The sequence below is a fragment of the Argentina silus genome, assembly GCF_951799395.1.
Source record: "Argentina silus genome assembly, chromosome: 9".
NCBI classification, from domain to species: Eukaryota; Metazoa; Chordata; class Actinopteri; order Argentiniformes; family Argentinidae; genus Argentina; species Argentina silus.
The window spans coordinates 7,448,571-7,519,491 of record NC_139663.1 but is presented as its reverse complement, the minus strand read 5'-3'; the positions used below and the strand labels follow the sequence as shown (position 1 = coordinate 7,519,491).

At 41.2% G+C, this 70,921-nt stretch overlaps 5 protein-coding genes and 1 long non-coding RNA gene across 11 annotated transcripts in view; 5 read left to right on the top strand and 1 right to left on the bottom strand.

Annotated features, from left to right (window-relative positions):
* The window catches only part of usp31 (ubiquitin specific peptidase 31), a 16,672-nt gene extending 15,444 nt beyond the window's left edge, over positions 1 to 1,228 (bottom strand). The window contains exon 1 of the mRNA XM_083677084.1: positions 1 to 1,228. This exon is cut by the window's left edge and continues 75 nt beyond it. Within this exon, the coding sequence (XP_083533210.1) occupies positions 1 to 456 (456 nt within the window). The 5' untranslated portion in view covers positions 457 to 1,228.
* Positions 1,229 to 3,417: 2,189 nt separating this feature from the next.
* On the top strand, positions 3,418 to 9,727 carry il21r.1 (interleukin 21 receptor, tandem duplicate 1). Of its 2 annotated transcripts, none has more exons than XM_083677042.1 (9): positions 3,418 to 3,490; positions 3,759 to 3,886; positions 4,097 to 4,205; positions 4,646 to 4,830; positions 5,165 to 5,304; positions 5,448 to 5,616; positions 5,789 to 5,870; positions 6,790 to 6,862; positions 8,609 to 9,727. In XM_083677042.1, the coding sequence occupies exons 2-9, from the start codon at positions 3,829 to 3,831 to the stop codon at positions 9,320 to 9,322; spliced, it is 1,530 nt and encodes a 509-aa protein (XP_083533168.1). In that variant the 5' UTR covers positions 3,418 to 3,490; positions 3,759 to 3,828; the 3' UTR covers positions 9,323 to 9,727. The 2 variants fall into 2 exon arrangements, with proteins under 2 accessions (XP_083533168.1, XP_083533169.1); XM_083677043.1 differs by lacking the exon at positions 3,759 to 3,886 and adding an exon at positions 3,938 to 3,974 and having other exon boundaries at positions 3,442 to 3,490.
* A 2,562-nt stretch (positions 9,728 to 12,289) lies between these two features.
* On the top strand, positions 12,290 to 12,898 carry LOC310810202. The gene is made up of 3 exons (XR_014554423.1): positions 12,290 to 12,389; positions 12,484 to 12,568; positions 12,652 to 12,898. It is a non-coding gene; the product is annotated as an uncharacterized lncRNA (long non-coding RNA).
* Positions 12,899 to 14,648: 1,750 nt separating this feature from the next.
* kctd5a (potassium channel tetramerization domain containing 5a) lies at positions 14,649 to 22,692 on the top strand. Of its 2 annotated transcripts, none has more exons than XM_083676205.1 (6): positions 14,649 to 14,926; positions 16,734 to 16,842; positions 17,095 to 17,186; positions 17,869 to 17,964; positions 19,306 to 19,431; positions 20,140 to 22,692. In XM_083676205.1, the coding sequence occupies exons 1-6, from the start codon at positions 14,705 to 14,707 to the stop codon at positions 20,167 to 20,169; spliced, it is 675 nt and encodes a 224-aa protein (XP_083532331.1). In that variant the 5' UTR covers positions 14,649 to 14,704; the 3' UTR covers positions 20,170 to 22,692. The 2 variants fall into 2 exon arrangements, with proteins under 2 accessions (XP_083532331.1, XP_083532332.1); XM_083676206.1 differs by lacking the exon at positions 20,140 to 22,692 and adding an exon at positions 19,585 to 19,835.
* A 993-nt stretch (positions 22,693 to 23,685) lies between these two features.
* Positions 23,686 to 29,303, top strand: ube2ia (ubiquitin-conjugating enzyme E2Ia). Of its 4 annotated transcripts, none has more exons than XM_083676693.1 (9): positions 23,704 to 23,825; positions 24,087 to 24,171; positions 24,745 to 24,853; positions 25,756 to 25,834; positions 25,994 to 26,077; positions 27,180 to 27,252; positions 27,347 to 27,456; positions 27,722 to 27,801; positions 28,000 to 29,303. In XM_083676693.1, the coding sequence occupies exons 4-9, from the start codon at positions 25,769 to 25,771 to the stop codon at positions 28,058 to 28,060; spliced, it is 474 nt and encodes a 157-aa protein (XP_083532819.1). In that variant the 5' UTR covers positions 23,704 to 23,825; positions 24,087 to 24,171; positions 24,745 to 24,853; positions 25,756 to 25,768; the 3' UTR covers positions 28,061 to 29,303. The 4 variants fall into 4 exon arrangements, with proteins under 4 accessions (XP_083532817.1, XP_083532819.1, XP_083532818.1 ...); XM_083676692.1 differs by having other exon boundaries at positions 24,083 to 24,171; XM_083676691.1 differs by lacking the exon at positions 24,087 to 24,171 and having other exon boundaries at positions 23,686 to 23,825.
* Positions 29,304 to 40,163: 10,860 nt separating this feature from the next.
* Positions 40,164 to 61,375, top strand: baiap3 (BAI1 associated protein 3; the record flags this gene model as incomplete). Its single annotated transcript, XM_083677965.1, has 33 exons — positions 40,164 to 40,306; positions 45,603 to 45,690; positions 46,239 to 46,322; positions 46,600 to 46,707; positions 47,567 to 47,626; positions 48,990 to 49,056; positions 49,521 to 49,734; positions 50,032 to 50,076; positions 50,329 to 50,406; positions 50,514 to 50,622; positions 50,818 to 50,925; positions 51,035 to 51,127; positions 51,233 to 51,336; positions 51,504 to 51,621; positions 51,837 to 51,961; positions 53,008 to 53,098; positions 53,215 to 53,271; positions 55,740 to 55,837; positions 55,942 to 55,993; positions 56,200 to 56,351; positions 56,537 to 56,660; positions 56,910 to 57,053; positions 57,261 to 57,356; positions 57,632 to 57,847; positions 58,044 to 58,112; positions 58,623 to 58,702; positions 59,049 to 59,157; positions 59,826 to 59,897; positions 60,004 to 60,087; positions 60,363 to 60,483; positions 60,590 to 60,713; positions 60,880 to 61,085; positions 61,272 to 61,375. 33 exons carry the CDS (start codon positions 40,164 to 40,166, stop codon positions 61,373 to 61,375), a joined length of 3,543 nt encoding a protein of 1,180 aa, XP_083534091.1.
* Between the last annotated feature and the right edge of the window lie 9,546 nt (positions 61,376 to 70,921).

Below are 70,921 nucleotides of genomic sequence, written 5' to 3'. Positions count from 1 at the left end.
CACCTCGCCTCTGTCCTGAGGTCCTTTTCTCTGCAAATGCACGCCATTTGTCTTCGGTTTCTCCTCATCCGTTTCATCCCCCCGGTATTGTTCCAGTGCCAAATACTCAGCAAAGAGTTCAGTGTTGCTCAGGCACTGCAGAATTGCATTCATGAAGCAAGTGTTTCCATGGTTTTTCAGACCAGAGACTCCAGGGACCTTATCTCCAGAGAGGAAACTCCCACAGTCACCATCGTCCAAGGGTAGTGAATCTTTGCCTCCCGTCTTAAAAGATGTGAACCCTCCATCGTCCCTGTCACCCTCTGTAGAGTGCACCTCCGACCCAAAATGGGACAAGGTTGACAAGGTCCTAAGGACTCTGCTCATAAAACTACCCACTGAGCGCACAGATCCCCGCCTGAAGAGCTTCTTGCTGAAGCCAGATTTCTTCTCCTTAGTCGTGGCTTTACCAGACATGATTACCTTTCTTGTAGGTGGCTACACAATCTCAAAATACAAACGTTCTGTGCGTAACAAGCTGGGCTATTTGAGTGACTATTCGTGCTACATCTCAACTGAGAAGCCAGCAAGCTAGCTAAAGCGTTAGCTAGCTGGCCAGCTACATCTCATATAGCTAGAATGATGGACAGCTTGTTAGAAAACACACATTTCTCATGCTATCGAGCTAGCTGACTAGATCTGTTTTAGCTAGCCATTGAGACCTAGTTAGCTAAGCGGCTGCCATCTGAATAACACTTGTGAGTATGAATCGATAGCGAGCTAGTAATGATGGGTCGCTAACAACAACAATCCGGCCCATACCAGCTAGCTAGCCAATTAGCCAACTTACTTAGCTATCTGTCAAAAGTTGTCTTACCAAGTAAATCCGTATGTAGTAGCTAGCTAAACAAGTTCGCATGTTGTCCTTTCTTGTAGCTAGTTTGTAGTATTGCTTTAAGTTATCTTACCTGCGCAAATTAGCTATCTACTGGCTCGCTGGACCTATGCTACCTGGCTATGTCAAAGAAGATACATGTAGACTACGCCGCCCCGCGGTCAATGAATGGTGAAAGTAGCACGACCAGAGACGACTAGCTAGCTAACTAACTAGCGTAGCTACCATGATGAACAAGACAGTCCACCTTCAGAAGTGGCATTCCATTTCTATTCGTAACACGATTCGCTTCGTTGATTCAGAGCCCTCTCTGAAACTTCGGTGGAATTTGTATGATTTCTGACGCTTCTGAAGCCAAATACTATTCTCCCAAAACGGAGTTTCGATTGAGGGGAGGCCGTTTTATAATTTTACCCTATGAGTTCAAAATCACAACACTAAGGGGCGACTGTAAGAGCTGACGTAAAAAGAGTCATCGGCTCGCAAAATAAGTACGTACAGCCTTTTTCATGATAAAAGTCGTGGTCAGGTGGAATCTCATTCAATCTCAATCTCATTGAATTGTAAACTAACACATATACTTACACTTATACATTATGCATAGAGGACAACTATGGAAACAAGTTTGGAGTAAACATGTTTTTTTTTCACCCCCACGAATGATGTTAAGGACAGAAAATAAATAAGTCCTTATGTGCAACTTGTTTCTCATGAGGAGAAGTGACATAACTGTAGTTGAAACAGGGCAAGAGTTATTTTTGTTCAAAGTTTGGTGGGGGACAAAAAATCGAATCTAAGAATCTAGAAAATATAATGGGTGGAGGTTATAGAGGTCCTCATAAGAAACGTGTTGCTCGTGGGGGCTTGTTCAAAGTTTATTTAGTTTACTAGAGCACCTCCATTGGCCTTGGCCAGTGTAATTTTGTAAATGCCGGATCTCTAAGCAGGACGCATCATTCACCCACATTTCAACCGGGGGATGAAAGTATAATATACTTCAATGTTAACTGTCCTTTCTGCGCCTTACTGAGGTGCGCCCTCTGCTGCTACTGCTATAGGAACTGCACGTTTTCCTCACTTGAATGGGAAGTGGAACGGCTGTCGTTAGCAGAGCTGTGGTACTATCCTCTATGGATTAATCCTCATCCTGGACCATTCTCAATTTGACAATCTCTCTATGGATGCTATGCAGTGCATTGCAGAAAAAATCCTTTGCAGAGTGCTTTTGTGAATTTAGGCCACTGATGAGTGCTTGAATCACACTGAGGGGCCCTTCCTGACCAGGAAAAATGATTGTCCATTGCTACAAGCTATATGGCACAAGTCACATGGTTCTGTCATGCATGGTCCAGATGATTAAATAACACCTCAGTTTGCTCAAGCAAAACACACAAATGTAGTAAAAAAAAAACATGTGTAACCATGTGTAAGCATCTGAAGGTTGCATAGTCTGTAATTGTCTCAAACTCATGTAGTGCCACAAGGATTCTGTTATCGTTTTCTGTAGCTTTTTGGTTGTTGAAAGTACAAAATTCACAGAAATTCCTTTCATCCATATGCTGCCTCCACATGCCTTAATCATTTAGTTCCAATATGAGCTGATATTTTCAGCTGACCTCAGCATAGTGACAGGATGCATCCCAGCAGCACCTGTTATGGTGGAATATTATCACATCTCCCAGAGGCAGTTCAGAGTAGAGTGCAATCCATGCCTTCTCTGCATCTTTCAGGCAAACATTGCTTATATGACAATGGCTGTTATGACCAGTATTATACAGGTGTTTCACTGAAAATGCTTTGCAAAGTCATCACTGCTTCAGTGTCTTTAAACAGAACTATTCTGGGCATGGGGGCAAGGAGGATGGCCTCATATAAAATAAATATCCACATAATCTGGATATGTGTTGATTGATAGAGTATTCCCCTGCTTTATCAATAAATTGCTATATCAATAAATAATTTGAGGTTTAACTTGTCAGACCCACATCTCAGTCACCATAGGCATGTTTAAAACAGCATGCATATGAATTCTTCTCAGTTCTATGAAATGACATTTAGCAACCACAAAGGCATATATGTGTAGGTGTAAGGACAGTCATTTAGCAACAGACATGCTTTTTTGAAAGTCCCCACACATAATTGCAACACTTTTTCTCACACTATAAGATAATGGTCTGATCGAATTATTTAAAGGAGTTGCAAACCGAATGAAGAGGAAAGTGTAGAAAACAGAGCACAGCAAAGTCTTTTGAGTGCATGAGAGAGGGGTGAAAATAACATGTGTATAGTTGGAGTTCATAGTTTGTAATATAATCTGTATTTATCAGTATCTCAAATTATTTCAAGATACCCACCTTTACACACATTAGTTTAAGAGACATGGTTTTAGTTGACCATAAAGATGAATCTCCATTTGTTCTCAAACACCTGAGAATGTATTATATAGCACAACATAATGTGGGGGCGGCAACCCACATCCTTTCTGACAGTGCAGATGATGACGCTTTCAATTTGTCAGAAACCGTCCTCAGTCTAGTTGATGGATTGATTGGTCTTTTGAAATAAGCATATAATGGTGCTGTGTGGCATGTTTAGTAGATTCTATCAAAAGTAAAGGTAAGAATATTGCCTTTTTCTTTTTAAATACACAAAACTTATATCATAGGTAGCTTTCTTTTATTGTGTTTCATTGTAACATCAAGTAATGTAATGCTTTCATTTCTGTTCCAACCTAAAACTTAATATTAAAAGAGATTCATTGTGAATGTATTGATTCATATAATCAAAATAACATTTCACTGAGATATTACTTAAGGTATATACAGTATATTTTGTACAGTATATATTTTGATTGTTGTTCAACTTCAATGAAACCTTTTTTTAGGTTTTCATGTTCCATTTGTGCTATCAGTTATCAAGCAGTACTGTATAGTGCCCACCTAAGTGTTGCCTCCATGGATGTGATACTACCAGTCATTGTCTCACTGTTGTTTTATGGCCTGATTCAAGATGGTAGGTGATAATGTATTTCTCACAGTTTCTTCTCTGTCACTTGTCTTGTAGTCATGAACAACATAATCTACTACTGTATGTTCCCAATGTGAGTTGACATCAGTTGAGATTGGTTAGATTAGCTCATGTTTAACCACAGCAGGGTACCTATACATAGCCTGGGCACTGGCATTATACTGACAACATTTTTCATAATTTTTGCATTTGCAGCCACATGTTCCTGCAATGTCACCTGCACTACAGATTACTCAACTTCATTGAACTGCTCCTGCTCAGGAAAAATGCCTCCATTTCCCTTTCTGCTTGAGGCTGAGTGCAGGTACATGTTGTTCTCTGTCACTGTTGTTCATGTTCAACTAGCCCCATTATCAATAAATTCATAGTTCCCAAAATGTAGTCACTTCATTGACTACTGTCAATCTCTTAATGACACTACTTATGTGTGTGATACATTTTAGTGACAGTACCTGGTGTTTGAAATAAAATCCTCTTTCACTTTTTTAAACAGTACACATTAACATAGTATATGTCCAACTTCAGGAAATATCGGTAAATGTTCTGTTTGATACATTTTAAGATACCGTGTTTTATACAGTTATATGGAATTTATTATATTTTATATTTATTATATATTCTAGCTAAATATCCTTTCCAATTTCTACCATCAGAATGTTCCATTTGAGTGATCGTACTTGATTTCCATACTTGATTTTTGATTTCACCAGAGCTGTAGTTAATCATTATACCTGTCTTCTCTAGATACGACGAAGATGAATTTAATGGTCGTTGTGAAGTCAAACCCTCTCAAGGCTGGTGCTTAATACAATCAGATGATTTCTATACCTTCACATACGTTGAGACAGAATGCACTGCAAGAGTAAAGCATACAGACAAACAACACAAAATGACAACTAGTGACTCAAGGTGGAAATTGAGTCATATGGGTGAGTGGGGTACATGTTAAAAAACTGGTTTGGACTTTCCCTTAAATATCACTTATGATTCAGTTGATGAAAAGATACAGCAGAAAGTAATACAAAGTGTTTTATCATCAGTTATCAGTTAAAGATTGATAGGGTTATGACAGATTATGCTGTTGGTTTTGTCAATAAAATTGCCATGAAACATTTTCATAAAAGTAGTTTTGAACTGGTTGAAATGTTGGTATCATGTAGACTGTGTGTCCTCTGTCCTTAAGCATCAGCCTCATTACTTTAATTAGTCCATCCTCTATCTCATACTGGCTCCACCATCTAACCCTGTGCATTCTTTCCACAGTAAAGCCTCTGCACCCATTCAATGTTCAAGTGACAGAGACTAATGAGTACTACAATGTTACCTGGGAGATACCTGAAAACAACTTTGATGACAATCAAATGTACAGGGTGCGGATTAGGACAAAGGATAATATTTCACAAGTAAGCAACATGTATTGCACCATAGCAGACCTCTGTATCATGACCAAAATGTTATTTGGTTTTAAAATACCAATGTGACATTTGTATCAAAATGCTCCCACATATTTCAGTTAATTTGCTTTCACTGCCCATCCTGTTGCCAGCGTCCAATATATGTAAAAGAGGATCGGCGATACGTGGTGATAGACCACATTCGGCTGCTACAAGGGACTGAGTATATGGTGGATGTCCAGGCCTCAATGGGCCCTTCGTCCATCTACAAGGGTCCCTGGAGTGAGTGGAGTTCCACCACTGAATGGAGGACCACCAATGGTAATATATCAGATTCACAGTTACATTTACCTGTACATGCAGATAAATCAGCAACATAACTGCAACACATTTATGCTTTTCACTGGAACATCACTTATCCAGCTTGCAGGATTGAATGGAATGAAATGTTGATCTTTATATAAATGTTAATTATATAAATTCTATTTTATAGGCGATGGTACATGGTATTGGTACATTTTGCCGATAACCATGGTGGTGGTCTTCGTTCTTTTGATCCTGTGTTACCGAAAACTGTGAGTATGGCTTATATTATAGTTAACATCAAAATAATTTATTTTGCAATTAATTACATTAATTAAATTGGCTAGCCAAGTCTCAATCACTGGTGTATTACTCTTATACCACTCTACCCTAGTTTTGTTTTGTGTAATATTTGTACAGTATATATAGTATATCATTATTTATCAAACATTACTTTTCATCTGAATTTCCTTCGGTTTCTAGCAATAAAATGACATTTTCAGCCTCTGAAGGCCCCAATTTACCATTTATTTAATTCAGATAACAGGTTTCCAAAATAACAAAAACATGATTCTTCTTACATAGAAAAAATGAATGTGTGTATTTGTGTGTTCACCACAACACAGTCTATTCTGTGAAACTGAAACAATGTCAACTGCATTTCAAATTGAACATGCTCTCTTGCTGCACACCAAGAAGAATAGTTTTGAGTTATACAGAAACCTTCTATCTGCAATTGATTGAATTGTGTGGCCTGAGTGTTTTTACCGTATATGTGAATAGATACTTTCCTGGCATTACCTCCTACATATTACAGAAACCACAGCTGCTGCTGTCTGCTTGCAGATACACAATGTACATGTAGGTCTTAGGGTGAGGAGACACAGGAAGTCAGAGCTGCATCTTCAATTATGCAGAGCACCAAACCTTAACTGAGAAATATCACATTATTTATAGGTGTCATTATCATTGCCAGTGGTTAATGGGTATAATAGACAGTCTTAACCCAACCTAACCATCCTCTCATACTTATCCTAACACCTGCACAGACACAAATTCCATTCATCTAGAAAATGAAAGGTGACAAAATAGAGATATGGGTTGTTCAGCCTATGTCACTTTCACGTATCATATCCTGTTTGAAAGTACATTTTGTTATGTGAATTTCCCTCCATTTTATTTTCTCTGTAGCTTGTGGTTGAAGATTCCAAGCCCAGATGACTTTTTCAAGCCCCTCTATATCACGTATGAAGGGGACTTCAAGGTAAAATACGACCAAAACAGAAATAACTCATTGTGGCTGTATGACTTTTAAACCCATCCAGCAGGTGTCGCCTAGGGAACTTTTCCAACCACAAGCCCCACCCCACATATTAGGGGTGTCTTTGAGAATGACTCAGTGTGCAGGGGCTTCAATAGCTGTTGTTTTTCTCCGCACTCTGAGACACGTCATGGACAGATGCAAAGTAGGGCTAGATGTTGACACTTTGAGTGTACACCTTCAGAGCAGTCTTCCCCCTAATGGAAAATACCATGAGTTGAATTCAGACCCTCTGATGTTTCCAGGGGTGTAGATTTAGTTGTTTTCCATTCAGGGGAGTTTTTATTATTGTTGTACAGACAGTGAAACAGTTTTGGATAACCTTTATTTGTCTAGATTCATATTCACAGAACAAGACATTCAACACTCTTTCTATTCTTTTTACTGTCATTTTACAGGGCATAAATGCAAGGGTCATAATTATTCTTAGTAAATACCATGTATGTAATCCTGATGAGTTCTCAGTACGTTTCTTCATTACAGTCAAGATTGTCAACATTCTCTGTCACAACCAGGAAATAGATGCACAGTGACTTACAGTTCCATCTCCTAACTGCAGTTACATACAATTCCAGCAGGTGGTGTTAAAGCCCATGGGAAAATGAACTTATAGCATAAAAAGCCTCTGGGGGCATACAACTATAGAAAGAGTAGAAAGATTTACTTAGAGGCATTTGAATTTCTTTATCTGAAAATGATGTATTAAATTTTGTCCTGGTCTTTCATGGGCCTTGTGGACATAGACATAGGCATAATTGAAAAACTCCAGAATGTAAACCATTATTATGCTGTACTTTGACATTCTCATGACAGAGAAATGTCCTGACATTATAATTCCAAGACGTTCCAAGACGTGTAGTCTTCCAAGTTTGTGTAGGCTCCCAAACAGACTGAGACAAATCATTTAAAACTATTTGGTGGGTAAGACAGCAATTTTACAGATAAAAAAAGCTGGTGAAAATGTTTTGATAATCTTCAGTGCTTATCATGCACTCAGCAGTATTGCCGTGACAACATCCTCTTACAGCCCACACAGAAGTCACTGATTGTGCAAGCACCACCGTGCTGTAGATTGTTATCTTAACATTGATGCCACACATATCATTATTTTTCTAAATTTTAAGCCAGACCTAAGAAAGACATTTTAGAGAGAGAGATTAACTGTATGTTGTCTTTTAATTGAGCAATTGAACTGTGAAGATGTTCTGTGAGGAGTTATGTGTATGCACAGTATGTGGATGTCTATAAGTATTTTCAACAATCTATCACAGTCTGTAAAATGAGCTCTGAATGAACTACTGTACTTTGTTTGAATGATTCCCATGTGATGCCAAGCACAAGTGTTTTTTTTTTTCTTGACGCCTTCTGTAGTTATCTTGTCACAGTCGTTTGTGGTGTAGCACAGACTGGTCTCCTTGAATAGACATACTGGCCTATTGTTTGATGTAAAACAGTGATTGGATTCTGCTGAAGTGTTGTACCACTATAAATACAGGATGTGGTATCCATTTTGCAAAATGTCTGCCATTACTACATTGAAACAGAGAATACATATTCCAATAGACCATCATGGTTATAGTACCATGACCTGGGTATCAACAGGAATAAGTGTTCTCTCTTACATTGTGCTACAGATTGGTGGACCTGTTCTTCATGTGTAAACATACATTTTCTATCGATCTGTTGCAGAAATGGGTCCGGCCTGTCTTCAGTGAGTCTGACCTCTTGGTGATGAACACACCTTCACAGGTGATGACTGAGAAGCATCTGGAGGTCCACCGACTGTCTTGTAGAAGTTTGGATCGGGACAGCAGCATTGGGGAAAACCACCAGGGGGACAGGGGTCAAGGCAGAATCTCCGTCCTGGGCTTACCTCCCCACAGCTCCTCACTGCTCTACTTCGAAGGGGGAAGCAGGCATGGCACCAGTCACTCTACTGGACATGTTTCTATCGATACTGTGACTGTGTCTGGGGAGGAGGGGGCTGTGTCAGGGAGGTCTCGGCAGACCAACAGGAGCAGTCAAGTTGGAGCCAGCTTCTGCCCATACACTGGAGGCCGCAGAGAGGGAGACCTTCTTGCATCTAGAGCTGATGAGGAAGGAGGAGTATCTAGGTCAATAGGCATGTTAGCTATGGAGTGGCAACCACAGGGCCGTGACATTGAACCGGAGCAAATTTCACTGGACTCCTCTGAGGATGGCTACCCTCGCGTGGACTTGGACACCATTGACAGTGGCTTTGTGGAGTCAGACTGCAGCAGTCCTGTGAACACAGACTTTGATGTTGAGCAACAGATAGACTCAGCTTTACTTGGCGGCGTAGGGAACTCCCACTCGAACTATGTCAAACAGTGGGTGGCATGCAACACTGTGCAAGTAGACCCTTCCAACACAGGACAGTAGAGAGTGCTAAATGGGGGAACTAAATGGGGAAACACATTATCCTACACTCCAGATACATTCACCTGAGTCGTATTAATGATCTCCTGCAAATGCATGTAAAGGGGCAACGTGACACCTGAGTTATGTGAATAGCCTGAGTGAAAGTCATGCTGGGCTTCCTAGGCCCAGGTCTTGTGCATCCAAACATAAAAGGTGCAGCCTTTATGTACAGTAATGTTTCAAGTTTTATAAAATTGTATATATTTTCTTCTGTATTATATCTGATTTGTTGTAAGTTGTTTGGATTGTAATTAAGCATTTAGTATCATTTGGTGTGACAGTGTTTATAATTACTTATTACGGCTGTTCGAGTATATGTACATAGTCATTTTAGTGGATTAAAGCAGTTTGGTCAGATGTTTGTGTTTATATATGCATACTGTAAGTTTGAAATTAAATGTAAAAACATTGGTATGCTTTAAATTGCAATATGTTTATTATATCCGCACAGGACCTAAATGCATGAGAGTGGTACATCTGAAAATCATGCAACTCTAATTATCTGATTCCAGAATCTGGATATCTACACAGGAAGAAGCATTGCAGTTGCGCTGCTATCACAATAACCACAGTCTAGTTTCAAGAAGCAATGTCCGTGAAAATGCTAAATGATCATTTCACTTTGCAATACTCATTGAGTGAAGGATGCTTCTTGAAGAGTATATACATTTTAGCATTATTATTACTGTCGAGTTGTGTACCTAAAAAGCCACCTGAAAAGATGACATTGTAGAGTTGGACAGATGCACAGCAACAAATGATCACCTTTCCCTCACCCCATACATTATGAGAGTGTAATATAAAATAGAATAGGTTACGTTTGTTCTGTGCGTTAGGGTTAGGGTTAGGGTTAGGGTTAGGGTTAGGGTTAGGGTTAGAGCAGAAATGACTGGACTGTAATAGATGAAAGGTAGTAAGCAACTGAAGTTCAGAGAGGCAAAGGCATGGAGAATACCAACAGTATCACGTGATATGAGGGACTGACTTCCTCTGAATATAGTGCCACATGCTTTGACTCCACACTCTAATTCATTCACTGAGATACCCACAACACCCAGGTTGGCACAAGGTAGTGTGGTCTCTTTCTCTCTAAATTGTTCAATGAGTGGATTGTGTACTTTTAGTATGAACTATAATTTCATCATTTATATTGTTTAGTGTGACAGCATATAGTATTTGAGTCATTTTTGCAGACACATTGTAAATATTTGTATTATGGAAATCCCGATAGGATTAAAAAGAAGAAATTGATAAAAACTATAAAGGGATGTAATTGAGTAAAATTAGATCAGAGCATCTCTGAGCCAGCCTGTGTGGTTCCTAATGCAGTGATTATTTATTGTTAATGCCCACAGATGCAAGTTACTATTAACCTTCTGATGGCACTTTTTGTATTATGGAAATTCGTCCCATTACCAGGGGACTGCACTGCTGGAGGTACTGTGCAATATTCAATATACTGTACTGTCCAAGTTGCTTCGAAAATTCTTTTCCAGGTCTTCTTAAATACTGTGTAGCGGACATGAGATGTGATCAAAGGTGTCTTTTCCTCCCACCTGTTCCAGCTCCAATAGATGGACTTACCTGTGTGACTGACTATTGGTTAACAATTACCTGTGCTTTAATCATTGGAAAGCCGACAGGTGTTAACAATACTAACTACTGGTTGGAATTTACCTTGAAAAGGTCAGTGCTTTCGTAATTTTAATGTGATGATGATGCAAAATTACCTCTCAGCATTTTTGTTGCATCCATTACAGAAGTGGAAAGATGAAAAAGTAATCATGAAAATCTAAAGAAAATGTATGTTCACATTCTGAAGACACTCATCCAATATCATTTAAATCACAAAAATCTGTTTTTTCCCCACAGGATATCATTCAAATGTCCACTTGTGAAAATGGCAAACAACAATTATGTTTGTACATTTGTGGCAAAATTTGATTCAAAGAGAACATCATTCATGGATGTTGACTGTTTCAGAGTATGTCTTTGTTATGATATCGGCTGCCAATCATACAATACAAACAAAACAGACTTTGTGCCATCAGAAAATAGTAAGTGTCTTGTGAGGATCATACTGAATTGCACTCTGTGATCGATGATTATCTGTCTAATGAAAATTATGGTGCTAATGGTACTAAATTGTGTTGCGGAGGGGGGTGTATGAATTTGTAAAATATTCATCAACGGTTAAACTTGTATAACTATAGAAAACATGTGCTCATTACAGTTATGTTTATGTCAAACCCTTTGTGATTAGTTCAACTGAATGCTCCAACTAACCTTGCCATCAAGTGTACATCTGGCATCTGCAACTGTACCTGGGAGAGTGGGTATGAAAACCATTCGTACATGAGAGACCTTCGTTACGAACTCTCCCTCCACAAATATGCCACTGATAAGGAGGTAAAGTCTAGTGTAATCAACTTCATACTTCAATGTCTTTCTCATGTCAATAATGTATTATATTACTGTAAGGTAACTTGTTTCTTGTGCTTTTCTCAGGTATTATATCAGGCCTTTGAAAATAGCTTTTTCATGAAAGAATCTGAACTTAATCCAGATACAGAATATGTCTTGAAAGTGAGAACTCGAAAAAATGATAAAGATGGACAGTGGGGTCAATGGAGTACAACGGAGCATTGGAGGACAACGGCTAGAAAAGGTATAAATGCTCTGAAGACAAAATATTTTCTTTTGTTTTCAATTAAAAATTCCTACATCATTTTGTGTCCTCTATTCAAAATGACTGTCATATTGTATTTGAATTGACTGTTGCATTTCTACATAATCTATCATCAAAATAAAACATAAGACTCAATCAGTTAACACAGCCGCTCACACATCCCTGTCCCACATGTCCCTCTCTCACATTTTGTTGATGCAAAATGTGGTATTTAGGTAAACTATCCTTTTTGTCCCCCACAGCAGAGCAAAACATATTTCTCCTCCTGAGCCAGTTGGCAGGCCCGATCTGTGTTGTTGCTGGAGTTTTGTTGATTTTGTTTTACAACCCTGCCACAAGGTAACTGCAGTTCATGAACAATATAATTTGAATTAGTTTTGAGAGAGTAGGAGAATAACCAATGCCGAATAATATACAATATTTTGTTCCATAGAATGAAGATGAAAGCAATCTCCCAAGTGCCGTCCCCAGCCCCTTTCTTCCAACCCCTCTTCAAAGATTATAACGGAAGTTTCAAGGTAGAGTCTATCATTTATTGTTTCTTCCCAAGGTCACCATAACCTCCTTGAGAGATAGCTTATTAATTGCATTGTCTCTATAGGACTGGCTTGCCTCTGCAGGCAATCTGACTTCAACATACAAGATAGAAGAGATCCTGAAAACTGATACTTTAATTGTTGAGTCCAAACCCAAACCTATTACAGAAGACCCGAACCTCTCAGAAATGGTTTGTCCACTGGTACAAAGTCCCACTCCTTATGTTGGCCCCTCAGTCATGAACTGGGTTTCCAGTCAAACACCAAATACAAATTGTCAAGGGGACATCCCGTACACTCAGCTTCCCTGCTATGCTTTTGAGCTTGATTTTGGAGAGGTATTCACCTCTCTGCCTCAGGACTCTACAGTCACCAGTGAGGGTGACTCTGGATGTGAGGACTTAATGCACAGATCTGATAGTAGCTGGCCAATCTAGTGATCCACAGTGCCTCTGTAATGATTACTGCATTCTAAATGACACGTCAAAGGGTATCATCACCACATTTTTGCCCAAAGAGATCTGTACTCATCCCTCAAATAGCCACTGCATAGGAGGAACAGGAGAGGTAAACACTAGTACAGTATTTTATATCTTGATATTGTCAAACTTGCATCTGTTCTCTTATTCTACAAGGGCATAGAGGACACATTTATGTGTATATAATGATATACCTTTTGGGTTGTATTGGACACCTATATATCATATGTATATACAGTATGTCAATATTGGGGTGTGTTTAAGAGTTCAACACCAGAGGGAGCTAAGACTCTTTTTTTTTGTAGTGTATTGCAATCTAATCTATTGTAAGAAAGCATATTTAAGTTTTCATTGTCCATTTGTCAATCCATTACTTTTTAAGCAAATGCAATGCTTAGCTACATGAATTCAAATATGGTTTACTGGTATGTTTATTATTGTCTCATCATTGTCACATATGTGCAGGTTGACTACCATGCACCACATACACCTTATTTATATGATATCTGCAGTGCTCAAATAATGTTTTTTTTTTCATTCAAAAACATTAACAATGGACTTCATTGACTTAATTATTTGAAATAAAGCTTACTGGATGTGGGTTTTAAAAGGACAATCTGGGATTTGTTATGCTTGCTTAATGGTAAATTGTAATATAGCCTACTGATTTGATAATCGAAGAATAAATGCCTATGAATCTAGTCTTACTGTCTAACTCTAAATATAAGGATGTTTTACTTTTTAAATTATGTCTTTAAAACTATCATTTCAATATCAATGATTGGTTCTTGCATCCAAAGAGCTGTCTATCTATGTACTGTATTTGAGTGGTTATGTTTCGTCTCTCAACTTTATACCAGTTCAAGTGGTGAAAAAAGGCATATGTTCCGTGAGCAATGTTAGTGGAACCTCGACCACCAACTTCCGGTATATGTAAATTAGGATTCCTTAAAAATAAAAGCGCCCATGTTGAACTTGATTACGCATTTAAAAATAATGTTGACGGCTTTTTACACCTCATGAATGAAACTCAATTGATCCATATTCGAGAACTGTTGCCGACTAGATCGGTACTAAAGATGAACTGCAATGTTCGAGAAACATTTGTGTACATTCAATTTATACAAAATATAATAGGCATGAGTAAAATTACATATAAATGCACCATATAATTATCAAGATTACTTCATCGAAATTGTATGCATTTTTGGTTGGTAATATTGTCTTCTTTCAGCAAAAATAAGATAAAATATTATGATCCCCATTCCTTTCAATGAATCTCGACTTCGCGATTTTATTTTGAAGTCGCAAAAACGAAACCGGAAGTCTTAATGTTGGAAGTCATTTCTTATCGTTGACAAAACAATACAAATAGAAAAAATAGTCAGAAGGAAGGTGGAAGAAGGGCGGAGTAACTGGTTGCGTTCCAGGTCACCTGTATCGCAGTCACGCTGCGCAACATCCCAGTTGTCACATCTGGAACTGGGTCAATGTTAGGCGAGTTGGAACCACCGGCTGGAACCCCACCACGTTCAAGCTTGAAAAACACTTCCTGCCTACAGTAGATCAGTTCCTGCAACGTTAGCTGGTTAGCTAGCCTGTTATCACAGCAATAAGTAAGAGTGCTAGTGGAGCTGGGATGGCGGAGAAGAGCCCTGACTTCAGCGGCTCAGTCGGCCGAAGGTGTCCCGCCCCGTCTCCAGGAGAGAGAATGCAGTCACCTGGGATCGGGGCATCCAAATGGGTCCGTCTAAATGTTGGTGGGACATACTTCCTCACTACGAGGCAAACGCTGTGCCGAGACCCAAAATCGTTCTTATACCGGCTGTGCCAGGCCGACCCAGACCTCGACTCTGACAAGGTAACCGTTAGCCAGCTAACCCGTTGGTTTAGGGTACAGCCCACTTGGTCTATAGTTTTGTCATAGCTCTGTACATTAGATTTATATCTAGAAAAGCAAGTGAGACGATTGGAAAGTGCTGTCACCAGCTACCTTAACAGCTAGCTAGCTAACTAACTAACTAGAGAACTTGCGAGCGCTAGAAAGGTAGCTTCAGTTCCATGTTATTAAACTCAGGCTACGAAGGAATTCGCGTTTGGAAATCACCGCTGTTGTAGGCTGATATGTATAGGCTAATTGATGTTTCATTGTAGCCTAGAACGTCCCATGGCACGTACCCATCCCGTACACTCAGCTTCCCTGCTATGCTTTTGAGCTTGATTTTGGAGGGGTATTCACCTCTCTGCCTCAGGACCCCTCCCAGAAAGACTATCCTAGTTTACCATTGACCCTAGGTGTTGGTGACAGCAAAGCCTCTGTCAATAGAACAAACATGTGTCAGTGGTTTTCATAATTAGTTAGTGACTCAAGGCAGGCATGTTCATAGGCTTATCATAAATGCTTCTTGAAATTTACAAAGTAGGCAATTCAGTCAGGCAAAGTTGACTGAAAGGTATTATTGATTTGCTCTTCTTGCTGCATCCAAGTTGTCCATTTCCTTGAAGTGTACACTCCCCCACATTAATGTAAACGTATAGCATTGGCTTTAGGGAGTTTTCACCACATCTTTTACACCAGTCCATTCCTTTTTAAACCATTCGGGGGAGTGCCTCAGTCCCACACTTCAGGGAAAAGGTGTGTTGTGACGTACTTTGAAATGCACTTAAAACGTGGATGCATTGATTTGATTTGGAAATGGTTATGCTGCATCTGAGCACTATGCCTCTCAAATAATGATGTTGACAGAAAGCAAATGCAATGTTCCTGACGCAGCTCTCTAATGGCAATAGGCTCACTCTTTTGGTTATCAAATTGGACTTGTTAGATAGTCTGCAAATTAATATCCCTTGCGCACCAACCCCTATCACATATTTTCAGATTTCCGATTCTTAAAGGTCATGCATCATTTAACAGAAAGCATTTAAAAGGCGGCAAAATACCTTACAAATCATGTTAGCTCATACAGAGCCTTTGGATACTCCACAGAATCCCAGTAGAGAATACTTGTGCCTAAATCAACTAGGCCTTTATATTCAACCCATATGTCATGTTTTTCGTGTTGAATAAGATTAGGCCATTCTAGATGTGACGTTTAGGCTGTATAGGACTGGGAATTGGATGTGTCCAGTGCAATGTGTAAAGGGCATGAGCTTGGTCTGTGTATGGATTGTTAATGATGGCGTGTGAGCGTTGGAGCTAGGCCGTGGTGGGGATTCTAAGGGGATAATGAGACCTGCTAAATGTCAGTCGCCCCACGTTGGCCCTTAGGGAGTTTTGAGCACTGTGTAACCACTCATCTCTTGCTCCTCCAAGCTCTGGACACTGAGCTTCCTGTTCCCTCTATATCTTTACTATTCAATCCACGGGCCAGCTCAGTGTTTCTCTCACCATTATCTGGGCAGGGCAGCTATTCCCACCTGGCTCTGTTACCCTTCCTTGCCTGTAAAAATGTGCTGTCTTTATCCCTGAATGTTGTGCTGCTTACCACATCATCATCATCATCATCATCATCATCATCAATAGTCTGTCTCTTTCTTACCCCATCAATACTACATTTGGATCCCTACAGGTTTATGTAGCATGTCGTGCATGAACCCTGTTCTTACTTTGGGATGAGATCCATAATGACCTCCAGAATGAATTTCTCTTTTTTTGTGTTGACATACAGGATGAAACAGGTGCCTATTTGATAGACAGAGACCCAACATACTTTGGTCCAGTGCTCAACTACCTGAGGCATGGGAAACTGGTGCTCAATAAAGGCCTTGCAGAGGAAGGTATGATTAGAATGCCTAGGGGTATTCTTGGATATTTTTAGACATGTCTTTGATGATGTTTCATCATTCTGTCATATTTGTTACCGTTTCTATTTTGTTCCAACACTTCACACATCATCATTTCCTTGCCGTGGCTTCCTCTGAACCCCCTAACATGAACATCACAATAACATTCTCATTAGTGTCTAGAAATGTTATCAAAGACTTGTATTGTCAAGTCAATGCTAAACTTATATGTTTGATTTTTTTAAGGTGTGCTGGAGGAGGCTGAATTCTACAATATCACCTCATTGATCAAGCTAGTCAAAGACAAAGTCAGAGAGAAGGATTGCAGAACAGCTCAGGTAAGTAGGTTTGGCTTAAAATTAGATTAGATTTGTTTTCGGCCCTGAGATTACACTCAAAAAGTTTCCCTAAACTAGGTTGTCAACCTTGACAGTGGGTTGGAGCCCTGGGGATCTACCAGAAAATGAGTCACATAAGTTCTCCTGACCTCTTGATTACTGGAGGCACATCCTTGATCAGCAATCCTCCAAGGATCCTCTCTGATTACAAGGCTAATCCTGTGATACATTTGGGCATTTGGCTTCACTTAAGATGGTGGTATTTCCAGGTCTTGTTGAATGTCTTGGCATTAGTCCAGAGTAGCCTTATCTTTGTCAGGAAGATGAGGTCAGAAATTGGCACAGATTGGCCACTACGACTCTATGCTCTACACTTGGTGGGTGTGTGTGTGTGGATGTATCAGAGCACTTGCTGCCCTGCTTTTTCATCTGTGAATGTCTCAAATGACAGTTTGAGGAGGACTGACTAAGGGTTTCGTTAGAGGAAGAAATGTGTAAAATATAGTAAACTATACAAAAATAGTAGAGTTGTAAGTTAAGTAGTCACAGCACTTGCAACCCTTTGTGTCTGTGTGTGTTATAAAGGGTTGATATTCATTCAAGAGAGGCAGGGTTATTTATGTAGTTTGGGCAGGTTTTGTATTCTAGGTTCAGTTTACATTGTTGATTCATTTCTCCACAGCTCCCTGTCAAGCATGTATACAGAGTCTTGCAGTGCCAAGAGGAAGAGCTAACACAAATGGTCTCCACTATGTCAGATGGCTGGAAGTTTGAGCAGGTAATTATCCTGAAAGGTCACACGGACAACCTTGGGTTGATACCTGGTTGAATACAATAACTACTATTTCTGGCCAGCTAACAGGCCTAATTTGTCCTTTTTTTTTAGTGCGTCTGCAGTGGCTGTTTGACATTTCAAAACATAAAGGTGCAATCCATGCTTGTTTTAAAAGATGCTTCTTTTATTTACATGATGATGTCATCATGTCCCTCAACAGATAAAATGTCAACGTTTCTGTATTAGTGGTCAATAAGAGTAGACATACATTTCTAAAATATGCTAGAATTGCAACTCCATCTTTCGAAATATTGCTGAGATTTTTGACTTCACCTTGACTCAGGTGTTGTGTTGAATATTGCGTAAATCTAAGGTGTGTTATCCTATTTTCTAATGTGCTGTCTTGCAACATATTCTGTGAGCAAGTCCAATTTTTACTCTGTACCCCTATATAAGATTCATTCAGAATCTTATACTATGTGTTTGGCCATGGGAATTCAGCATTACACTAACATAAAGACATACTGTAGGTAATGGAGTGATGAAAATACAGTCATTCAACATCGGCTACTTTCTTTGGCTACCGAGCAATTATGGTATTTTTTTGTGAAAGTCTAAAATGTGTCTAACCGCGTGAGAAGAGACTGACAAAAGCTATTTTTGTGCCTCGTGCAAATGGATACTTTTCTGGCTTCTGCCAGAGGCCAGGTTGCTACAGTTCGATTGTATGTGATGTTAATGGAGTACCAGAGAAAGGGGATGTTGCTGTTTTGGAAGTTAGATCACCATGCTCTGGGTGTAACTCTGTTAGTAGGCTCTCCCCCACTCCTTGCATGGTGTTCGGGTCTTCCCCTGAGAGTCAACTCTGAGTGGGCTGCTGCTACTGCTAATCACATGCTTCCTTTTTTGGGAGCCAGCAAGGTGACAGAATGTTAGGCATTCTGCTCCCAGTTGCTTTCTGAAAATACGGACATAGACATACTTTCGGTATATTTATAAACCAAAGACATTTGTTTTACAAATACGCATTGACTATCACTTTAAAGTGTAGCTTTTCATAATGCAATGATTACTATATCATTCATGAACATAACAGCTCAAAGTTCTCAGGCTTTTCAGATGAGTAGCCTTTGTCTTCTTTTGTTGTTGTTTTTTTACCTTGACTTCTCAAGCGCCCTCATGGCTCATACAGTACAAATGGTCTTCTGTACGTTGTTTAATGGTTTTGTTATGCAAACTTTAGGAGAGATGATCTTCTAATGTGTGCATGGTCCTGATTTTTTTTTGTGCTCAAAATCATTACTGATTGGTCTCCCTCTTTTCTCCTCCCTTCTCTCCTATCAGTTGGTCAGTATTGGCTCCTCATATAACTATGGAAACGAAGACCAGGCAGAGTTCCTGTGTGTTGTCTCTAAGGAGCTACATAACCAATCATATGGCACGAGCAGTGAGCCAAGTGAAAAGGCCAAGGTGAGTTATCACTACTAAGTATTTGGGAACGTTTATTCAGTTAACCTTCATCAATGTACTGTACTGACCATTTCTCAACCATTTATGTGATTTACCCCCAGTTGAGCGCAAGTGTTGTGTGTCTCATAGCTTTTGTTTTTTTTGTTTTTTTAGGGTTAGGGTGTGAACGTTGAGATCTGATGTCTATGCCTGTCACAACTTGATTCGGCCTATATATTAGGACAAAGCTTGCTGTACTGTCAAGTAACTTGGGAAATTACTGCATTGTCCTGTCTTTGCAAGCTGCATGAGAGGACAAGCTCAAGGATTTTTAAATGTGATATGCCACTGAATATATCTACCTTTCAATGTAAGGTGACATGGGTGAGACTTTGCTTAGACCCCTGTAGCCTTTGCCTAGCCCCTCTTGCTGCCTGTCAAGTCATTATCAGGACTAGAGCATCCCCATAATCATTATCTAGAGCAATGCTCTGATAATGATTGAAACTGCTTAAATATTTAATGGCCTCCTGTGACCAGATTCTGCAGTTCATGGAAATATCTACAGCTGTAGTCCCTGCTTCACAGTCGCCTCTGAAGGAAAATAAGCATATATTTTTGCCTGTTTGATGTAGTAAACCTCTGTGCACCGTGCAATGCAGACATTGTGTCAAATCCGTGTACGTTAGACAAAAGACATCTCACCTGGCTCTTCATTTTCTTTTGCAGATTCTTCAAGAACAAGGCTCTCGAATGTGAAGTGTGCATACCTTAAGATTTTGTCTTGCCGTGATGTTCAGATACAAAGACACAAAACCACATCACATTCTGAGGGACATTATGGCAAGCTGAAGAAGTGAACTTCAATCTACACATTCTCACCAGTTTTCTTTAATATGTGCACAACTGATATGGTTACTCTTTTGTGCCTATATGGTAAAATCAGAGTGTAGATTTGAGCACAGGTAGAAAGAATGACCTTATCACTCAAACAGGCAGGAAATATGCATGCAATTTGGAATAACTTGAGCAAAATGGGCCATTACATTTACAACGGGTCCAACCTTTACTCAGGGTCTCCAATAGTGTTTTGTTTTGGAAGATGCATTAGCAATGTGATGCACATCATCTGGTAGGAAATGCGGTCAAACATTTTGCCAGTCCTTGTCATAAAAAAATGTCCAACCTCAATGGTTAAACCACATGACAAATGTATTTAAAGGCTAATTGAGATTCGAGATTCTGTAATTATATGGAGTTGCATAGATTCATATTGTTATGTTTGTATTACATTGACAGTTCTTTTTGGTTTTACATATCTATAAACTGAGCTTATTTATATTTCCTTCCCATATATCCCTTCAACCTGCACATTATCAAAGTTTTGTGTTGTGGAGGAGGACATTCTTATCTACTTATGACAAGGTTATTCTATGTCAAAGAGGGTTATGTGATTGGTTTGGGAATGCATAACGTTAAAGGACTAACATTTGTCTTCCATCACAGGGCTCTGGTGTATTAGATGGGTTGCCTGTTTGGCTTTGGAACTGGAACATGTTATATTATGTAACACGAGTACTCTACTTAGAACCTTTCGTCAGGCTTATGTTTTCACATTGAGATGTACTGTAAGTGTTAATATGTGGATGTTGACCTTTTATTTTTTGGTTAAGTTGAATTTTGTTCAGATTTTGTACTTTTTTTTCTTCTTTCTTTTTCTTTTTCTTTTTTACCTTTTTGATCTTTAGTTTTTCCACAAAAAAGATTTTTTTTTGGGATTGTTTTTCAACTGATACTATCATTAATTAATATGACACTGACTGTTATTGGCTAGCATAGTCAAGGAAAACGTTTCCATTTTAAGTGCAAAAGAGAAGCTGTGTTGTCCTGCATGATTCAGCAAATGGTTATAGTGTGCATGCATCTTTTTGTGTGTATTGTTATTATACACATAATGTAAGATTCTGCAGTTTGATTATTTTGAGCTTTGACATTGCTATTTACCATGCACATACACTGAACTGTGGCTCCAGACTGTAGCAGTTTGCAAACATGCAAGGTACATTAAAGCTCTGAGCTAATATATTGGAAATAATAATCCATTTTCTTAACCATGGGATCAACTCACAGAAAGATTAGCATCTAATTGATCACATTAACATATTGTTAGTACATGAAAACATTTTTTGGAAATGTTGCCTTTGTTCAATGACCAAATCAATGTCTGAATTTCAACTTAAATCTGAATTTCTGTGGTCAGGGATAAGTAAATTACTTTGGGAGTCTGCATTTGTATCTATAAGGCTTTGTATATAAGTAGAGCAAGGAGTCTAAGAATATTCAGATGTGTTATCAGTGCATGTTATGTTTTCCTAACACACACACTAAGGGCTTTTAATAGTGGAATACAAGCTATAATCTCTGCAGAGGTCAATTACCTGATCAAGGTAAAGTTTACATGTCTAGTGTTTTATAATCTTGATCTTACATGTTTACTTACCCTGCCATCATGACACCACCCTCTAATTAGGCTGGTTTAAACATCTGTATATTTTAACTCTTTGTTTACATATCCCACAATGTTACTGTCAGCCATGTATCAACACAACCAGTTCAGAGTTTTTTAATATTTGCAGTGGACGGTTTAATTTCCTGGTCACTGAGTTGGTGTCTTGTGGTGATATGTGCCTCTGTAGCCCCTGAGGCTCCACTGTGCATGTGCAATTGGTGTAGCACAGATGCCCTTACACCTGAGGGCTCACTGTTTGTGTTCATCCTGCAGTGGTAGTGAAGAAATTCTGAACAGCGTGGGCCATGTGTCTAGTGTTGTGTCGCAGTGGTGTCCTTCGACTGCAGTTACACAGGTGTTGTATCAGCCATTGCATGCATGGCCTGATGCCTTCTACCTCGTCCTCAGCTCTGCAGGACACCACTTCACCCTGCTGAGACCTTTCAGTTTATGTTAGTTCTTTTTTAGATTGCCAATTATTAAGAGACAAATGTGCTCTTTCCTACGAGGCTGCTGTGGGTTTCTAATGGAATGTTGTTCCAGTTTTCCATTATTCTGCAAAATGTATTTTAAGAATGAACAGAAGCAGACTGAATTGTTATTTGCTTCACTGTATCACTGCTGTTCCTACATATTAGTATCCTCCAAAATGTTTTATATCTGTATTTTTATGCTGTACATACATACTATATTATAATAATAGCAAGTTTTGACTATGGGAAAATGTATATGATGCTAGACCTGGTGAATTTAATAAATGGTAATGGTTTAAACATTTGTGTGATCCTCATTCTCATGTGTGTTGATTGAGATCACACTGCACAGGAAGAGATCAGCAGCAACATGTTGGAGCAGGGTTGAAGCACTGGAAATACCTTGTCACCACTCAGACACTACACAACTAAATGACTCAATAATTAGACAGTGAATAGAAATTTGAATAGAATTGAGAGGAGCGCTTTTCCATGCTTATTACAATTCCAACTGCTTCCCAACATGCTTGTCTATTAGAAGAATCTTTCTCAAATAATATACTGTATACTGTAGCTAGGGGTCGTAATAAATACATGGTGAAAATTAGGTGATGACATTAATGTTTGTGGTTTCATTTAGTCATAATGTGTAAACAACCCCATTCTACGCCCTCTGCTGCCAGAACGATTATTGCAAGCTGTGCTTGAATGGGAGTGTCGTAAAGGGACCGTCGGTATTGTCCCAGGTATATGTGAATAAGAAACAACAGTGTGTCAGAGTACATATTTATCACAACCTATCGTACTTCTCATTCATCATTGAATTTATTTTCATATCGAATTCGGATAATAGCGATGATATTAATGCCCAAATGTATTGTGTTATAGGCCCATCCAACCACTTTTTTTTTTACATGTAGTCCCTAACTTGGAATGCACGGTCTCTTTAAATGCATTGGTGTCAAACGCATTGCCTGTAAAGTCATCTATATCACAAATGACTTAAAACATCTAACACGGAATATTATTTTTTCCGAGTTGAAAATCCCGAGTTGCATTTTCCCTTATAGATTATCACGCAATGGTTTTAGAAATACCCAATGTTTATTTATTTATTTTTTGTTTTGTTTTGGTAAATGGTAATTCATGTTAGTTTTCTTTTTATTCCATGCCATGTGTTACATTGTTAATTTGATTGCAAACGCTCTCAATTAGCAAAAGCGTATTGAGAACAAGACAATCAAGTAATTAGTGCCTACTGGTTTCAGGCAATAGTGAGTAATCAGCAGGTCCTATTTAGCCTGTTAACATTTCTGTGTTTTTCAGGAGGGAAACTTGTTTAGCTTAGCCAAGATTTGGCCCAAGCTTGATTACATTTCTTATTAAAACTCGAGTGTTGTTTTAGAAATACACAGATTTGTATCAGACCGGAGGTAAGTGTTTCTTTGCGATTGGTATTAGTATATGTGGTGAGTCGGTGTGAGTTTCCGCGTTTTTGTTTGGTTTTTGATCTAGCTAGAAAGCTAAGCTAAGTCAGCTAGCAAGTCAGACTAAATAAACCTGACAAAGTTAGACAATTCTGACGCCTGAACCTTGAGTAATTTTCGCCGGTGAATGTCACCCGGAGTCATAAATTACAAATTGAATGTATTTATAGCTCTGATGTTACCTAATCGCACATCATTTCTAGCTAGCTGCTAGAATATGGAACCATTGCATGGGGCACATCCAACAATGTGATGCTGGTTGGGAAGGAGCCAGTGCGGATCATTTTCCTGGGTCAGTCTGTCAGCATTTTGACTATAGAACAAGAAACAAAGGAGTAAAGTGAACTCTACGACTAGGCTAGTATCCAGGTAGGGGGATACTCCCTTAAAAAGAACTTACAAGATCTGCCTATACTGTAGTCAGTAATGTAGTCGACCACACGGGTTAGTGGTCAACTATATAATTGCTAACTGGTTCTTAGGGAACATTGATATCTGGCAATCTAGGGTCTGAGTGGAAGCCCAGATGCTTGGTAGGCATAGTTACAGATGCTCCTGCCAGCTCTAAACTGGGCAGCATCTATTGGCAACTTATAAATGCCTAATGAGCTGAGACCCAAAATAGGCATTTCGGTTGCTTTACTTAATTTTTTTTTGTAAACAATGTATAGCTTTGAAGTGTGTTTTACGCCTATCATTATAATATCTGGACTGTTGCATCCAGAGCTGTCTATGAATTTGTGAATCAGTGATCACATTTCTCCAGCCCCATCTCAACATTACACCCCAAGAAATGGCGGACCAGCCGTTAGGCTGAAAAATGAATTGAAGATTTCACAGACAAAGTGTTTCTTCTTTTCTGTAGACTTCGATCCAAACTTGAAAAAAAGGGGAGTTTACTGGGTGCTACCTAGGTGAAGTGACTATAGCACAGCCCTTCTAAGGACAGTTGTTCAACAGTCTTTCCCATTCAAGTGAGTAAAATGTGCAGTTCCTGCAGCAGTGGCAGTAAAGGACCGTTAACATTGAAGTAATGCAGCTAAAAAGCAAAAAGAATTCTCCAAAATGAATGTATTAAATAACTGTGTGCTGTACCTGATCTTATTTTTCATAAACAGTTTTTTCAAATATAGTCATACTAACAGACTTTCGTCTCTATGTAAGACTACACTTTGAAATTGTATAGAAACACCTCGAAATGAGTAAAATAACAAAACAAAAAAATATATTTTTTTTAAAAAGCACAACCCCTGCCCCAAAACAAAAAGTGACACACCCCCTCCCTCATTTTGGACCCCCCTTCCCACCTCTTCCCACAGCCCTTTTACCAATTCCTGACTAAAAGGAATACTGTAAACATTTTGGAGCCAATGTTTTTTCCCTTGCACTCTTTCGCGTCCCCGGCTTGTACAAAATGTGATGCGGAAGTGGGAGTTCTCCTGTATATAGATTCTCTGAAGTACACATTATCACCAAGCCCTAGGGTGCTTCTAGACATTGATAGAATTCAGGGGCCAATTTCTGCAAAACATCGACTAGTGAAAGATAGCGGGCAGGTCACTTAAACCATGGTTGCATTTAAATTCTCTACCCTTCGCCTGAAGTGTGCACTTGTGCACTCCCCCTTACGGATTTAAAAGGAATCGATTGATGTAAGGAATACAGTGCTAACTCTCTCCAGCCATGCTGGCACCAGTCCAATGTATTTACTGTAAATGCACGAGAAGTGCATGAGTATACACCTCTGGTTGAAGGGTAGAGAAATTGGCGCACCCCCTGGTTTAACAAGTGATCATCCCATGTCAAAGTTGGCAGGAATTTGCTCTTGATATGTAGGTGCCAACAAGTTCTCATAGTTTCAAATATTTTGTTTTAGGGAGCAAGAAGTCATGTCTGGTATAGCCTTAAGCCGCCTTGCACAGGAAAGAAAGGCCTGGAGAAAAGACCATCCTTTTGTGAGTATTAAAGGATTTTTGGAGGGGAACTCAATGTTCTCTCTCGCTTTCACATCAATGGTGATTGTTTTCATTGGTGTTTGTTTTCAACCATCCATCCTTTCCTGGGCTGTCCTAAAGTCACTTGATAAAAAATGTGTCCTCCCCCACCACTACCAGGGCTTTGTTGCTGTGCCAACAAAAAACCCAGATGGAACAATGAACTTGATGAATTGGGAGTGTGCCATCCCTGGAAAGAAGGGGGTAAGGGTGTTTGTTTGTAGCGAGAGCTGAGATGTGAGAACTTTTACTTCCTTAAAGTGGAATTTTACCCTGTAATCCAGTGGATTTGTTGTTTTCATTATTCAATAGTAGACACATTTGTTTGTCAATCCTGTTTTAAAACGGCCTTAGAGTCAAGATACCTCACTCGAATGCCCTCATCAGTCCAGATTTTCAAAATTGCCCATTTGATTAAATTCCTACAGCTCCCAAGATTCCCCTCTCCTTCCCACACAAGGTCCTTCTGTTGAACAGCGCAAGAGCTAGCACATGCTGCTCTCTGGGAAACACTGGTAAAGCAGGGTTGGAGTGCCAAAACTCTTTCTGAAGTATTGTAACATGGTTTGAGACTTTTAAGAAGTAAACACAGACCTCACGTTTCGATAGTTTGAGACGGTATGCATTATGGATTGACCAGAAATACACATGAAAATGGATTTCGGGTAAACTTCCCTTTTAAGTAGCCTACTGTTGATTACCACAGATGTAGTACTCTCTCAGTGCTCTAAATGGATTCACAATGAACAGATTATTACCCTACCAAATGAGTGACAAAGTTGTGTGAAACTCTAGTTTCGGTAACATTCTTTTTGTGTGTTCTAAAGCATTTATTGTTGGTTGATAGATTTTATGATCCCTAACCCTATTTTAAGTGTGTGATCATCACTGTTGACTGGGCGTACCGAAAGGTATTAATAAATGGGTTATGCTTGAATTGTTTGACTTATTATTATGAAACCAAATATAATAGACCAAATGTTTGTGTATGAACTAAAAATAAATGCTATATGAACCCCCAAAATAATACCTTAATGGTATATTAAGTGATATGGAGTTATTACCACAGGAAGTTCACCCAAGCAAGATGTTTCACTCACGAGCAAATCCACTGGCGCACGAACATGGAAGTGCAGGGTGATGGCAGACAAAAAGGTTACAGAGTGAATTGTCCTGCTTTACGTGAACTGTCTTGCTTACGCAAACAAATCTCCCGGTAGTCACCCTGCTATTTTCTGCCTAAGCCGTGTCACTGAGTCAACCTTTTAATGTAAAGTGTTAATCAAGTGTCTGCATTTCTCTCTAGACCCCATGGGAGGGGGGCTTGTTTAAATTGAGAATGCTCTTCAAGGATGACTATCCCTCATCACCTCCAAAGTGTACGTAACTTTTTTTTTGTAATGAACTGCAAACATAAAGTGTTGAATGCATTCTTGATTACCCTAGCATTTCATATTTCTCTCTCTTTGGCAGGCAAATTTGAGCCCCCCTTGTTCCATCCAAATGTATATCCGTCTGGTACTGTGTGTCTATCGATTTTAGAGGAGGACAAAGACTGGAGGCCGGCCATCACTATCAAACAAGTTAGTGGCTTGATCCTTTTTTTGTGTCCGACCACATCCCTAATTTGAGAAATAGTGATGTACTGTACAGAGTCAATGCAAAGATTTGAGCTGAATTGATGTTTGGGCTGTAATAAATAAATTGGAGGCTGCACTGATAAGTGTTTTGCTGCAGAGGGCAGCATGGGTTCAGGTTGTTGATGGATATAATCAGTAGGTAACATTGATTCAACGCAGGGAAGATGGTCAAGGCAGGGTTGCCGTTCTGCTTTGCTTTTATTGACAGATCTTGTTAGGAATCCAAGAGCTCCTAAATGAACCAAATATCCAGGATCCTGCACAAGCAGAGGCATATACAATTTACTGGTAAGTGATTCATACTGTATGCCTCAGTTTTAATTAAATTCGGTAAAGTATTTGTAAAATGTCAGTTGAAAAAGGAAACTACCGTAGGCAAAGCATTCTCATAAGCTTGTTGACACATTTTGATGTACAGTCGTCTAGCTGTTGGTAGAAAAGTGTGACATTTCCAATTCTTCATAACATCAATCTCTTCTGTTTCAGCCAAAACAGAGTAGAATATGAAAAAAGGGTTCGAGCACAAGCCAAAAAGTTTTCTCCATGAGTTTCGAGACTGGTGATCGAAGGAATTGTTTTGTTAAGGATTTTTTTCTCCCTGCCCCATTTTTGTCTATTTCCAAAACTGTCCATTGCACACCTATTTTCTGCTGGACTTTTTTTTCTTTCTTTTTTTTTCTTTTTCTTCTTTTTTAAGTGAATGTTTTGTGCCATTTTTCTGTCCTTGAAACGCTCGCCATTCTGATGCACCCTTCGCTATTTCATTTGGCAGTATTGGATATAACATGGAGTATGTTAGCACAATGGATTTTCCATACTCCCATCTATGGTATTTTTGCAAGAGCTCACGCTAGTCAGAAAAGACTGTATGAGGTGGGAGAGTCACTTCTATTCATTTGTATTCATACTGTAATGTATTCAATATGTTAGTATTGTTCTGGTAACAGGATTGAGAAAAGTCAAAGTTTAGCGTTTCTGCATCAGACTCTGTGTTAAGTTGTTTTGGTCCAAGTGTTTTAGAGTAAATAAAAATGTTTATACAAAGTCTGCGTTAATGCATACAGATGAGCTCAGTTCTGTACAGTAACCCTGTACTGTTGGTATACAGTAAGGACCCTTAATAAGATTTCACTTGAATGCCATGACACAATAAAATATGAAAAATAAAAAGAAGACTGGAACTACTGTTAGGAAAGCCTGTGAAGATCGGAGTGGATCCAGCAAAGCCTGTGAAGATCGGAGTGGATCCAGCATGTTCAGTGTTTAACAACTGCCGCTATATTGTTATCACCTTACCGCCTGAGATTTTTGTTTTACATGCAATATGTTGGCATGTCCTTTTGGCACCATAAAAGAGAGCTATTTATGGCCAAGCAATAGAGGTGGACATCACCCTGATGTGTCTAGGAAAGCCTGAGTGTTGTTTTTTTTAAACACTTAGCCGTCCAAAACCTTACACAATACAATTCTTCTCAATTTCACATTTAGCATATCATGCCTGCCCTCTGAAATATTTCTATTATGAGGCTCTCCTAGAAAACCTCATGATCCAATTTTGTATTTAAGTAAATGAAAGGGAGATTTTTTTTAATATATATATCAATAATTGGTTGAACTGATCAAATCTGGACTGAGATATTGCCTCTGAAGGTCACTGACAAGAGCACGGACAAGATCATGGATAGTAATTAAAAGCTTGCCAGTGATTTAATGATTTAATATGATGGTCATGCTATACTCGAAGCAGATTAGTGTAATTTGCTTTTTTCAATTAAAAACCTCTACTCCTCCTCTCCTATACAGTCAAATTCAAACTACATTGACACATTTCTCATTTAAACATTAATATTCACTTATGTATGTAAAATACACAAATTGCAGTTCATGCCCTGTAGGTATAGCAGTCCTGAGACTCCAGTGTGTCCACATCATACTTCTTAAAGAGGGACTCATGGGTCCCTCTGATTGCTTGCTGAAAGCAGCAGGTGAAATGCAATTAACAGGTGAAATGCAATTAACGCACAAGTGAAATTACAGGGTTTGTGATGCAAATTAAATCATTAGCGCTGTCACCAACATCAAGCTATACATCCTGTTTTGTGCCAGATTCGCTCAGGAAAACAAATCAGTGTTGATATTACATTATGAACATGTTTATCTGGCTGTGTGATTTGAATGGAGATTGACTCATCTCTACCTGATTGTTGTCATTGACAGATAACATGATTCTTTTTTTGTTGTTGTCCCTTTCTCCACCATGTTGTCTAATCCTACTCAAATGTCCACCCTTACTGTATGAATAAACTAGTATGTCAATCAAGCCGATGCCACAATGCATTTAATGTGGTACTGGTAGCCAAACATCTTTTTTCACCAAATTGTCTGAAGGGCAAGGGTGATATTTGATCAGGTGGTGCACTACATGACTACAATCAAAAATATTAATGTAACACAAGATATTTATATGACTACAATACAATAGGATGTAGACCAGCTCAAAATAGTACTACTCGAAAGAGTGAAAATGAATAACTGGTGGAAATGGAAGAATATTATCTGCAAGGTGGCCTAATCAAGTACTGTTGAAAGCCAATTATTAGGCTACATTTGTCTGCCAAAAGTATTTTCTCCCTTACCAGCTAAACTAGGGGGGCTTGACACTTCAAACAGTTCAAGCCAGCTGGGGAGGTGTACTAATGATGTGTCCATGGAAACAGAGCATGGGGTCACACGGTCTTATCACTAAGCACAGAAAAAGCCCTTCCCTTCTGCAGATTTTTATTTTTTTTGAAGGATGGAAAGATGGAAAATGCAGAAACTCAGGAACAGTCAGCAAGTGTTCAAAACAATGTCACTAGTATGCACGTCCTCCCATTGGAAGAATGCAACTTTTTGGATTCTCCCAGAAACCAGATTATCATCAGACTGACTGAACCGGTTGCAAAGGAAAACCTCAGAGAGAGGAGGCTCATCATCAGACATTCAATCTGTAAATGGAAATGTAATTTGCTTTTTCTTCAACACACAGTGTATCTTTGGTGAGTAGGTGGGGGGAAGTGCAGGTGATGCATTTGAGTAACAACTTCAGAAGCTTCTGAGGACCCACTAAATGGACAGAGCTGCAGCCTCTGTCAACTTCATCATTTGATTTATAATGTCCTCCTCTCTCAGAGCTGATGGCCAACCACTCTTGATTAGTGCACTGACCTGCAACAATCCATTAACATTCATTCCCATCCAGTAGCTATGGAGAGGTCCTTAGAAAGAGGGGCACCTAACATAGCAGGTAAACAAGGTATGACCACGGGTCAGTTATATTAATTATCAATAGCTAGCAGAAAATTCAGGATCTTCACATGAACTGAAGGGGGAACATAAAAAAAAGTATATTATCTGTAAATGGCTTTGTTGCCCACCGACTACTGAGGCCCACCTTTTGGAAGTTGACAGTGGCACAGGAGTATTTCTGATCAATTATAAAGGTTAAACGTTACATTTTGGATGTAGTAATTCTAATGAAGTGACTGATATTCTTTTCTCAGCTATGTCAACTATTTTAAATGATAGAACACTTTCAAACAGGTCTACAATGGACAAAGGTAACGGGAATCTCTTTTTTTTTCTTTCACAGCTCCTGAGCAATAACAGAAAATCACATTCATGTGATTGAAGTCAACTAATACTCAAAAGGGCATGGATGCCTCAGAATTGCTTTCCTTCAGCAGATCAATGCAAGTGAACAGCCAGTGGGGAATATTCCTAATCACAGCATCCTAGTGTGCTTTAGCTTTGTCGATGGCACTAAGTGGTTCTCTTTGGGTAGTGTCAGTCCTGTGCCGTGAAATGGTGCCTGACTGGAGCTTTTGTTTTACTGGCTGTGTGTGGAATTATTTCTGCGCGTGGAGAGGCACCTCACCCTAGCATCCGCGTAATTAATGTGTCCGTGCCTATTTATAGCATGTGTACGCGCCTGTACGTGCGCATGAGAGAGACAGACAGAGAGAGAGAGAGAGAGAGAGAGAAAGAGAGAGAGAGAAAGAGAGAGAGAGAGAGAGAAAGAAAGAGATTATGTGTAGTAGAGCTCAGGATGGAAGTGCCTTTAAATTCCACCTGCTGTTGGTATTGCCTTGGAACTGGAAAGAGAAGGTATCCCTCAAGTTGCTATGATTAATGATGCCCATACGATCAACAACGCATTTACTAGTATCTGCCTACAAATTTAAAGCAAAGCAAATGACATAATGGACAATTATAAAGAATACAGTGCAATGAATATGAAGCATCACAGTGGCAGGAGTGGCAGGTCTGGTGTGCACAGCCCCATAGTGCTCAAAACATCACCATTGAATTTTGTTGGCATTACTATCTTGGGGGTTTTCACACGGTGTGCAGGCATCTGTTCTCTTTTTCTTATTTCTGTGTCACTCAGTATAGCATACCCTTGGGTGAAGGGGTCTGCTCTCATAAGTCTTTTAGCCATTAAGTGTGATTGTAGATAATCTTCAGCCTGACCCACATGGCTGGGTATTCCCATGGCTATAGGGAACCTTTTGCACTCTTGGCATATCATGAACTGAAATAAACTGAAATGTGAACTGAAATGTGTACTCCAGATTAACTTCATATCGGATTTGTGTATAAGGACTCATCACAATATGTACAGTATGTAGTCTGGACTGAAAGAGATGCTCTAGGTAAGTGGAGATTTGCTGTGCAGTTGGGGGAAGAACAAGTCTATAGTCCATATTATGGCCAACCAACTAATGAATGTCACTGTAGCTAGGATGTCACCTCTCCCCAGTAACTTAGTGGTGACGAAAAGGAAAGACCGTCATAAATGCCAAGCATGGATTATGCTTAATCATTATATTCGACAAACATATCATGGACCTGTGTTCTGACATTGTAATAATGGGATCAGATTGGTACTGGTACTTCGTTTGTAACCAGTTTCTTATAGATTACAGGTTGTGTGTAAACTGAAAAGCAACAACAGCAACAAGGACAACTGCAAAATGTTATGTGAGACACATGGTCTTATTGTAACCTCTTCATCCTCACCTCTTGTGATATCCTGGTGTGCTTCATTACAGGTTGAATTTATCTTTTGACTTTTAAGTATAGAGCAGTACATGCAATAGTCTAGGTTATGACAGAAGACACAGGTGGAGCTAAATAACTGTGACAGGTGAACCTACCCCTCCTCCCTACTGAGTGGTTTTCTGACATCCCTCATGGCAACAGCTCGAGGCAGAGAAAGTGTCCCTGCACTTCCTGTGACCATATACGGAGAGCACCGGTATGAGTGAGGAAGAAAGCATCTCGGGGAAGAATGAGAGCGTTTGTCTGTCATCAAATAAAATAAATGAACGTTAATTGCAGCAGTTGAAAATCTCCAATCGTTGAGAGACAACACCTACACTGTTCGGTCGATCTTTTGAGGTAAAGGAACTCAGAGGCGCACGCAAAACATACGCACATCGCAAACTGTGAATGAGAAAGCCACAGGTGAGCATTTTCTTTATCTTCTAGCATTTCAACTTTATTTTGTTGTGCAGCTATATCCTGTATTTCGTGCTTGTATTTATTAAGTGTAAAGAGAAAATTATGTATTTCTTGCATTTGATTATTTCGAAAACTGTACATCAATGTGAAAATGTTGACGTCTATTAGGCAGAGGCACCTGTTGATCTATGTTGATTCTGATCAAATAACGGACATGATCAACTTTCGGACACTTTCATAAGTTTACAAATAAAGACTTTGATAGTTTATTGGCGAACTATTTTGGTAATTCAATGGCTAATCCATAACTGTCGATTTATTATCTATGTTCTTACACGTCAAAATCTCTGTAAAGTTTCCGAAAGGCAAAAGTCAAGTAGCCTATATTTTCACCAGAATCCCGATATATATATATATAGATATAGATCTCTCTCTCTCTCTCTCTCTCTCTCTCTCTCTCTCTCTCTCTCTCTCTCTCTCTCTCTCTCTCTCTCTCTATATATATATATATATATATATATATATATATATATATATATATATAACGATGATTTGAGAATAAAGAAAGAGTTCACGCGTCTTCGCTTCAAAACCCTCCAATTTCCAGACCTAAGCTGTAATAATGCTCTCATATGCAAATAGGAAAAGACAGGAACCGTTATTCGTTCAGTTTCCATAAAATATAATGATGCTCGGAAGTTGATGTGGCTCATTCATTTACAGTTGCTGCATTGTCAGTATCCCATCTTTCAGAGCACCATTTGTTTCTCCCTGCGCCATTCACCTTATGCTACTGAGACCTTTATGAATGTATATGATGAAATTGTTCGATCTGAGTCTGTTATGTTAATGATGGGTCACGATTGAGGAACTGCAACCTGTCTACTATGCGTGTTAAGAAAACCGTTTTTGAGTAACTCAACTGAAACTCTCCTTTGACATACAAATACGAAATCAGGTACACAAAACAGGCAGCTAGAGGGACACTTACATTTAGTTGTTACATATCTATAACCATGTTTATATGTATTTGAGGATTCTGTAGAAACAATACTGTTTCTGGCAATCAATATTTTCATAAACCTATAGCCTTTGATACAATAAAGAACTACATAATTACAGTGCTCTACACACCTTTCCATAACAACACAATCATGTAGCTGGAAACCATGGCTACAAATTAAGGTATGAATAATGTAATAATCATCCAGTTCTCCTACTGTAGATTGTCATGAAGCATAGTTTTTAGTGGGGGTTTTTTGCATGAGGGGTGGATTCACTAAGATGACTTATCTTATATACTGTATATGCCAGGCTGTTGTCTTGGAAACTGACTAACCCTCTGATGTAGGCATGATTGTGTTGTTTGCATTATTGAATTCACATTTAGTAACCCTTATCTTTTTAATATTTTGACTTACAATAATGATCAAGTACTGCTATTTTCTCTCAAATGGTGCAGTATTGCCTTTCATTTGTGAAAAGGCTAATTTAACTCTCAAGAAGGTGAAGGTGGTGCATACAGTAGTCTAATCACATTAGGCTTTTTGCAACATCACTCTGAATGGAAGACTCATTTATTTAATTGAATGAATTACTTTTATGCAGATTCAATTTTTGTTTTTAAATGAAAGTGTAAACACAATGTCCTGTGACCATTTTGAAGGAGCTCATTATACACATTAAGGAGACTCAAATGAGACCCAGGTGTTGCCATATTTCCAGTGTACCAAGAGAAGAATATCATACTTACAGTTTTAATAATGAACTACCTTTAATCATGTTCCCTGTTGGTGTGTATTCCCTCCCCTGTATTTGTACTTCTCCTCCTTGACAGCAACAAGAGACGTATAACCTGTAATTTTCCTGTATTGTATTACGCAAATCACAATCAATTGTCTGATGCCTCAAAAGAAAAAAGAAAAAGAACCCATTTTTTTAAAAATATTCCTGAAGAAAATAAGGCTTGCTATATCTTGTCTTATATCTATGGTTAGTGAGGGCTGCGGAAAGTCCCTCATCTGGTTGATTGACAGTTTAAATCTGTGTGGCTCTTTACCCATTCCCCCCCCCCCCCCCCCCCCTCAGAGCTCTCAAAGCTGCCTGCAGCAGGTTAGAAACAGTACTTGATGCTGGAGTCTCTGCCCTTGTGAGTCATTGCCTGAACACTTTACCAGCGCTACAAAAACACTGTCTAACCCTGTCTTTTCCCCTCACTCTCTTCTTGTTAGACATCGAAAGAGCAACTTGAAAAGGTTGTCGATTATCTAGTTAGCTATGTCATTTTGACCCTCACAGTACCTAATTCTACTGTAGGTATGATTTTAGGACACCACTTTCCCCTCCTCTGGTGCCTCTGCAGTGGACTTATGTGTATTGGATGTGTTAGCTGGGCCAGTTTTAGAAAAAGATAGGAACGTGGATCATGATTTAGTTAAAATATTGAGCTGTGATAAGTATCGAACCATCAAAGAACATTGAATTCATATTTAAGCCACCACTGGTTAGATTAAGATAGTGATTTGGGTTGTTTTTTAATTTATTTGGCTTTTTTAATTAATTTATATGTCTATATCAGAAAGAAAAGAGACGGTCCTTTATTTATAACATTTCTGTGTTCTCCATTTTGTTCTTTTATATTTCCATGTAATGTTTTGTGTGTTTTTAGTGTAGTTTCTATAGAAAGATGATTATTTGTTATTGAGGAGACAGTGCTCCCGCTGATTGTCCCTCTTTGTCTTCTCAATGGTTCCTCCTACCTAGCCAGTAGCTATGCTGTGGCTTCAGCACACCACCAACACATCTCCTAAGCCTTAACGCTCTCAGCCTCTCTGCCATCAATACTCTGGATTTTCACTGCTAATCGATCCAAAGTGCCTGTCTTGTGTCAACCCTGACTGGAGCACCGATCACCATAGCAGATTGGGACATTGGCTTGGGACTGCTGGGAATACGCTGCCGTTGGAACCCATGATTGTCCTCTGGTGCTTTTATCAGAGCCTGGAGGGGATTATAGCCTTTATCTACACATGCACAACACATGATCACAATCATATGTCTTCCCTGTCCATGTTATGTCCTTTACCCCATGTGCGAGCTTCTTAACGGCTTGATGTGCAGCCTCCTGCTCAACACGTTCCGTCTTAGGGGTCACTAAGCCTGGGCTTCAGTATGGCTGCTGCTCCAGTATGGCTGCTGCTCCAGTATAAGAGAGCTTTTGTCACATGAATAAGATAAACCCTTTTCCCCATGACTCGTGTTCGACGACGTGTTCACTTTAGTGACACACAGATTTCAATCTGATGGTCACACAACTGGTTTGGTGCACACAATGGTTTCATCAAGATTGAAACAATTAGACAAGCTCATCAACATCCCTTCAATAGAATATGTTTCATAATCATGTTGTTTTGTGAGACCACAGTGAATGGTATTTGTATATCCCTCAAGGACTGATTTCATTGAATTAATTTTTTTGTAATCTAAAGGTCAGAATGTGGGTCTTTATCATTACATTAATTACAATGATCATTTCATTGTCAAGTTGTAAGTAAAAGTGCACTTGACATTTCATTTCGTTTTTAGTTTCCTGGAACATGTAATGAATGACGTGTCCCAAACTCACAACAAGATTGAGAAAACACAAATGTGGAAAAGACATTTATTGAAAAGACAAGTATTAGAGAAATTAAGACATATTGATACATACATACACACACACACACACACACACACACTGGGATTTCTAAATAATCTGTATTCAAAGCAGCTGCCTGGACTGTCACTATCCGTGTGCTAGCACTCACTGAGCTTTTTGATAGATAGTGCTCTCAGCCGTGAGCAGTTTTGTTGACTAATTAATAACAACGCATTAGAATTACTTTTTTTCTCTCTCTCTCACTCGTCTGCCCTTTGTTTTGGATATCATATCATGTAAGAAAGAGTGTGCCCAATCGTGAAGAAATGAGAACAAGGAACGCTGTGCTGCTGAGACTCCTAGATCACCATGATAGAGAAATTATACAGCAGCCTACGCTGATTTCATTTGATAGGGACCAGTAGGTTAACCAATATATAAAAGTGACAATGATATCAGCAGGGATGAGATGCCACAGATGGGATGAAGTATTTTCATAGATATGAATCATAAATCAATGTTTATCTCCATCACAATTGGCTTTGGAAAGAAGGCGTCTCACAAGATAGAGACCTCATGTCTTTCTGACTCTCAGTGAGTCTGATGATGGAGCTCTTGTAGTCCTTTAACCTCCCTGAATATTGAGTGTGTGGAGCTGGAGATGAGACTGCAGGTGGATCAGCCCCTTTGATGCTGTTGTGGTGTGTAAAGTCGGCCGGGAAAGACTGATATAATAACATCAGGGTGTTCTTTATGCCTCGGTAGAATTCTATGTACCTGGATTTACCACCCCTCTCCCTCTGCCGTTACCATAGAGACCCCTCCATCCGTAACAGCAAGGAGCCTTTGACTGCCAGGCTCACTGGCTCTCACAGGAGAGAGACGGCGTCGAGTAACTCTTCCCTGGCACGGCTCATGCACCCATGGTGAGAAGAGAGAGACGGAGAGACACACAGAGAGAGAGAGGCATTCACATGTCTATGACAGGGTTTCCTTGGCAGCCAGCACCCTGGTGGCACGTCGGCTCATTTTTGTCACCGGGGGTTGATGACTGAGACAGAGTTGACATCCAGTTGGGAGAGTGTCACGTCTAATTGAAATGAGCTCACCTGGGAGGCAGCTGCTCTGTAACGCCTGCTAACTGTCACCAGTCAGAGCTGCCAAGTGTGCAGGTACTGGATGTGCTACACAAGCAGGTAGTTTTATTTCAATGCTTTGCCCCCTCACAGTAGTAGAAGGAAATATCCTTGTGAGGGGAAAACATCGAGGTGGTGCATGAGGATGACAAAGCAGAAGGTGTCCCTCACTGAGTGCTAGAGGTCTCCCTTGATGTGCATCCACAGCAAATGGTGGGAAATCTAAACAGCCCCTCTCAACATGTTGGGAAAGTCATGCCTTAATTAGGTTGAATGGGATTCACACCCACTCCACTCACACAGTCGAGTCAGTGGCATCCCATTGGAAGAGAATACTGGCAGTGCACTCCAAAATAGTCTACCCTCAAATGTATTATAGACAGAAATAAAACATGAATATTTATAGCAACTGCACCAACTGTAAACTCACTGACTAGCTAACTGGCTGGCTTGCATTACAGTTTAGCTAAAATCAAGCTAACAGACTCATTAGCTGAACTATGAACACAGTCATCTAGCTATACTAGCGTGTGATTTGCTAAATATCAGACAGAAAATGCTTACTTAATTTCAGCCGCAACTCCTGTGTGGCTGCGGTCCCTGAGTGGAATGCAAATACCTCAAAAATAGTGCAAATGTCAAATGTAATGAATTGAGATCGTAAACTCACTCCTCAAGTTGAAATATCTGTGCTGTCAAATTGCTAGGTTTTTCATAGCGTAGCTGGTTACCATCAGATATTTGGTCACGTGGCAAGTCAGAGGTCGCAAGTTCAAGACTCAAATTGCGGGGCTACTGTTTAGCAACAATTTGACATCTGTTTCATTTGTGTCCTTACCCAGATACACATTTGGGCTCAGCTCAACAGCTGGGCTTGCTGTGGTGTTGTGAGTTTAGTAGAGGGGTGAGTGTAACTGAATTGAGATGGTAAACTCACTCCTCAAGTTGAAATACCCCCACCAGCGCTGTCAAATGGCTAGTTTTTCGATAGCATAGCTGGTTAACATGGGGCATTTGAGGAGACACATGGATTGGCAAGTCAGAGGTCGCAAGTTTGAGACTTGCTTGAAGCAACTCAAGTTGTGGGGCTACTGTTTGCAACAACTTGACATCTGTTTCACAAAGGAACTAACCAAAAATGTAGTAGCATTGAACTAACTGCAAATATAAATGCTGCATGAATCCACATAAGAGGCACTGTGTAGGCTGCTAAAGTATTGGTAGGCATTGAACTTAGAAAATAATGTGTATATCAATGAATGAACGTCTCGCGAGACAAACTCAATCAAATATGCACTATCACACCCACAACAGCAGAACGTGCTTTCAATGACAGGCGGAGGCAATGGGAATGATTACATGGCCCCTTTATAAACCATACAATTCGGAAAACATGTTTGTGTGTTGCACCAATTTTCAAGCACAATATAACTGTATATAATGTTGGTACCAGCTTTATGTCCTAGAATGATGGGCTGTGCCATCCCTGGTCTCTGGAGTCTGCTCACAGGCTAGAACGTTTTTAACGTAGCTCGTGCTCCGTGACAAAAAAAAAAACATTTTTTTGGACTGCTCAACTCAAGAAATCTCAGTCGACTAAGAGCAAAACTACCAAATAATCGACTAGTCAGCTAAACAGGGTCAACCCTACAGCTTTATTGAGTTGATTTTCATATCATAGTTCTTTATGATGCTTACTAATGCATCTTTTGCAGCTTGAAAAAAACAAAAAAAAGCACAGTGCCACAGTTTTTGTCTCCCTCACACAGAGAGAAGTGACAAAAGATCGACGTATGCTGTCAACTAATGAAAAGACTACTTGTCTCTTCTCAAACAATTCTCCATCAATCAAACCGCTCCCTTGTATCCTTGTCATTTCTTGTCTTTTCAAAAAAAAAAAAAAAAATGTTTTTGCTTTCATTGCTTTTAGCTCCTCTCTCTCCCTCTCTCTGCCTTGTAGCTGCCGCCACTGGTTTCAGGCTTAAGAATGACTCACTGAGGTGTAACCAAATGAAGGCTCTTTAGAAATCTCTCATATCACAATTTAACTTGAGTGAATAGTTCAAATCCGACAGAATACAATATCATCCAGCCCTAGACAGAAAACGCACTCTGCTGTGGCAGAGTATAATTGAGTTAAGAAAGGGAGGGGGTGATTATACTGATTAGCCCTGTGTATATGCAGCCGAAGGACAGATCCTGAAGTGGATAGCACATCCGTAGTATCCAACTATGGGTCGAAACGAAAATGTAGTGCCTTAACCTGACCTCTTTGTACTGACTTTGGTTGTTTACCTGACACATGTGGTGGTGCCTTAGTGTTGGGTGGTTCATCATCATGTGTGTGTTCTTCGTCTTGCTGCAGGTAGTGAATGAGCATGTCGACACTGCTGGACCTGAAGAGCAGTGTGATGAGGCAGGTGCAGAGGAGCCAGTCCCTGAGGGGGAGGAGGGAGCCTGTAGCCTCTGGCAGCAGCAGTCCTCTCAGACACTGCTCTGACCCTCTACCTCATGGGTTAGTCTCACTGCCACACACAGGCATGAACGCACGCATGCAAGCAAACATTCATGCATGCACACACACACACACACACACACACACATATTTGTGATGTTTGTGTTTCTTGGTGTTTATATTTGGTGCCCTAAGTGTTGTTATATGTCGGCCAATATATCACTGTGTCTGCCTTTCAAACTGTTAGTTGAGTCACCTCAAGTGTGAGGCAGCTGTATTTATAGAATATGGTCATACAAAGCTGAATGGGACAGAGTACCTTCTGGTTTTTCCAAGATATCCAAGACATCAGCTATAACATACTGTTTAGAAATAAAGAATGTAGTATGAAATCAATTCTATGCAGTGATTGTGTGACAACTAAACAACCCTCATATAGCTCTACTTAGGAGCTACAAACTGTGATTTGACAGTACTTTGGAGGTCACCATGCAGGCCCCATAATGGGGGCGTAATACAGCATCATCGATTTTTCAAAGGGATTCAAGTATAGTCAGTGCAGTCAAAGGGATAATGATTGACAGTAATTTGATTGGTGGCATTGGTCTACATTAATTCCTGCCTGGGCTGGTAATCTTAAGTAAATGTTCCACCGGTAGTCTTGGAGAAACAGGCTTAGCCTGCTGATGCTTGGATCCATAAATATTCTTGACAAAGCCAATGTGTGTAATGTGGCCCACATCCTTAACTCCGGAGATAGGACCTGTTGTGAAAATGCCTTCCTCATCCCCAGGGACACATCAACCATTTCAAAATACCAACGGCCACATGCACAGTCAGGCACTCAGTGAATGGGTAACATTCCTATTAGGAGAAAAGGAATCTAGGCTCAAACATACAATACTGTTCTGTCCTCCATCCCTGAACAGTAACGTACAGTATTAATATCCAGCTCTTTGTTAGCATCATACTTTGACCTTATGTGAATGTTCCTGTCATATCTAATATACAGATAAATTATAAAACAAAATATGCCCACTATGCCTCACATTTTATTCATTAATGCATATATATCATTGATTGAAATCATTCGTTTTTTTTAATCATCCATTGGATTGTTTCTTATGTCTTATGTTTTGATTCCCCTTCAACTGATGTCAAAGCCTAAAGTAATGAGCATACGAACCTTGAAGTTTCTATAGCAACCATAACACGTCAGTTTGTTACTGCTGCCCAATATGAACTGTTTTATTTTTAATGACAGTGCCTATTTTATATGAGAGGGAAAACATCTATGATGCTCTGTGATAAACACTGGTAAATTATTTATTTCATCCATTGAATTCTTGGAACACTTTCAGATATATTATATGGAAGGTTTGAGAAAATGACAGAGGGCTATACAATTGGAACAGTAATGACATACCATAGTATACCAGCTTTCACATATAGGTTTGGTTATATCAGAATCACACAAATCTCTCACCTTCTAGCCTGTTTCTCAGTGAAAATAGGATGTCTCTCCTCCACTTTCTATCATTTCACCTTCATCACTCCCTCAGTGGTTGGTGAGTAGATGGAGAAGAGCCTTCTCTTCCTCTGCCAGCCACCATGGAGCTGCATCCCCCACTGAGCCTGACTGAGCCTTGATTGAAACACCGACTGACTGAGCTGCTGAGCGCTCATTATTAGAAGCCTGTGAGGCTGTTAGTAGCAATAGAGCCCAAGCCTCTGATCCAGACTCACGCTCATTAGCAATATGCAAATGAGGCAGGACAGAGCCACAGAGCCCCGCCCAGTGTAGACAACGCTGGGTTCAAATGACTCTGATAGGTGTCTTATGTGAGTCCTTAGGTCAAAGACTGACGCACTGGGTGGAGATTATACAGTATTCTTCAGCAGGAGCTCGATAATAATAATAATCATAGATTTATCTCCATTGAAGACAGCTATGATGTGATGGTCCAGCATAAACACAACACACACTATTAGCAAAGGCTGCCAGTCATCAGTGAGGAAATTAGCACTGGACAGAGGATCATTGTACAATCGACAATTTCCTGAGGGCTAATTGTACTCTCTAATGGTGTGCTCTTTTGAAAGTACTGTCTTTGTACAAAACACAAGTCTTCATTATTCACACATTATTACATTGTGATTCCCTAAGCTCATTGAATTAATTGTGACTTATTGAAATCCTCAAACACATTTCGATTTAAAAATGGTCCTTATCGTAATAAATAAAGCAAGAAAAAAAAGACCAAAATGCTTGATATGCTCACACAGTCATATAATACGAGGACACGTATGTTGCATGATATGCAAATGTAGTCATTGCCTCCACAGCTCATCTTGAGACAAAGATTATATTGGTTTTTTAAGGGAGACCATCTCAAGGTTTAACAAGAATACCTGAATCAAGATGCTATCTTGTATAAGGGGGTCAGAGCAATGTGTTCTGTCCACTTAACCATGGTTTCCATCTTAGACATCAATACAGGAGAAGGTAAAGTACTGTACAAGGTTAAGAAGGCTGTAATGAGAAATGTATTCTGTGACCTTCAGAGGATTGTTATTTATTGTGCTCTCAGGGTAACTTATTGCATACAACTCAGTTGACTGTTATTTTATTCATGAAACAGATTCCATATGCCAACTACAATCAATCAGTAGTTTACAATCAAATTGTAAATGTAATCGTCTACTGAAGACTACTTACTACTGCAGAACTTTAACCACTGCAACATTTTGCCTTCTTTTCACAAACCAATACATACAGATCTCATCTGCTTGATTAGGACGTTGATTATATGCATTATCTTGTTTATATGCAGTATGTTTAAAACATTTAAAATATAACAACAATTATTACATTTTAGGAAGATAAACCATAAACCATTCAACATGTTAATATTTGTATCGAATCATAATATGTCAGAGTTGCCAATTGTAACAAACTAATATTTGCTTGTATGAGTTATGATGGGTTTCAGTTATCTCAACAACATGTGTGCATTCAAATGAAAGTAATTGCATTATGTGGGATGAGTGCATGAAGGCAGGCTGTTAGTATGAAGTTAGCAAAGAAAGAGTGAGCTATTTGATTATTTCATGATTTGAAATCTGCCACCTCTGGCCATTGTGGTGAAATACAGCTCGAAATTCCAAACAACAGCATCCTTCCTAATAATAATATAACCCTCCAAATTGGACTTCCAGTGTCGGCCATTAGCCGTTGTGTTTCTGTGTGCATGCACGTTTCGAAGAGGCAGCCACCAGAGACAAAAAGGTGAAAATTGGTGAGTCACGTCCACTAGAACACCCCTGGCAGTAACAACATGTTTATATGCGAACCGAGTGTCGGGTAGGACATTTTAGAAAGCGCTTTTTCTGGACCGAAACAGCATTCATAAATGAAATGTGTCTTTCAAGGGATCTCATTCCCTGATCACTACTGATTAAACATAGTCAGTTAAACATTACAACCATTAGGAAGCTTTTAGAAAACTTGAATGTTAAGTATTTAAAAAAAAGATTGATATTGCCCAGACTCACCAGAGAGTATGTTACTTTAGGTCTGTGTTGTTATTAGTATGATTCTTTCCTAAATTACTCTCTAGACAGACACTCTCCAGACAAACAGCTTTTGAATGAATAATCAAAATAAATTGGAATAATAATAAAAGGCTGCATGGGAAGAAGCTGTTTCCTAGCAACATAACATTGGACTGTTGTCTAGGTTGTGTGTGTGTGTGTGTGTGTGTGTGTGTGTGTGTGTGTGTGTGTGTGTGTGTGTGTGTGTGTGTGAGAGAGAGAGAGAGAGAGAGAGAAAGAGAGAGAGAGACCCCAACAATGTGTGACCAATGGTGTGTCTCTTCATCATTACAAGCCTTTAAAGAGGTTAGAATTTCGAGTACATAAATCCAAAAATGCACACGGAAAACAGAAGCAAAGGTTCCTTTGACAAATTGAATTCATTGAACTAATGGCTTGTTTTTAATACAAAGCTATACATATTGATGAATAGAAAAAATGCCCATATGCCACATATACTCTGAGCTAGTATTAACAAAGCACACAGACTTGTACTATTAATGTTGCCTTTCTGTGAAAAACCTCATCCTGCAAGAGTGGATGTTTCTCTATGCCCCTTGATTGGATGTCTTTAAAAATAAGGAATTATCACAAGCAATTCATTATATGGGACGCATGTCACATTACATGTCTACCATTCAGACTCCATAAGATCCCATGTCGACGGAGACCTGGTGAGAGTTGGTGAGCACCATTAATCTGCATCCATACCTATGGGGATTGCCCTCAACTCTCCTTCTCCCTAAAGGGCCATGTATGGGGACTGTGTTGACTGCCATCCGCCTGCTGGGATGTGATGGGACTAATAAAGCAGTGTGATGGGGCCGTGTGGACGGGGCTCCTCTGCATAATGAGACAGGGGGGGAAAGGCACAGAGGTGTCAGGCAGTATGGTTGCTCCTGGAGCTCTGTCACCACCGCTCATTCCAGAACTCTCCTTTGGTCTGTGGGGGGGCAAGGTTGGGGGTGGGGGCTATTCCCAAGGTGTTCAGCTGTGCCAGTGAATCCCTCCATGATTGTGCCACCATCACCATGGCGACTGGGCCAATGAAATTAGCAAGAGGCAGAAGTCCACGGGTTCATCGGCTTAGAGAGAGAAAAAAAAAAAAAAGCACTCTTTATCTTCTGTGGAACCCTGTTCAATCACGTAGAATAGTGCGGTCATTGTAGGTGTGCTAGGGTCACTGCAAGTCTTTGTTCAGTTTAATATGGCTTTATTACTCCAGGAGAACACTCCGGTGGGTAGGTAGGGGAGTGTTGTTAGATGGATTTCATTGATACGAGACATGTGCTGCTATCTTACCTTTACCCACTGTTTACACTGGTCGTACATACTGAAGGTTCAGGAAAATAAACAAACAGAGCGGCTCTGTTGACAGACTATTCTCCTCAGCTTTGTTTCTGCAGGAAGAAATGTGATGTGAAAAAATGATGGCATACAATAAAACAAATTAACTGGTTCTCTACCTGTTGCTGGTAGTGATTAACAGCTCAGAGGCTTTAGGTGCCTTTCTGTCTTTTACCGAATTATCGAATTACTGAATTACTCAATATCCATGAGTTAGAGGTGTGTTTGGTATGGGGTGTAATTGATGTAAGTAATATAGCTAGTGCAGTTGCAGTACTTACTGTATGTATTAAAACAATGTGTACATACATACTCTAAAATTTGACATCCTTGATTGCTCACATTTGACTTGTCGGTGTCAGAGAATTGAAACATAGTCTTCCTGCCATACTGTATCTTCTCTGTGTCTTGACAGGTTTTCTGAGGGAAATGGGGAGTTCTTCGAGCGCATGAATGCAATCCTCCAGAAGCAGGACAAGTTCCTACGGGCTGCCCAGGCTGAGGTAACCCCCCCCTTATACAAACTCACTGCTGTTCCGTGGGGTGCCCTTTTCACCCAGGAGCAACCTCCCCACCCCCCACCCCCACCCCCATGGTCTGGATCATTGTGCAGTGCTCTCTTCCCTACTATTCCTACCAGTATGACGTGTGTGGACAGAAGGACAAGGCTGAGTAGGATGCTCCAAAGGCTGGAGCCTCAGCTGTCACAAGCTGCTCTCGGTGGCAATCCCCAACCCCAACCCCCTCACTTCCCACGCCAGAGGAAGCAGACTTGGACCAATGGGCCTTATTAGGATGTTTATCAGAGAGAGCACTTGTAGTCCACGCTGTTCTGTTAATAAAGTGGTGAAAGAAGAGAGAGATCAATAATTCAGTCATTGCCTGTGAGTGATTGTGCAAAGGGATTGAAAGTGAAGGGTTGGTCATCGATAATGGCTTACTGTGACTTAACCTCACACCCTTTCCGATCATTATTGAATCTGTCATGGTGATGGAGCTGCTCTGGGAGTGATGATCCAAGGTGTGCTGTTCTCTCTGTCTGTGTTTGCAGTGTGAAGAAGGGGAGAGTATAGCTCCACCACCCCCAGAACAGGTAGACCAGGTCTTTGTCCCAGACAGAGCCAGTAGGAGAGAGGTGAGTAGAACATACAGTTCTTCTAGTAATGGAGGTGTTTGGGACCAAAGCAGGAACTGCAACTATTACAGTTGTAATTGACCTCTTTGTCAAATCTAGCTCCCCAGCTGGAATCCAGACTCAATACAATTTATAGTGCAATATGAATTCGGTGTGTCTCAAGGCTCACAGTACTGTAAAATAGGATGTCTTTTAAACTCTATTTATAAGTTGAGGTCAAATCCTGCATGAGACTGTACTGTATCAATTGCTTTCATTGGTGTTTGGTTTCTTCCAGCTGGACCTCCTGTATGAAGAGACAATTTACACAGTGGTCAACAGGGTGGGAGTACCTTCACTGGAGTATGTGACCAGTGAAGGAGAGATCTTCAGTTATCTGCTGAAGGTACAGTACACACTCCTTTGGCCGACTAAATGAATATACAGTCCACATTGCCCATCCCACATACACAAGACCAAGCAAGCACACACACACACACACACACACACACACACACACACACACACACACACACACACACACAAATCCTATTTTTTGTCATGAAATGAAGTACAGTCTGGAATGTTTTCAGCTCAAGACACTGACAGCTAAACTAGACGAGACAAACAGAGCAATCAATTGAATAGTGTCTTACAAAACTACAAAAAAAAAAGAAAAACCTTACAAAATACGGTATTTGAATCCTGTTATAAACCCCTGCTAATTCCCTCCTCATCAATTGATCATACAGAAGCAGTCTGGCAGTAGGGAGGCATGTTTGCTCTGAGACGGCTGTATAAGTCAGAGTAGATGCGCTTGCCTCAAACCTGATTAAACATCAAAGCCCAGGCCCACTGAGTATTGATGTTCAGCTGTGATATTACATCCATTCAGTTGCTGTCACTCTAAAGCTGGCTGCTTCCTGTCGCGACTGGTCTGTGGGTTTCAGTGCAGATGGAGACGTGTTCCTGCCTTTGAAGTGCCTACTGGGACCCATTTTGTTCAATGAGGATGATGAGGTGGAAACTGTACAGCCATCTTGGTCAGGTTCATGTGACCTTAGGGCCAATCAGTGGAAAGGCACATAGAGCTTATGTTCATGTTTGTAGATCCTTAGTCTAAAGTTTTTGTGATTTCTAATGCGTACCGGCGAGAATGCAGCAATAATATAAAATGCAGCTTGGTGTGTACTGCACATATGCTCACAGGCTCATGAGCCTCTTTTGCAAAGAGTGACCTTTTCCACGTTGCCCCACTCTCCCAGGTGTTTGATATGGGTCAGGAGGAACATGACATCATTCTGCAGAGAGTCCAAGAATCCAAGGTAAAATGGTTTGTTACATTTTTCCCATTTCCTTCCCGCCTCCCGTCCCCTGTTGTATCGTTTGCCTACAGCGGTGCCTGACCCCGTCTATGTGGTTTATTCATCACTGTGCTAAATGTTGAGTTTAGATTATGTTTTGCAATGTATTCACAAGGTGAAAGGCTGAAATAACAAAGTATAGTGGCTGAAAAATAAACCCTTGTACCTGGAGCGATTAAGCCGGTGGGGTATGTTGATGCCTAAGAGCTTTTCTTAAGACCAAGGGATGTAAAAGGATACCTGAAAGCCCCATTTTGTATGATTACTTGACTACCAGGGACCTTTCAAATGTCAATCTGAAAGAGAAGCTGGGCTCTTCTACTAGACTTCTTGAAAGGTTGTGAGGAGAGTGAAAAATATTGTGCCATTTAAATATTCCCTACAATGATCTCAGCCTTCACTGGCACAGCAGTCTCTTTCTACCTTAGTGACACTCAAAGGCCTCGCATTAACCACCTGACAAAGAAAACAGCCATCGACTATTTTCTCCTGACAGACTCCAGGCTCACTCTGTAAATACTGGTATTTTGTTTACCACTGAGAAAGTGCATTACATTGGATAAAATAATTTGAATAAATGAAAAAATAAACTGTGCTTTTGTATGTACAGTGTCTTCGGAAAGTATTCAAACCCATTCACTTTTTTTTTTGTTGTGTTATACACTCAATTTAAAATGTATTAAATTAAAAGAATTTGCCATCAGTCCACACACAATAACCCAGAATGACAAAGTTTTTTGAAATTTCAGTCAATTTATTAAAATTGAAATCCAGAAATACCTCATATACATAAATATTCAGACCCTTTGCTATGGCACTCTTAAAATTAGCTAAAATACTAAAATGTCATCAACAAATCACTCAATAAGTTGAACTGAGTCCATCTTAATGCAAGGATAATAGTTCATGTAATTTTGGAATTAATATCTTTTTTTTATTGGGTCTCTGATTTGCATAGGAATCAATTACACACTGTACTTATGTATGAGTATTTCTGTATTTAAATTTTAATAAATTGACTGAAATTTCAAAAAACGTGTTTTCACTTTGTCATTCTGGGGTATTGTGTGTGGATTGATGGCAAATTCTTTTAATCTAATCAATTTTAAATTGAGTCTATAGCACAACAAAATGTAGAAAAAGTGAAGGGGTCTGAATACTTTCCGAAGGCACTGTATGTATTGTATTGTATGTATGTTCAATGTTAAGGTTCAATTCTGGAAGGCAGCATTTTTAATTGTTTCTTTATTTTTCTTAATCATACTATGTATCTTAGTAAATGATGTCTTATGCAACCTATTGTTTATGTTTCTTTGTTTTGCAGAGAGCAAGTTTCTCGCTGAGAGTGTCAGTTATGAAAGGAAAGAATCTAATGGCAAAGGATGCAAATGGTGAGTTGTGTTCTACCTCTCTTGATAGGCAGTCAAAAATAATACTGTGCATGAATGTACTGTTATTGTTTCTAGATGTCACTGATCATTGAAAGTAGCTATTTAAAAATTATCTGAAAAGCTTATAATCAATTTGATTAAGTTATATGGTATTATTGTTCTGTCTTTCTGAAAGAAGAAAAGAAAGAAAAAATCATCACAACCCACTGAACTCCCATCAAGCCATGTGATTCAACCAAGGCACTAGAGCTGTCATCATAATCATCACTTCACTGTTCTGTCAACCTATCACACAGATAACACTGACCAGCCCTTTGTCTAAAAGGACACAGTCTGTAATTACTAGCAAGCCAATTGCTTCCTGCCTGTACCTCAAACAAGTACATCACCATCACTGTAATAGTATCATCATCATCACTGAGTGTGCATTAACCTTTACTGTAACACCCCCCGGGGCTGGGCAGGATACAGCGACCCTTACTGCATGCTGGGAATCCTCCTGGGACAGAGCCCCCGAGAGCCGGAGGAGAAGAAGGAGAGGAAGTTTAGCTTCAGGAAGAGGAAGGAGAAACTGGAGAAGCGTTCCAGCACGAAGGAGGTCCTGGCTGCCAGGTGCATCCAGGTCACTGAGGTCAAACCTGAGACTCTTAATCCAGTCTGGAATGAGCACTTTGTCTTGTGAGTACAAATACAATTCACTTTGACCAAACGTACTGTTTTGAAACCAGACACTTGTGTCCCGATGGTCATTTTGTTTTGATATGCTTCGATAAGCAGTAATAGTGATGCCCTGCTTGTAAGGTTGTTCTGCGATTCATAATTTCAGATGGTCCACAGAAACATATGTTTCCATATATGCATATATTCATGATATGACCAAGAGAGCACAGTGCCATCTGTGGTGCTGAGAGTGTTTTCAGCTTTTTGTTCTGCAGATGTCACTTAATTATAAAAAACATTTGTTTCGTTTAATAGTGACATTGATGATGTCCATAGTGATCTACTGCATCTGGACATATGGTAAGAAAAATATTAGCATGACCCTTTCAAGGACCCTCACTGCAATTTCACTGTAGCTCCGCTTTATTTCAACTGAATGTGCTTTGTTCACTTATACTGTACTCAGGCAGTTATCCCAACGATTGCCACTTCTTTACTGTAGGAACCTGCGTGACAAAGTCATCAAAGAACATCAAAGTCTCTCTTAAGAACATCGCAAATGATGATATGACACATGTAGTGATAGCCTTTGACCTGTGCTCCTGTCCTCAGGGATCACGATGATGATGTCTCTGTCGCTGAGGCCTGCAAAAAACTCAACGAAGTCAGTGGACTGAGAGGAATGGGCAGGTAGAACTCCTATGATTTATAAAAAGCAGCATTTATTTTAGGCTCATTTGTAAAGAGTAAAGGGCTTGGTAGGCCATTGATCTATTCATTATTGCCTTTCTGACCAGGTATTTTAAGCAGATTGCCAAATCTGTACGGTCCAATGGGAGTTCCTCATCGGGATCTACTGAGGAGAATGCTGATGACTTCCTGGGGTGCATCAACATCCCTTTGAACGTAAGTCTCTCATGTACTAAAGTTAAAGAAAACCAACCACAGTGTATCACATCTAAAACAACACATCACATTTTAGATATAGGACAACAACACCTTTTAACAGAGGGGCAGTGTTCTGCAGCTTAAAACTAAACCAAGAAAGATTATTTCCAAAGTCCATTTCTAGCTTCCTTATACACTGTTATTCCCCTTTAGGAGATCCCCATTCTTGGATATGATAAGTGGTTTAAGTTGGAGCCACGGTCCAGTGCATCCAAGGTTCAGGGAGAATGTCACCTGATCCTGAGGCTCTTCACTACACAGGTATGACAGTGTTTCAGCGTAACAGCTCAACAGATCTCCCTCCATGTGTTTTATTTGTGGTCTTGAAGTTGCTCATTTAGCACTGTAATTATTTTATTGTGTTCCCTAGCGAGACACAACCCTGAGTAAGAGGGACTCAAATGAGGCCATTCACAAGAAGATGCTGAGTCAGATTCTGGAGTATGAGCATGCTCACATTCAGGTGAAGCTCTACTACAAAATGATGAATCACAATGAATCATATGGCTACTGGGTTTTCATATGGTTTCCTTATTCTTCAGGTAAACAATTTAGTTTTTCTTTCTAGAAAGAGCCTTATAACTGGAATGGGCTGGTGACTCCACCAGCATGGACTGTGCTGTCCCATCATGCCGCGCAAACAGATCTCTCACCCCTGCAACAGGCAATCATGTAAGTACAATCATGGATAGTAACACTTCGATATACTCTAAATCATAAGTCAAATGTATTGTAGTGGTCAAAATGATCAAATAAACATGTTGTCAAAGTTTCATTTTTTATGCATTAATCTCAGATGAGAGTTGATTGTCGTGTTTTCCATATGCTCTCCTGTGCAGTCGTTGGCACTGCTACAGCAGCCACCATCAGTCCCACAGGATGTGCTACTCCCTCCTGTTGCGTCTCTTGAGGACCATTGACGCAGAGTGGGACCCCCATGCAGTGCGAGGAGACCTGGTAGGGTCCTTTCTCAGTTCCCCTTTTCAAACACCTTTCATGTTCAATTGGATCGCCTCATTAGCTCACCACCCACATCCATCATGGTTGGTGGCTCAAGGGTACCTATTCAATAAAAGCTCTAATTGAAAGTTTTGGGGAAAAACATGTTTTTATTGAGTGGTACCTGGAAGATTAAGTACTCTGAGAATGAGTGATGCACTTTCTATGTTCAGGAGAGGCAGCTGTCAGACAGCTTCAGGCTGTACACAGAGCACTGCCTGTGTCTGATGAAGAGCATGCGTCAGGTGTTCCCCTGCACCAGTCTTGCTGCCATTACTCGCTGTGAGCTCATGCTGAGGTAAACTCACACCACCTCTCTCCATCACATCACACACCCTCCAGAGCTGTCATACCTCACGTTCAACCACTAACCCACATAGAACCGCAGAGTCCTATGGCAAAGAGTGTACATAGGAAAGAGAGGGCACTGTTAGCATCCTCCATAGAGCATCGAGAAACGCCCACCAGCTGTCTTGGCTAGCAACCATTCCATACGTTGCTGCTACACTTACTACTGGTGAGCATGTGCGCTCTATTTGTTCAAGCAGTTTCTTTCCAAAAGTCCCTTGAGGGACCATTTGCTGTGCATTTCTCATTCACTTTCAATGGCCTACTGAGAACTTGTGTTCTTGTATATTATAATGCACTTCGATATTAGCTGTTAGCAGCGTTACCCCAAAATACTAACTGTCCCACCTCTTGGTTTACCTCCCGTCAGCCAGCCTTGTGGAGGAGGTCAGGATGACTCTGGATTGGTCAAAGTCAGAAAGTCTTTTCCACTTGAATAGTGGTCACTTTGTCAATAAAAGCAGCTGTGTTTTACGAAGCTCATGTTGTTATGCCCTTTCTGTGTGAGCAGCCCCACGGGGCGTCATATTGCTAAGACCAGATTGGAAGAATTGATATCCTGTAGGGCTTTTTCCAATAGGATTTCAAGCTCTGCCTAGAGATTGACACTTCTAGAGAGATTTCATAGCACACTGTTTTTGGCGCTACACACACACTCACACACACATACGCTCGCAGGCATGCAGACACACACACACACACACGCACACACGCACACACACGCATGCACGCGTACACATACACACATACACACACACACACACACACACACACACACACACACACACACACACACACACACACACACACACACACACACACACACAGCACAGTACATCACAGAAAATCACATCACATCACATCACAGCACAGCAGAGCACAGTGGTGTCCAGCATGCATTTGGACTACTTATAAATATGTTGCCTTTTTTCAAAGAAATAATGAGACATTGTTTTGAGATGCCCTTGTTCCCTTCCCTGTGTGTTTGTGACCTAGGGGGGTAGGGCACATGCAGACCATGCAGGCATTCAAGACTGTGTGTCCCCTTCGAAATGAATTGCATTTGGAAATTGCCACTGTTGTCAAGGTAAATATTTCAAATGGGATGGAACCAGTCAGGTAATAGCTGATATTGGCCTCGTTATCAGAACGTCACTAATGATTGCTATTGACCACATTTTGTATTTGTTGTCATTTCAACAGAAAGGTACAGCAGAGTGGTACGAAAGCACAATTTCACACTTCAAACCAGAGGAAGGAGTGAGTTGGCACCAATGAAACATGATCATGATAAATGTTGCCCCCCCCCCCACTCTACTATTCCCCTTCCCTCCTATAGTCCTCGCCTTCCTGTTTGTTCTTTTTGTCTTACCTGTGTCTTTTTTCTGTTGTACTGTCCACTTTGTTTTAGTTTTTAAGCGTCTTTTGGTTGCTGTATACAGTGCCCTGCATATGTAATGGGACAGTGAAGCATTTTCTTTTCTTTTGGTTCTACACCCCAAGAGTTGAGGGGGTGGATTTGAAATCAAACAATTACTAGGTTAAAGTAGAGATTCTCAGCTTTTATTTGATGGTATTTATGTACATATTGGTTTCATCATTCAGACATTACAACATTTTTTATGCATAGTCCCCCTGTTTCAGGGTATCCAAAAGTGATGGGACAGATGTATCAAAATGTCCAAACTAAGCACTCATGTTTAGTATTTGGTCGACAATCCTTTGAATGCAATGCCTGAAGTCTGCGACCCATTGACCCCACCAGACACTGGGTATCTTCTCTACTGAAGTCATCTTCAGTTGTTGTTTGTTTTGAGGTATTTTTGCCTAAAATCATATCATCAGGAAATGAAATGCATGTTAAATTGTATTTATATCTGAAGATTCTTCTTGGCCCTAAAAAACTCCCTCGTTGCTATGACAGTATGTTTTGGGTCATTTTCTTACTGTATGATGAAACGCCATCCAATGAATTTGGAGGCATTTGCTTGTACTTGAGCAGACAAGATGTTTCTGTGCATTTCAGAATACATTCTACTGCTGTCATCAGCAGTTACATCATCAATTAAGACAAGTTAGCCAGTTTTAGTGGCAGCTATACATGCCCTAACATTAACACCCACTCCACCATGTTTCACAGATGAGGTGGTTGTGAGGTAGGGCCCAGGAGCAGAGATGAGGCAAGACGAGGGAATGCTGGATCAGGTCAAAATAGGCTGCTTTACTCGAGAATCAAAAACAGGATGATACCGGGGAACACTCAAAGATATGAAACTAGGAAATCTGGGGCTCAGGCTGGAGTGTGCGTTACTGTAAGAGCGGCGTGGGCCAAAGCCACCTTTGTTCTGGCAGCTGGTTTGTGGCACAGCTTGTCAGTGTCCTCCCGGCAGCATGTTGAACAGAAAGGTAGAGACAGCAGCCTGTGTGCATGTGCCAGTCTCGTTCCGGTGGGCTCAGGCGCGTGCGGCCCAGCTTGGGAGACTGGCTCAGTGGGCTCGGGGGTGCTCAGGAAACCAGGGGACTGGCTCGGTGGGCCTGGGGTGCTTGGGAAACTGGGAGACTTGCTCGGTGGGCTCGGGAAACCAGGAGACCGGGGCGATGTCAAAAGGACGCTGTCTAAAACATTCTCGGATGCGTTCTTGCTGTCACTCCAGTAGTACTCCTTGGTGGGAAACAACATTCCTGATCTGGTCGATCTCCACTGGGTCCATGTTCGGTCGTAGCTTGCTGTGAGGTGTAAGGTAAGACTCAGGAGCAGAGAGGAGACCAGAGCAGGAAGTGATGGTGAACGTCAAAATATGCTGCTTTACTCAAGAAATCCACAGAATGATACAGCGTGACACTTTTGAAAATAATAAAACACAGGAACACTAGAGAAGATGATCAGAGATATAAACTAGAGATTGGCTAGAGAGGCTAGAGCACATGACAAATCCCAAGCTGCGACCAAGAACAACAGAAAACACACCTCTTTTAAGGAGCGTCTACTTGGGTCAGGATCTGAAACACGTGTGAGTCAATTAGTCTCTTGGGCGATCACTGCCACCCTCAGATGGCCATACAGAAGCATGACTGTGGTATGCTGTAAATCTTGGGCTGATCCTTTTTTGCAATCATGCAATCACTCTGGTACGTGATTATATTAGTCATATCTTTCCTTTAAGACCTTTTTCTAGACATCTGTAGGCTTTTTAGGTACTTTTTTGGTCCTCATGTTGACAGACACCAAGAGCAGACTCTGAAGGCAAACAGAACACACCTGACTTACCAGAAACACCTGCCAAGCCAATTGTCCCATTGCTTTTGAGTACTCTGAAATAGGGGGACTATGCCTAAAAAGTGTTTTAATTTCTGAATGGTGGAACCGATATGTACACAAATACCACCAAATAAAAACTGAGAATCTCTACTTTAACATCACAGTAATTGTTTGATTTCAATCAATTTGGAGTGTAGAGACAAAAGAAGAAAAATGCTTCACTGTCCCATTACTTACGCAGGGCACTGTTAATGTGCTGTATTATGAATATTGTGATTATTATTATTATTATTATTATTATTATTATAACACAACCGATAACAGATAATCTGTTCATTTGGTTGAATAGATGTCATGTATGTTTTACAGCATAATAAAGACATAATAAGTATGATGACTAAAGAGACCTGTCCTGGTTGTCAGGGATTTGTGATGTCTCTCTGAGATGTTGGACGCTGTGTTCATACAGGCTCTGGAGGAGCAGCTGAGAAGGCTGATTCAGGTGGTAGACGTTGTGTGTGCAGATGTACAGAGAGGACAGAACGTCTACAACAAGCTCTTCTACAGGTATGGACACTGACCTTTTCGGTACAGTCTAGATAATTGGCTTCAAGTAGAATCACATTGACAATGTCATTACCGAGTGTTCATTGTCTTTTCTCTTCCTTCAGTGCAGTGAAAGTGGATTTCTTTAGCATCTCATACAGGCAGTTGGAGAAACTGGTAAGTAGTCACTGAAACGGATGTCTTGAAAAGTTGTTCAATCATTCGATCGTAAGAAACCTCATCCACCATATGGTATTTTCTGATGGATACAGTACATGCATGATTGTGTTCAGCCATAACTTGTAGACTTGATGTCCTGTATGCCCTCCCTGACCCTTCTTCTATGAACAACCTTGGGATGATGGACTCATGTTCTCCCCCAGGTAGCGGATGATGTGAGCGTTGCCATGGAGAGGGTGTGTGGGACTCTGGAGCAGGAGAGCTTGAGGCTGACTCAGACCATGGGAGAGACTCTCTTTGAGCTCTACATGTCGTTGAAAACACTCAAACACTTCAGAGAATTCCTCCCTCTCAAGTTAGTCACCAAGAAGGCTCTGTCTATTAGGGTCAGACTTGGATAATGGAGCTTGGTTATACCTGAATGTGTTCATACAGTACAACACCTATCCTGTTATAGACTTGATATGATTCCTGTGTTTGATATCCTATCTATTTTTTAGATTACTTTGTCAGTTGTTCATTGCTTTCCTTCTTTCTCAGGGATGCTAAAATGTTGTCCTTGACTGGCTTTCACAACTGGTTCAAGACCTCTATTCACAAGTGGCTGCAGATAGTCCATGATAGGTCTTGTGACAGAATCCGCAGAGCAGTGGACACAGATCAGGTGACACAGCGTTTTGTTGAACTGTCTGTGGAATTTGTTGGACAAAATAGCAAAGTACACAATTTACTAATAGAATATGTATTGAAGCACACTGATGTTTTATGGCAGAACAAAAGAGTAATTTCTGACATTTATTGAACTTACTGTAGTATGTTTGTTCTTTTTGTGCATGATTGTGTTTACAGTAGATATACAACAGTGGATATAAAACAGAGTGTTTGTGTGTGTGTGTGTTTCTGAACTAAACAGCTGGAGAAAATGCACAGGCAGGACAAACACAGCTCCTCAGCGGTGGATGTCACAGCGTGCTTCAGCCAGGTGCGGGAGTTCTGGTCCCAGCTAGCCTGGCCAGATTCTGCAGGTGCCTTCATCTTTGTCACACGCCTGACCGACGTGAGTACCACTTTTGCACAGACACACACACACACACACACACACACACACACACACACACACACACACACACACACACACACACACACACACACACACTGAACAGCTCTACAGGTGGCAAGGCTCAATCAAAAACACTGCAGAAGAAATCAGAACACAAATTGAGGGTTTTGCTTTCATAACATGAGTGTGGTTTGTGTGTTGTAGAATTTTTGCAGCGAGGCTGTGTGTTACTCAGAGATGATAAAGCGCAAGATTGAGAGGAGCCAGCTGGGCCGAGACCATAAGAGCCTCACAGTGCAGGTAACGCCTGTGGGAACACAGGAAGGGGGGCTACTGGATGACGTGGGAAGTAAATGTCAGCCAGTGTTCACTCCCTGGCAACACAGAGACCACTGCGGGATGTCCACATAGTAATATGATACCTCTAGTTACTGTACTTGGCCTCTTTTCAATCATTCACTTCCTCCTCTATCTACCCTTTCTTAGCTCTTTTCCTCTTTTGTTTCCTCACCCCTTTTCTCCCCACCTGTGCCTTCTCTTCCTCCTGTTGTGTTCCCTGGGTCTTGTGCATATAGCTGTGCATCGCTCTCAACAACACAGAGCATGTGCGTGTGTTCCTGGCCCACCTGCCTCGTGATCTGGACTGGCAGGGGGTAGAGCAGGCCATGGAGGAGTCGTGCGGGCCAGAGGGGAAGGAGCAGGTCAACAAGGCCCTCAACGGGCAGCTCTACAACGTGGACATGGACCTGCAGAGAGAGGCCAAACGCCTCATCACCCACCTCACTGACAAGGTCCCTCTCACTTACTGTGACCATCTCCCCTGTCAGTCACACTATCAATCATTCACATCAATATTAGTATAATAAGAGTCTGTCATGTGTACAGTATGGCACATGGCTTAGTGTAATTCATGGCTATTAATCATTAGCCAGGTTTCCCAGCGATATACAGGAGCGTTGTGCTATTCTGTTTGTGTGTCTTGTTCAGATGCTTTCAGAGCTGACGAGGTGCATCCAGCACATCAGCCTGTCCCCTGACTCCATCAACAATGATGATGTAAGAATCCACTGAACCAGATTGAATGACTGAACAGTACATTGTGCGTTGCTCCTTTTGTGTGTCGGCCCGCTGCTTTATGCTACTGTAGCAGTCAAGACGTTTCCAATAGGCCTCCCTTAAAGGAGCAATCTAGGATCGGTACATCGATTTTTGGACTTAAATGAATTACATATAAGCATTGATTCTTGAAGAATATAACTTATAAATGCTTCACAAGTTTAGTTTTACCCCATCAGAACCCAAAATATAAGGCTGATTTACGTCATTGTTTGTAAATAATATAATTGTAAACAAACACTGTATAGCTTCAAAACATGGTTGAAACTATAATTTTGGTCTCATGAGTCAGTCCTTGCATCCATAGCTCCATCTATGAATTTGAGAGTAGTTACAGTACATTCTCCAGCCCCATCCCTCACCTGTTTACCCCCAAAAAGTGGCAGGAGAATTGTTATTGTTTGCATTCCAGATTGCCCCTTTAAGACTGTGATTGTGACATTATTCCAGGCGGTGTCCCCCCTCATGAAGTACCTACACGACACTCTAGTCATCCTCAGTGAGTCTCTGGTGAAGGAGAATCTGGCAAGGTAATTACCTTCCTCACTCCTTAATCTGACTGTACATCTTAAACACACACGCTGTAATGATACCCTTCCGACACTTGGCACTCTAACAGTGATCATTATCTAGCCGATTGTATTCCACATGAACATGCATGACATAGTGTAGAATAGTACATTGACTGACTAATTACTGTTTGTGGGCTATTGTTCAGACAGTCATGATAAACAAGTGTGTGGGGTTGGAGGCTGGGTGTGGGGGTGGGTGTTGTGTGTTTGGGTCGGGGTCGGTGCTGGGTGGGAGTTGGGTGCTGGGTTGGGGGTGGATGCTGGGTTGGGGATTACTGTCTAACCCGAGTCCCCCATGTCTCAGAGTTCTACATAGTATGTGGGAGCTGCTCCTCAGGATGATCCTGGATGCAGTGGCAGAGAACAGGGGTGTCCAGGTGGAGTTCTACAACCGCTTTCAGTACACTGTCGAGGTCAGTGCTCATCTGTATGGTCTCGTCGCAGTCGGTCCTCAGATAGTCTCATGAACCAGACTCTTAAAACTAGACACAGCAGCTGTGGGAAGAGGCTAGTCCCCAGATGACGTCCCAGCTCAGTCAGAGGCAGAGAGTAAAAGGCATAGAGATAGATACACACTGTTCTATTTTTATCTTCACTCTCTCTCTCTCTACTGCTGATGTTCCCTATTTCTTTCTCCTCATCATCGTCATCTTCGTCATCATTAGCTACTGTTTCCCTGCTGTTGTGGCATCATTACCATAAATCAGATATTCATCAGATCTCTTGGCTGCAGTTCAGTGCTAAGGGGAGTCCCCACAAGAATGACAATGTGAGAGTTCCTGTATTCTAATGGAGCAGAGCTGGCAAGGGACATACGACATATTAGCATGAAAAGTCATGAAATGCTAAGTGCTAAGGTAGAGCATGTCATGTGGGCCCACAGTGACCCATTTACCTACCGGGGGGTTTTCACACTTGTTAGCGAGGATACAGAGAGCCCTACTTATGCACCCAGATGTATGCTGCACATCGAGGCAAGTTGTTACTGTGAAACTGAAAATGTGCCGTGCCAGTCGGCGAGAGCAGACACCGTAGCCCCGTCTGAGCTCCGTTCTCTCTCCACAATGTCCCCTCCTCCTAGGCCCTGGTGCAGTTCTTCCATGCGGATGGAGAGGGACTGGCCCTGGAAGACCTGAAGAACGGAGAGTACAAGGTAGGAGTGCCAGTGAAAGCAGCTAGCAATCCTGACTGTGGTTGAGTGCCTTTTCTGGAGGTTGGGTTGGTTGATCAGCTGGTGTCTTCCCCCCCTACTGTTCCAGGCCCTGGAGGAGGAGCTGAGGCTGAATAAGTGCTCGTCCTTTGAGCTGATCGAGCAGTACTTCCTGGAGAAGATCTCCCAGCAGGTAGGCTGCAGCCCGCTGGGGTGCCACATCTGACTCAGGGGGGGGGGGGGGGGGGGGGGGCGGTGGATTGGGGCGGGAGGGGGGGGTGTTTATTGGAAACTGAACAATCCCGACACACACACAGTATCCTTATTTCCCCTTTAGCTGCTAAGTCTCCTTAGCAACAATGATTTAGGTACAGGAATAACTTGATCGTTGGTTGGTCTATGTGAACAATTTATGCATAATACATAACATATCCAGCATCAGTTGGATAATGAGGATCTGCTTTTCAGAGAACACTGAAGCATACCCGCTTTGGCCGTATCAGTGTGAAGTGTTACTATGATGTTCCTGAGCAGAGGCTGACTGTAGAGATTCTCCATGCTGCTGATCTGATTGCCCTGGATGCCAACGGTAAATATCACAGTCACATTTACATGCAGCTCCCGTTTGTCAACAAGACCAATCCTCTGTTTCAGCCATTGCTCACCCCTTCCCTCCTCTCTCTGGTCCCCCACAGGGCTGAGTGACCCCTTTGTCATTGTGGAGCTCTGTCCCCACCATCTTTTCCCCATGGCCAAGAGCCAACGCACCCAAACGAAGCTCAAGACCCTACACCCAGTGTTTGATGAGCTCTTTTATTTGTGAGTATCTTAGCCAACTAATACAGAGAAAGAAATTGTATTGTGATTTGGGATGACATACAAATCCCCTCCAGGCAGCATCCAATTGTTTACTTAACCTAACACCTGAATGTAGTGTTGCTGTTTCTGAGGGTTTGACACATCCTTTCCCCTCTGTGTCCCACAGTCATGTGAGCCCTGAACAGTACAGACACAGGTTTGCCTGTTTGACCTTCACTGTGATGGACTATGACTGGCTGTCCACCAACGACTTTGCTGGGGAGGCTGTGGCCCCCCTCAGTGACTTCTGCTGGCCAGGAAGACCCAACGCCTCCGCTGCCGGCAAGACCGTCCAGCCAGTGATCCTGCATCTGGCTCGCAACAAACCCAGTGGTAAATCACGTGAGCCCTCTGTCCTGTGAGGGAATGGGTCTCCAGGGAGGAGAGGGAGTTTAAGTCTGGGAAGGGTTTCCAATTATTCGTGTAATTCCACATAGCAAGCCATTCAATCTAAAGGTAATTGTGTCAGACCAGGCGTTGTTGGTTCCCCTCTCATCTCTATTTGCTCTCCCCATCCAGAGAAGCCAATCATGAGGATGCTGGATGCACGAACAGGAGACAGGGAGGCTCAGGAGTTTGTGCGGAAGCTGAAGGAGATTGAGAAATCCATGGAAGAGGAGTAAACTGTCACTGATGGCTCTGGTGTATTGGTGTATTCTGACCAAGTCTTGCCAATGTGCTTTTGTACTTGTTGTGCTATGTTTACAATGTTTACTGTATCAATTGCTCTTGTACGTGCCGTCAAATATGTCCTGATGAAAAACACGATGAGGCATACAGTATTACAGTTTTTTTTATTAGTAAACCTAACGTCCTGTCACTGTGCTGTATTTTAGTGTCTCTCTATCTGAGAAACATGCTAAATAGTTTACAATATACAGTGATTGCTATTACACAACATATTTTGTAAAGATATCTTTAATGTCATCTTTGTTGTGTTATCTTTGATATATTATATTTAACTTTGCATCTACCACACATTTGCATTTGTATTTTCATTGGAATTCCCATGAATCCCTGAAGTGGCTACATCAATCATGTTCAAAAATACATCTTCTGTAATGTTTATTTTTTCACTGTTATTTGATCATTTCCGAGTTTATAGCCAAGTAGCACAAGGATAGGAGTGAAAAACCCTGCAAGGAGAAGCCATCTGTAGCCATTTTTTGTATGTAAACACGAGGAGTTTCTTTTCTCCCATTTTCACATATGTGATGCCATCTGTGCTCAGTTATGATTGATAATTGAATGGTTTTATCTCTTCAGATTATTCAGTGTATCCCTAAGAGGAAAAGAGTATCAGTCTTACATTTGTTATTGTTAATGTGAATTATTTGTCCTTGAATTGTAATGGACTGTGATGATGTTTATTGTACTATTCCTATGAAGCTGTCTATGAACATGTGTAAAGATTGTATTTGAATATGATCACTTGTTCTGTTGTCAATTGTGTGCTCTTCATTGGTTCAATTAATTGAGTCCTTTTTGGAAATTGGAAAGTTGGAAATTGATTGATAGACATTCCATAACTACAGTTTTATAAGATCAGATTACCCAAATGTACATTTTGCTCACTGATGTCAAATTTTCATTTGAAAGGACTCACAAATACAGAGTTAGACACCAAGCAAAACATTGGTCAGGAATCATTGAACAAAATCTGTGTTCAGCTGTGAGTGCCAGGATTGATTTACATTTCTTCCAGACTGACAGATTCAACTAGATTTGGCTGCTGTTTACCTTTTTACAGCTCTTCTCTAATATCTGCCAGGTTTGTCTACCTTATCTCTCTCTCTCTCTATTTCTCCCCTCCCTCCCCCCCTCTCTCTCGGTTCCTGTCACTTCTGTCCCTGATTCAAGGCTTACAAAAGCAACCGTCTGTTTACAGTCACTCAGTCTCTCCTCACTTCCTTCCAAATGTCATGGGCAGATGCAGACCTGTCCTCCCCGCCACCTCTCCTACCACTTCCATTATCCTCCCACTCACCCACTCCTTAGTCTCCTCCTCTGTAGTCCTCCTCTTCCCTTGACCCTGTGACCTCTCAAACCCTTCCCTTCACCAACACATGGCCACACCACATACTACAGGATCCCTAGAAATGATAAAGCAGCAAGCGTGTGTTGATGATGTTCAATCTGTCAAATCACCAGTCATTTCAAAATGACCTGGCTACCTCCTCACTGCCCACACACAATGATGTGGACAAAGCAGAGGTATTTGCGATGTTTTGATGTGTGTTTTGACACCCACAGGGGTAGAGTGTGTGTATAGATTGTGTAGTGGACTCAATTAAACAACGACCCAGAAAAACAATAACACCAAACCCAATATTGATTTGGAGTATTGACTTAGTTTGGTCAGTGCTGCCGCAGGTGTGATGGAGAGTAGACATTTCATTGTCCTGTAATACAGACAACATGCCCTCTGGTCAGAACCTAGGAAATGTACCCATCAGGCCATCTGACAGCTTTCTGTTTGTATCCAGCTGTGACCTCCTCAGGTTGATCATTCTGTGGGCTCACTCTCTGAGGGGATCACAGCACTACAACTCTAAATCCACAGGAACACTCCCTTATTCTTTTGCAAGGATGTACAGGGGTGAAAATACGAAATAAAGTACATTACATGTATCTCCAGACAACACATTTGAGTATCCGCTTGCACACACACACACACACACACACACACACACACACACACACACACACACACACACACACACACACACACACACACACACGCACACACACACACACACACACACACAATGACACACACACACACACACACACACACACAAAGAGGCATTACAATTGGTGCCATTGAAACTCAGAAAAAGGTTTATCCACTAGATGTCCCCATAGTTTCACAAACCATCATCATCAGTTCACCACTCCGACAATAGGTGGAGCATACTACCAAGTTTGCTGCTGCTGGTCCAGGTCTGTTGCCTGCTGCTGATGAGGGTACCAGGGTGGATACAGGCTTCTTAGAGGGCTCAGGTTCAGCAGTGTCTTTGAGGGTGAGCGAGTGAGGACTGTGCCCTGGCCTTGATGCTGGCTCTCCACAGGGGTGACAAGCCCTCAGTGCACACGTGTGGGAGGGACAATACCATGGGAAGGCTTCTACAGGCACAGTAATAAAGACCAGATGGAATAAGAGGAGAAAATAATACAGAGGGGCAACCTTGAGCTATTATTGTGTCATACACATAGCTACAGTACACTATACAGTTATACTGTATCCACTCAGCAAATAAAGCGCAAGGACTTTGAGGGATCAATTTCATTGCTCTGTGACTATGTACTATGAATACAGTGCTAACTAATGAACCAACCGCCTTGATATCAAATGACGGTACATAGATTACATACTGCTATTCAAAGTTATCTCATGTGAATTTCAAAGAATGTTGGAAGCCAAGCAAGGGATTCCATGTTTCACAAATACTGCAGGCTGGGCACCAGATAAACCTCTCTCGTCTGAGAGCTTACCGAGCTGCCTTTATCAGGTGCTGTGTAAGTTTAGGCAGTGGGGGAGGGTGGGGGGTGAGTGGGGAGAATGGGAGAATGGGACTGGTGTTGATCTCCAGGAATGTTGGCAGGCAGGCAGGGCTGTGTGCTCCAGGGTGGCTGCTTCTCCTCCGCTGGCTCTGTCAGGTACATTTAACAGCACTGTGATCCCACATTCTCTTATCTCCGCTCATACAACCCTAATCCCCCCCCCACAGAAATGTTACACTGCCAGACCCACCCCATCCCATCCCTGCTCTGGAGCCCAGCCCAACCCAACCCATAGTCCTCCCAGATTAAAGCTCACACACCTGCAGAGTCCCTGGCTCTGCCTGCCTGCCTGCCTGCTACGCTCTGTCTGGGCTACCTGTGAAGCCTGATACTACAGGCTTGGTCATGATATAATACAAGATACATTTACATCTGAGATTTATAGGCATACTGTAGGCTGTCATTATGTGAGGGTTCATTTTACCCTCTTCATGTTCCAACTTGTGCAGTGATAGCTAAGCCCTACTCCCAGGGAACTTCCAGCTTTGTGGTGTGTGTGGAGTGTGATATGCCTCTTACACTATCAAAGGGTGCAACTTACAGTGAAATGGAAATGAGTAATACAAAAGTCCTGGAATGATGAATAAAGTAGGCAGAGGATTCACAGAAAACTGATTCTTATCAGTGATGAAAATGTGATACAGAATGATGCATCGGAACTGTGGTGCTTTGAACTGACAGGGTCTAATGAGCTTCCCACAGATGAGCCCTTTCTCCATAGGCCAAGGGCAAAAACACCTGTTGAAAGAGCCTTTGGTTGTGGTCTGCAGGTGGGAGCCAGTTTGGCCGTGGCGTCTGGGTAATTAGGCACTTCAGAGAGTGAGTCTCCCCTCCCTAGTGGCGACGGGGCCTGGGTGAGGAGAGGCCAGCACAGCAGGTCCTTTGTGGCTTAGGCAGCCCCTGTCAGAGAGAGCAGAAATGATATTGGACAGCTCGCCCTGGAGGAATGCAGCTGGGACAGGGCCGGGGCCGGGGCCAGGGCCAAGCCCAGTGCCTCCTCTTAGCCTTTTAACAGGGCACCGTTGCTCCAACCACTCGGCATGGAGCCAGAGAACTGCCGAGTCACTAATTTCACTGCCCACAACAGACTTGGGGCACAACAAACAGCTCACAGAGAGTGAGTGAATGAGTGAGTGAGTGGGTGAGTGAGTGAGTGGGTGAGTGAGTGAGTGATTGACTGAGTGAGTGAGTGAGTGAGTGAATGAGTGAGTGAGTGAGTGAGTGAGTGAGTGAGTGAGTGAGTGAGTGAGTGAGTGAGTGAGTGAGTGAGTGAGTGAATGAGTGAGTGAGTGAGTGAGTGAGTGAGTGAGTGAGTGAGTGAATGAATGAGGAAAGGAGGAGTGAGGGAGTGAGAGAGTTGGATGAAAATAGCAGGGAGACAATGTGGCTTTTTATCTCGAAGTGTATCATAAATACTTGGTAAACAGTCATATGGGGAGTTACAGTTAAAAAGTACACACTGTACACACAGCACACACTGTACCTGAGGCAAACATTTGTTATGACCTCAGACATAGACACTAGATTGTTTCCAACGAGCACAAACCATTTTTATGTGGCTGTTGTGAATAGAGCTCTATATGATCATGCACACATGTGCTCCCCTCCAGTCTTCCCACAAGGTCTATTTCCGAATAATCTCAGCCAGAAAAACACAAGGAAGGCATCACATGAGCTGCATCTGATTCTCCCCTGGTCTCTGTGTTTCTGTGGCTGGCACTGGTTCAGAAATACACTGGAGGGAAGCCAGTAGAGCAGAAACATCTCTCCCTCTCTAACAGTCCATATGAAATCGGCTGACTGGGGCCTTCAGCTCCATTGATTAGTCAATGTTGGCTTCCCTCTTTAAAGAAAATCGAATCACATTGAGAATCGTTTGTTTGTTTTTTCCTGTCTGTCGCCAATTACGGTAGACTCACCATGGTAAGAGAGACAACAACTAAAAAAACAAGGCCTCAAAGGCAAAGACAAAAAACATTTGAAAGTGAAGCTCAACCAGTCCCATGGCACCTTTTGAAGTCTGAGATGTTCATTATGGGACTGAACTAAAAAGAGCAGCAGAGTTTCCTCTCTTTGGACTGGTCTGTGGGCTAGCTGTAGACCTCTGTATAGCACCCATTATTGTGGTGAGGACTGTCCACATGAATCCTCCATTTACCCACTCAGTTCTGCATGTACAGACACTGTGGTTCTCTCCCCTGCCCCCTAACATGCACGTCAGCATCCTGCATGTTCAGCTTCAGCACACACACCTCATACAGTACCCACCACACTCACGTCTTAGCACTGGTAAATCTGTACCTACTGTATGTGTTTCACTCAAAGCTCGCGCACAAACCAAAAGGGTGAAAAATCAAAGAGGCTGAAACATTATTCCCTCAGCATGCATTGCACAAACTTTAAACGTGGCTTGAGCTTGATGAATCGCACTAAATTACATCCCATGGGTTACCTATTAAATCATTCATAGACTGTCAGCTGAATTTCACAGCAAATGAGGGTTTGTCCTGGATGGAGATAAGATGACATGTAACTGGGGCATTGTCTTACGACAGATAGCGCTACTCGTCCAAACTCAATATACAATATAATATTCTGTGTATACAAAACACTGTATATAAATACTCTAATATGTGCATATAATGCATATACAGTATATCCATATAATATTCGACACTATAAAAGCCAACGGTTTTAACTGAGTTTAGATAGTTTGTAAAGTAGGTTGTACTTTACCACTAAAAGCAATGGGTGGCAGATTGATTTTCTGATGTGAAGGCACCATATTTCCACGGATGCAGAAAATCTTTAAAAAATCAAGAATCGTTCCACAATTTATAAGACAGGTATTTCAGGAGAAGCAGCGTCACGCTAGAATGACAATACGAAAGACTGGGATAATGCATATCAAAGGCACACCATTACATTTGTAACGGAGGTAACATCAATGATGACAGGTTGTCCATGGCTGTTATTCCCTCATCTATCTTTTTTGTTATTTGCAAACTTTGTCTCCTAGGAGTCAGTACTCTCAATATCCGTGTAATGAAAGAATACAACTGTAGAAAGTGAGCAGAGAAGTAGCAGTCCAACCACCAAAGTCAGTATTCATTGAATTTGAAGGACCAACACCCTTGTATTTGTCTCTGGATATCCCCTGCTTTCTTTTCTCCACTCTCTGAATGGTTCATATCCTATGGTGTAAAGCCCTGTCCTATCCATTGACACTGCGGAGGGAGTAATCTTTAGTTAATTTCCTACTACAGTTCTCCACAAGGAGGGCATGGAAGGGTCAAGTGGTCAGCCGCCAAGCCAAAGTGTTCACAACTCTTTCTTTGATGTCTTTGGTGACCAGTAAGTAACAAAGACCTAGTATCCATGACCACCAGCAGTGAAAGAAGAAGAATGCAACCAGTTGCCACAGATGTAATCTTCTGGTTCATTCCAAGTTCAGCAGACTTCCTTGACTTCTCAAACCTTGAAAAAAAAAATGTGTGTGTGTGTGTATATATATATATATACATATGCACAATGACTGTTTCAAAAGCGTCTGGAAAGATTACACCACACTGAAAACTTCCTTGTTGGACAGTGTAATTTAATTACATTTTTATTTGGTATTTATGCAGGGAGACCTGACTGAGATCAGAGGCTCCTTTGCAGCAGAGCTCTGTTCACAGAGAACAAAGGTATGGGAAAAAATGAAGAAATCAAAGAAATATACAATATAAGAACCAGTTTCAAACAATACAATACAAATAGTTTACAAGAACGCCTCAATTAAAAGACACAACACTAACCACGAGTGCAATCCTCTTTGCTTGGTATTTGCAGGGGTCTCCTTTCTCACCTGGTGACGAAGAACACAGTGTTTTGTGTCCTTTGTGTGACCCCTTACAACGAGATTGTAGTCTAAAAAATGCCTAGACCCAAATAATAGATTATAAACAGGTCCCTTACCAAAAACTTGAAGTGAACGACCCACATGAATAGAAAGTTTGAACTGCAGGGAAAAAACCCAAAAAGTAATGAATAAATGCTACAGCAGATCTCTTGCTGTGTAAACCCAGAGCTGGATGCCAACCATTCAGTCTGGTTGGCAGACTGCCAGTCAGTGCATCTAAGGGACCTCACTTCCACCCCCTTAATGGCAACACACAAAACTGAGAGAGTGAGATGTCGCTTATTCTCCAATGTGCAACACTAAGGTAACACTGAGTATACTCTAATGGTATGCATATATGACATTTGCCTTGTTAAAAGCAATGTACTATAGCAGAAATAACATGGAGAGAGCAATAGAGTGCAGGTATCTGATGTAAGAGGGTTTCAAAGGTCAAGTGTGGACCTGAAGGAAACACTCCTCTAGTTCATTAAAAGTACCATAAAATGTCCCCTAGTGAAATGTCTCCTGGTGTGAGGCACAGCCTATGGAAAGGACTCATTCTTCTCTTCTTGTGACCCCTCTGACTCCTGGTTCGACCATTGCATGGAGGCTGTGGGAATGGACTCGGGGAGTCTTCCCACTTGGGACCACACTGTGTGAGAAACACACATTCCGAGAGAGCCTCTGTGGTCACGAGGGCTGTGGGTACAGTATGTGTGTCCGAGGCACAGTGTGTTATTTATATCAGCTTCTCTCTCTCATGCCCCCTGACCCTCGACACAGACCACAGTATCACAACCCAGGGATGCATCAGATAACCTGCAAAGCCATCCATCTATCCTGCCTCCAACCCACCCAGAACAGGGGCACGGGGGGCAGCAGTGTGTGCAGTGTTCAGCTAACAGAGAGGTGGAGGGGTGGAGGAGGGAGGAGGGAGGTTACATTGCATTCAAAGTTTTGATGAGGGCAGGAGCAGCTGTTAAAATGTTATCCTAACATTCTATCACAGCACATGTGACAATGTTTCCCATCTCGTTCAGCTGTCACCTCTTTTTACTATAGTCCATGAACCTGACTCCAACTGAGAACACATGGTTTTCCTCTCAGAAATGAACATCCCACATGAGCATTGCAGGTGAGAACTGAGTCCTTATACAGGCAGTTCATGACTGAGGCCACCTCACCACATGGATGAGATCTGCTGTGAGAGAACATTCTGATGTGACATCTGTATAGAATCTCTGGGGCTAATTTCCTCTGAGAAAGTAGGTTGACTTCCTTCCATCCCAGCGCTGCAGGACAGTTAGAACGTTTTTGAATGGATTCAATCACTTTGTTAGGGACACCGTTGCTGGACAACGACGGTGTAGTGCATGCCCTAAGGTGAGGGCTTTTATTATTAAGGTGTAAATATAGCCAGCAACTTTACTTTTCTGTATTTTTTTTAATCATTTAGACATGGACAGCAGCTCCATGATATTTCCTCCCCCTTCTCCCAGACACACAAAGTATGCAGGGGAAGAAAAGTGCACACTAGACAAGTGACTTGAAATGCCAGTAGTACATGACAGAAGTTCTTCCCCCTCCCAGAGAGAGAGAGAGAGAGAAATTCAGGAAGGCACAAACAAAGGGGATTTTGACCATTGGAACTAGACTGATGAGCTAAGGGTTTAATAAATGGCACACACAGAGATGTCATGGCCTTAAACTGGTCAGGATACAGAGGCTAAATCTTAGAGGTAACACACCAATAAAGCAATACAATCAGTAACATCAACTCACACAATTCAAGGCCTTTGAACTTGGATTGAACAAGTTGCTTCTGATTGACAGTCACTTTGTGGCCTTCAGACAGACCTCCACTGGCCTGCTCAGTAGTTGAGTTTAACCCCCTGACCAGTCTCATAAGGTTGAAAGGGGACAGATGACCCAGGAAGCTTCTACTGCCTCCCCACATCCAGGACCACCAGGCCTAATTCTGATATGCACTCTTCAGACACAGAGAGGAGGCAGGACAATGATGGAAAAGTGTATGTCCAAGATGAGGGCCTTTATTAAAAGGTGGAAATATAGCCAGCAACTTTACATAGGTATTTACAAAACAATAAACAGGACGATGATAGGACACCCTAACCCCTAACTCTATCAAAGACCCAATATTTCCACTATCAACAAATAAATAACTGAAAAGAGTTGTGTTCCAGTTTGTTCCATCTTGCAGTGTGCCACTATTGGACCAGAGGAGCTACTGCCGTGATAGCATGGATAGTGGGGAGGAAAACAAATATGGAGCAACAATTTATTCTAAAGCACAACAATATGCCCCCAACATGCCAAGAGCTTGTTGTGTATCCAGTCAGGCTTAAGCCGAAACCCCATCCCGCGTTTCTGTCCCCTCAAAGCCTGTTGGATGTCACTGCTGACTCCCAGGGACCACCATCACTGCTGCCAACACTCACAATCTGCTCTCATCAGCTCCCGCCGCAGCCCACTGTGTGGCATTGTGGGTTAGCGCTGCACTGTGTTTTTGTGTCATGTGGACATCATGTGGTGAGCTAGGCTTCACTGGAGAACCTGCCATCTAATGCTCCGCCATCACAGTGGCTCGGCACCCCCCCCCCCCCCCACACACACACACACACACACACACACACACCCCTCTCTCCCTCTCCCTTGGCATCGGCTCCAACATGCTAATGCGATTTCAGTCTAGCATACA

Excerpts from the sequence above, each read along its gene's own strand:
- kctd5a (XM_083676205.1), top strand. The coding sequence starts at position 14,705 with ATGGCGGAGAAGAGCCCTGACTTCAGCGGCTCAGTCGGCCGAAGGTGT. Across the intron at positions 17,187-17,868 it reads AGGATTGCAGAACAGCTCAG|CTCCCTGTCAAGCATGTATA; the intron begins GTAAGTAGGTTT and ends ATTTCTCCACAG. Across the intron at positions 19,432-20,139 it reads AGCCAAGTGAAAAGGCCAAG|ATTCTTCAAGAACAAGGCTC; the intron begins GTGAGTTATCAC and ends TTTCTTTTGCAG.
- ube2ia (XM_083676691.1), top strand. The coding sequence starts at position 25,769 with ATGTCTGGTATAGCCTTAAGCCGCCTTGCACAGGAAAGAAAGGCCTGG. Across the intron at positions 27,457-27,721 it reads CGGCCATCACTATCAAACAA|ATCTTGTTAGGAATCCAAGA; the intron begins GTTAGTGGCTTG and ends TTTTATTGACAG. Across the intron at positions 27,802-27,999 it reads GAGGCATATACAATTTACTG|CCAAAACAGAGTAGAATATG; the intron begins GTAAGTGATTCA and ends CTTCTGTTTCAG.
- il21r.1 (XM_083677042.1), top strand. The coding sequence starts at position 3,829 with ATGGATGTGATACTACCAGTCATTGTCTCACTGTTGTTTTATGGCCTG. Across the intron at positions 4,831-5,164 it reads GTGGAAATTGAGTCATATGG|TAAAGCCTCTGCACCCATTC; the intron begins GTGAGTGGGGTA and ends TTCTTTCCACAG. Across the intron at positions 5,305-5,447 it reads CAAAGGATAATATTTCACAA|CGTCCAATATATGTAAAAGA; the intron begins GTAAGCAACATG and ends TCCTGTTGCCAG.